General features: G+C 43.3%; 1 protein-coding gene across 1 annotated transcript; it reads left to right on the forward strand.

Moving 5' to 3' along the window:
- Nucleotides 1-45,922: 45,922 nt before the first annotated feature.
- On the forward strand, nt 45,923-49,306 carry LOC136508769 (E3 ubiquitin-protein ligase UPL4-like). The gene is made up of 4 exons (XM_066503549.1): nt 45,923-46,282; nt 48,652-48,758; nt 48,844-49,002; nt 49,082-49,306. Coding segments are annotated over exons 1-3 (378 nt in total). The 5' UTR covers nt 45,923-46,012; the 3' UTR covers nt 48,845-49,002; nt 49,082-49,306.
- The last annotated feature ends 22,783 nt before the right edge of the window (nt 49,307-72,089 follow it).

Here is a 72,089-nt window from a genome sequence, read left to right on the forward strand (position 1 = left end):
CTAAAAATAACGATAGATATGATACATACCTATATATTTTTATCCTTTTTTTATAAATTTAAAATCCATAATTTATTTATGATGACTTAATTTTGGCAATAATATGATAGTGTTCAATTAAACCCTGTCAAAATAAAATACAACCTTCACAACTTTTTTCTAGTCAGTCGCAAAACATTTAAACATAAATATATAATAAATTTAATTTTTATATTATCCAGTGTTCCTATAGTTAGCTTTGTGGTTTTCTTTGAGAACCCATAAAATATGTAATTCAAATATCTATTTAAAGTCGGTAAGATGTTAGTTGCTCTTGTGCCAAGAATTAGTTTATTCGTCGATGATTATGACGAGAGACCTCTCTCGATTTTTTACATAGCAACCCTCGACAGGAATTGTAGAGACAGATTTATTTAGACAAAATTATGAACGAAATGCTTATGGTTTTAATTCAAGGATTAATTTGTTGAACCATTAGCTGATTTTAATAAAATAAGTTTTTCCTCTAATCAAAACTACATCATTAAATTGATGTATCGTATTTATATTTGTTCTTGACGTACATAAACTGAAAAAGCACCGGCCCGAAAGACGAGGACAGAAAAAAAGAGCTAAAAATCAAAACCAGAAAACTAAGCGGAACAACAAAATACCGAAACGTTATGGGGCAAAAAGAAAACCAGCCGAACAAAATGGAAACAACCGGAAAAAAAGAAACAAAAACGGTTTTGAAGTTAAGACGGAGTAGGACACGGAGAGCAAAGCAAAAAGAATCAGGAATGTGGACACCTAGAGGACAGCGGACACGCCAAACAGAAAAAAAGCAGTAACGCGGAAACGGATTTGGCAGAAAAAAAAATTAGTGGCAGAAATTTTGCCTATTTGGATTATGATTTGAATTTGTACCTATCTAGGTTACCTTAAGAAGTCCTACGTATGTTATTATATATATATATATATATATATATATATATATATATATATATATATATATATATATATATATATATACATACATACATACACACAACAGGAGAGTTTGACAGAAACCAACAGAAATAGTTCTCACATTCATGGAGTTAGTTAGAAGAGGCCATACTAAAATAATGGTACCAAAAAAATAGCGGAAATTTTGCCTCTTTATTATTAGGTATAGATATAGATTAGGATCCATAATTCAACTACCAGTTCACTATGAAATAATCCGAGTTGAATGCAAACTCGTGATGTAGGAATGGTATAATTAGTTAGGCCACAGTTGCAGTTTATGTATTCATGATACATGTAGGGAACGTATCAGAAACTTAAGTGGGGAAACAATTACAGGATGTATGCAGAAAGATTCCATCCAAATAGTATCTAATATCAGTGGGGAAACAATTACAGGATGTATGCAGAAAGGACTACTACACTAATATATCGCATTGTTTGATGCGTGTAGCAGGTGTAGTCAATGAGCAAGAGGATCGCAAGTGACGCCAAACATTGGGGCCTCAGGCTACCAAAAAGAGAGAGAGCAATTGGCGATGTTTGGCATGGTGTTTTTGTTAGTTCAGCACAATAGGTGTTTGGAAAAACAGTGATCAAAATGTGTATTTTGTAACAATCCTTTTACTGCTGCCCAATGCAGCTGGATCCAATAAAATTGAGGTGGCGAGCCTCTCCCCCAATTTCCACATGGTTAGGGCCATGTACTCCCATATCGCAGGCTCCCTTCACATCTGCTGTATATATACTTTTGTGAGACGGAGGACCTCCACATTCACATCCACTCTTCCTAGCTGGTCTGCACCTTTGAATATCTATTAGAGCCTATCCTATTTATCTGGCGCCACAGCCCCCACCAATACACTCATGGCCAGGCAAGGGTTGGTAGATGTTGCTCAAGCTGATTCACCATATAGTGTGACATGGGGTCGTGTGGCTTGGGCGCAGCAAGCAGCGGTCGCACACGTGGTCTTAATCCTTCTCTTTTTGTTGGTTGTGCACCACATGATGTCCATTTTCTGGATTGGGAGGCATCTGGAAACCGGTGTGGTCCATGGAGTTTCTACTGCATCTCTCGTGCAGACACTCAATTGCTTGAGACTCAGATGCACCATTGTTGAGTGCGTGCATGTTGCGGTCTCAGAGAGTAGAAGGCTCCTGCATTCGAATCAGGGAAGAACATTGTTGGTGGAGCGTGAGGAAAGTTTACACCTAGCAGGTCTGAACAGCCGCCACTGCTGATGAGGAATGTTTACACCTAGTAGGTAGGCCTGTTAGAACCAAATCACACGTTTGGGGCTAGAATTTTAGTTTCATTAGCCTTTGCCACGACTATGGCAGGTTAGGAGATACATATAGGATAGCTTGCTTGCAACTTAACAAAGCTATAGCATATTCTAGAGATGCTAAAGTAGATGCTAAAGCAAGATAAGGATAAAGATAAGGGCTGATACATCCATCAACTACTCTAGATAAGTATCCTAGGTAGATAAACACAAGGCTTATGTTTTCATTCTCCCCCTAAGTCTTGTGTGACGCCTTCTGGGGAATGTGAACCATACCAATCCTGGCGCGAAGCTCCTGGAACATGACCCACCCAAGGTACTTGGTGAGAAGGTCGGCAAGCTGATCCTAGGTGTTGATGTAGCCTGGCCTTGATGCTCCCCTCATCTAAGCAACTCCTGATGATGTGGTACTTGATGCGGATATGCTTGCTGCGCTCATGGAAGATGGGGTTCTTCACGACAGGCCAAGGCGGACTTGCTGTCCACCCTGAGCTCCACTACTTTGTGTTTCTGCCCAGGAGATCGCCCAGCAGCCGAGCCAACCAGAGAACTTGAGTCGAAGCGGTTGTGGCAGCGATGTACTCCGCCTCGCAACTTGAATAGAGCCACCACTTGCTGCTTGACCAACTGCTAGCTAATCAGACACTTACCGAGGAAGAATAGCGTCCCGCTGGTGCTCTTGCTTGTGTTGATGTCGCCAACGAGGTCATTGTCGCTGTACCCGATGAACTGCTCTGCACCGGGACACCTCGGGTAGCACAAGCCATAGTCAGAAGTGCCCGCGACGTAGCGAAGGATCCTCTTGACGGCTTGCTCGTGCTCCATCATCAGTCGCTGCATGAACCAACTGACGTAGCCAACGACGAACGCCAGGTCCGGCCGCGTGTGGACAAGGTAGCAAAGGCTGCCCACAATGTGTCGGTACCACGTGGCGTCGACCTCCTTCGCCGTGCTATCGCGACTCAGCTTTAGCCTCTCCTCCATGGGAGTGTGGGCTAGGTTGCAGCCGTTGTGCCCACCCAACTCGATGATGCGCTTGGCGTAGGTAGTCTGGCGAAGGGAGATGTCGGAGCTGTCCTGGTGGACCTCGATCCCCTGGTAGAAGGAGAGAAGGCCCAAGTCACTCATCTGGAAGGTCGCCTAAATTTCCTCCTTCAACACCTCCACCTCGGCCTCCTTGGTGCTGGTGATCACCAAGTCATCGACGTAGACGCCTACGAATAGGGCATTGACTCCCTTGCCCCGTCGGTAGACAGCAGCCTCATGAGAACACTACTGGAACCCCATTTGCTTGAGGGTGGAGTCCAGCTTGGTGATCCAAGCTTGGGGCGCCTGCCACAAATCATAGAGGGCCTTGCGCAGGCGAAGAACCTTGTTCTCCTTGCCGAGGATGACGAATCCTGGCTGCTGGTGGACGTAGACCTCCTCCTTCAGGTCACCATTGAGGAAGGCGGACTTGATGTCCATGTGGTGCACATGCCAACCCTCTTGGGCCACCTAGTGTGAGGAGGAGACTGATGGACTCCATCCGCACAACGGGCACGAAGGCGTTGTTGAAGTCGACGCGACAAACCCGCATGCCACCAGACACGCCTTATGCTTGATCACCGCCCCTGGCCTCATCCTTCTTGAGCTTGTAGACCCACTTAAGGGTGATGGCCCGGTGGTCGGGAGGAAGATCTGCCAGCTCCTACGTCCACTTCCGCTCGACCGCGTCCATCTCCTGCTGCAATGCAGTGGGCCATGCCACGTCCCCCTTCACCTCAGTGAAGGAGCGGGGCTCGCCGTCCTCGTGCACCAGGTGCAGCTCTGCCTTGAAGTCATGCATCACCAGCCCAAGGATGGGCTGATCACCGAAGATGTTGTCCAAGGTGCAATAGCGCAGAGGCTCATTGTTGTGGTAGGCATCGACGCAATCCTCATCATCGGACAGCGGAGTGGCGAACTCCATCGTGCACTGCTCGTCATGGACCAAAGCAGATGGTGCCGATCTCGAAGGTGTGGGCACCGATGCTGGAGATTGGGGAGCTAGTGTAGGAGAGCGAGGCATAGCCGGTGGTATAGATGGTGGAGGACTTGCTAATGGTGTAGGCGGTGGAGTACTTGCCAGAGCTGATGGCAAGCCGGGTGCTGAGGTAGACGAGCTCATTGAAAATGAGCTACTAGCTCCCCTAGCTCCCTCGAAGTGGACATAGTCGTTGACGAAGTCTCTGAGAGTCAAAGTCGAGCCGTCGTCCACTGCCTTGTCCTAGGCCCAGCCTCGCCCTTTGTCGAACACGATGTCCTGGGCGATGCGAATGCGCTGTGTCGCAGGGTCAAGGATGCGGTAGACCTTGACGCCCTCCTCATAGCTGATGAAGACCTCTGGCGTGCTTCGGTTATCGAGCTTGCCGACGTGGTTGAGCTCCTTGGCGAACGCGAGGCAGCCGAAGACGTGGAGGTGGCTGGCCGTCAGTTTGCGCCCTATGCTAGGCCTCATACGGCGTCTTGCCATCAAGGGCCTTGGTGGGCGAGCGGTTGAGGAGATGGACGACAGTGATCACCATCTCCCCCGGTAGATTGCCGGCATCCCTCACTGCGGTGGCCACCATGGTCTGGTTACGATGCTCAATGACGTTGTTCTCCTATGGGGTGTACGGTGCAGAGAAGTGGCACTAGATCCCCTCATCAACACAGTACGCCGCAAACTCAGCCGCTGTGAACTCGTCACCGTTGTCGGTGTGTAGCTCTAGAAGCTTGCGGCCGCACTCCTTCTCCACAACAGCTTGATGGCGCTTGATGGCGTCCGCAGCTGCCGCCTTAGTGTTGAGCAGGACCACCCACATGTAGCGAGACATGCCATCAATGATGAGCAGGAAGAAGCATCGGCCTCTAGGTATGGCCGGTGTCATTGGGCCACAGAGGTCGCCATGTATGAGCTTCCGCTTCTCCTTAGCGTGGAAGCTCGCCTGGTGGGGGAAGGGGAGCCACCGCTGCTTGGTGAGGACGCAGGTGTCATAGAATTGCTCCACGTGCTCAACTCGCGGCATGCCCTGCACCATCTCATTATTGCCGAGCTGCTTCAGGGCCTCGAAGTTGAGGTGCCCAAACCTCTCGTGCCACCACCAGGCATCGTCGCCGCAGCGGGTTGCAAGGCACACCGGCTACGCCACCTGCACATGGTGGACGTAGAGGCGGTTGATGCCTCTGTTCACCTTGGCAAGAGGGCGACAATGGTGATCCTAGATGCGCAGGATCCCGTGCTTGATCGCCACGCGCGAATCGTTCTCATCTAGTTGTCCCAAGCTGAGGATGGAGTTCCTCAGCGTGGGGATGTACTAGACACCGGTGAGTAGCCAGTGCTCGCCGGTCTTGGCGGTGAATACGATGGAGCCGACACCCTTAATCTCCACGGCGAAGACGTCCCCAAACTTGACGAATCCTCGAACACCGAAGTTGAGCTCAGAGAAGAACACCCACCGCCCGGTCATATGGTGGGTGGCACTGGTTTCGAGGTACCAGCCATCAATCTTGTTGTCGCTGGACCTGTTGCTGAGGAAGATGTGGGCCCATGGCTCGTCGAGGAGGAGGAGTGCGGCGGCGTTTGGCGTAGGAGGTGAGTGCAGCTTGATGCTACCGTGCATGAAGAATAGAGCCACCTTGTCACCCTCCTGTGCTTGCGCGACGTGTGCCTGACCACCGCGGTTTGCCTACTAGCAGTCCTTAGCCCAGTGGCCGGTCCTGCCATAGTTCTTGTAGGTGTCATCGCGGGTCGCCTCGCGCTCGCCGTCTGCGCCATCAGGAGCGCCAACATGTGCCTTGTCCTGCTTGCATGGTCGGTGCTTACGGCCGCTCGATGATCCCGAAGCCAAAGAGCCTGAGGCCTCCCCCTTCTTCCGCTCCCACTGGCGGGTGAGCCACTGCTCCTCGGTGAAGAGAAGCTTGCCACCGATAGTGACCGGCTCCAAGGGTAGCTGCTCGCGGTGATTGTGAGCTCGGAGAAGTCTAGCAGCGTCTCGATTGACAGAGCCAGGTGCGTGTACATCTTGGGGACGACGCGAAGCAGCTTCTCGACAGCACTCTCCTCATCGATGTCATCGTCGTTGTACTGCGCCAACTGCTGCATCAGAGTGTTGAGGCGAAGAGCAAAGTTGTCGATGTCCTCGCTCGGCTTGAAAGCCAGGTTCTCCCACTCGTGACGTAGCTTCTGAAGCATGGATCTGTGGGCATGGTTGCTGCCGATGCGTGCCGTGGCGATGGCGTCCTAGGCGTCCTTGACAGTCTCCTTATTCGTGAGGGAGGAGTGCATCTCCGTTGGAACAGCAGCAAGATGCGCCTCCAGCGCCCGTCGATCCTCATCGAAGTCGGTGTTGTCATACCGTACCACGTCCCACATGCGTCGTGCCTGCATCTTCACCTTCATCACCATGGACCACTCAGCATAGTTGGTCTTGGTGAGCATGGGCTATCCGCCATTGGCGCCAGAGTCCTTGACGACGGGAGGGTAGCCGGGCCGACCACGGTGACCTTGACGCTAGTCCGGGGAAGGGGAGACATGCTGCCTGTGAGGGCTCTATGCGCTAGCGTCCTATCAGCCTTGCTTGTCGTCATCTAGGTCGTGTCTGCTACGATCGTGTGCGTTGAAGCCACGTCAGCCCTGGTCCCGCTCAAAGTCATGCAGGGCCCGCTCGTGCGCTGCATGCTCCCGGTCCCGCTGGGCCTCTAGGTCACGCTCGATGCGCGGGTCCTGCCTATGGTTGCGTTCGCCGAGCCCATCTTGGTGGTCCGCACCGCGTCCGCTGAAGCCACGCCGGTCACGTGCGTCCGCGCCAGCCTCCGCGTGTAGGGCCGCAACCGCTACCTGGCGCGCCGTCTCGGCCACCCGTGCGGTCACTGCCTCCGCCTCCATGCTTCGTGCAGCCTGAGCCGCTGCGTCCATGTCCCGCTGCGTGTGTGCGTCCGCTGCGTCCACGTCCGCGAGTCACTGCACGCGTTCCCGCGTTGCTCCCGGGCAGCCGCCTACCGGTGGCGCTCGGCGGAGGTAGCGGACTCGACAGAGGATTGGGAAGAGTGGGAGTGGCTACGGTTGGACATGGCGTCTGATTGGGATGTGTAGGATTAGAACCCAAATGAACTTACGCTCTAGATACCATTTGTTAGAACCAAATCACAGGTTTGGGACTAGAATTTCAGTTTCATTAGCCTTTGCCACAGCTACGGTAAGACTACGATTTACAAAGGAACTCTTAAACAAACTTGGAAACTACGATTCCTTGCCCTAAACTCTCAGAGTCCTTTATTATTACAACTTTCATCTTTTCGATCAGCTTTGCCTGCCATCTTCTGCTTTCCCGAATGGAGTCACCACCTTCTCAAGTAACCGACTACACAAGCATTTAGCCGACTGCTTGTTTTGTTTGCCGAATATCCTTCTTCCCGCATGCGGGTCCACCTGTCATCCTCCAAAGTCGACCAAAATCCAGTGTTAACACATGCCCCCTCAATTTCGGGATAAAAGTTGTTTTATTCTGAAATTGACCACAAGCTCCTTCTTCCTCCTAGGTCAGCACCGTTCAACACCACAGCCACTGTCCAAAAAAAAAATTCAAGCTTTCAGCGCCACCTCGGACCCACTTCAAATCTTCAATGGCGACCTAGGATGAAATTCTAGAGGTAAACTTCACTTATATTCGGCAATTTCCAATTGATCTTCCCGTTCTTCTTTTGGCTTATTCCTCTTTGATTTCAATCACCCTTTAAAGGAATACAAGAATCAGATTTTGATCCCTTATGCTGCCAACCCCAATTCCTATTTCCTCGGCCCAATGGGAAATCCTGACCCTTTTGAAATTATCGAGAAGGAAACCCAAAGAATCCCTTTCAAATCTGGGATCACCTTGCCAAACCGATGGCCAAACACGTTCAAGAATTGGCCATTTCCCCCAATCGCTGGATGGCGGAATTGGTACAGGAGAATGCTGGAGAAAACCAGCAGCCACTGGGAAAGTCAAGACATCAGTCATTATCTGGAATTATCCTTAGCAGAAACACCCAGAAATGATTCCCTTTTGATAGCAGCTTCCCATTTTTGGTCTGACACCATTAATGCCTTCATCTTCGGCCATGGTATGATGACCATCACTCTAGCCGACGTGTTCATGATGACTGGCTTGAACGTGTTACTACCAGTATACCCTCATAAGTACAAGAGCAAAAGTAATCAAAGAGCTGTCAGCTCTGGATGTGGATGGGTCAAATACATCCAGAACTACATGAATGCATCTGGCACCTTTTCTGACAAAGAGTTGAAAGCCTTAATGAATATGTGGCTATGCAGATTCATCTTCTGTGGAAAATCCAATGAACCAACTCTGAATCACATGGTGATGGCTGAAGACTTAGCTGCAGGCACTCAGATCCCACTAGGCAAATATCTCTTAGGGTCTGTTTATCATATGATGCATCAGATTACTCTTCAGATGCGCCAAGGTGGAGAAATCTCTTGTGTGAATGGTCCCTGGTGGCTAATTCAAATGTGGCTCCAGCTATACATGCATCAGATAACCCCTGTGAGCCTCTTCAATCTAAGTTTTCCTTCAGTTAACTATGCTGAAGGCAGTACAGCAAAGGTTAAGGCTTGTCAGACTTATGGGGAAGCAGCATCATCTATCAGCATTGACATAGACATTGATCATTTCTTCAAGCTGTTTTTCAAAGGATTCGGCAATGTACTCTGGTTCCCTTACAGAGAAAATGAAAATTTAACTTTGCCCTGCAAGTTTAGCTATGAAATTGGTTGTTCAGGTCAAGAATCCACGGAGATCTTTAACTCCTTTATCAAACCTTGCACTCTGCCAGCCGAATTTCATCATGGGAGGTTAGTGCAGTCCACCTATGAATTCTACTATCCAAATATGGTGGCCAGACAATTAGGATGTGGCCAGCTGCCCCCAAGATTCCTCTTCTCAACAATCATAAAGTCAAGAGAAGTAATAACAGAAAGAATGGAAGCCAAGAAAATCTTTGAATTAGGATGGGAATTGCCAACATACGAACCATCTCCATTTGGGCTAATAGATGTTGCTCATCCCTTCTTTGTCTCTTGGTGATAAGAATGGCATGCTCATATCTTCAATATATCAGTTCATCCTTTATGCAAAAACTTATAGCCCGATTTTACTTCTGATAGTGAGGTAATTTCATTATGCTCATCATTTCCTGCTCTTGAATTCACTTCTTATTTTAACATCTGGTTATGCACGGGATCTTGAGTCTACTCCCCCTGCCGAAGCAATCCAGTACTATTCGGCTGGTCTCAAGCCTGCTCTGGGGTTTGATGCTCCAAAATTAAAGGATTTCATGAAAATTCCTACAACTTTGGATTCAGTACCTTTAAAGGCACTCATGAGAACTCTTGCTACTTCAGCTGCTGCATCTTCAAGAGAAAAAAGCAAAAGGAAAACACCTGAAAGTTTTCTCTTACCCAAGAAACCAAGGACCAAGAAAGCCAAATTATCTCTTAAGGTATGAACCTTTTATTCTCTATCAGGTTAACAACCCCACTTAGCAGTAAACCTAACCACCTCTATATTCATTACTTCCATTGCAGCCACAAGTCAAAATTCCCAGACCAGGCAGCACCTCAGCAGCTGTAAAACCAACTCCTGAAGTTTCCACCGAAAATGAAGAAATCCATGACAGTGAAGCTTCAGAGACTCATGAGGCTGAAGGTTCAAAGGCTCATAAATCTGATGAGACTATAGGTAACATCGTTCAACCAATTCTCTTTTTTTTCTTTTTTTTAAATAACATCTATCCCTTATGCTTATTATCATTTACTTTATTGAGAATAGATGAAATCTTAGATGAACTGGTAAGGAAAACTTCTCCTGATCAAGCTCCAAACCCGTCCCTTCTGAACATTCAGCCAAGTCCTCTAGCAAGCCAGGGTATAACCCATCCTGATGATCAATCAGTTCAGCAGGTAATGCCTTGTCTTACACTATATTTTAGCAAATTCACCCAATCGGCTAACACCTCCTTTCTTCTCTTTTCTTTTAGAAGAACATCACTAAACCGACCACCAGCTACTCCTTCTCTATTGAGGACTACATCATTGAGAAAGGTGAAGAGATTACTTCTCAACAAACCTTATCGCTGGAAAATCAGGCTCGGCTAAAAGAGGTGATCATTCTGCTGAACAAGGATACCATTAGTCTGGTTCAGGATGCAGATCAGATAAGAGACCTCCTTGAACTCATTGATCAAGATATCCCTTCTGCTCTCAAGCCCCCCCTAGAATCTGCAGCCCATCTTGATGACCACTTTGCCATGGTGAGAAGGGCAACCAAGAACATATCTTTGAGGGCTGCTTTGCAGAAGGATAGATCTTTGAAGAAGCTGGAGATTAAAGATCTTCACTCTCATATCCAGACTACAAGAAATTCCTTGACAACCTTGGAGCCTGAACTGAAAGCCATGGAGGATGAAAAAAGCAGACTAGAAGCTCAACTAGCCGAACTTAATGCCAAAATTCAGTCTCACAGGGCCCATATAGCTAATTTGCCGAAGAACATAGAAGCAGCTTCACTAAAGATAACTTCGGCCATCAAAGAAGATTAGCAAATCAAAACTAAGTTATCCAGCATCCAGAGTTCTGAAGATGAGGATCAGAAAGTGCTAGATAATGTTAGCCGAATTAGGACTAAAGCCATAGAGGCAATCAATCAGCTTCTGAACAAGTAGACATTGGGCTTGTAATAAACTTAAGTGTGATATCCTCTGTCCCTTGATTTAATCAACTTTATGTTTACATATTTTCATTCGTTTGAAAAAGCAATTGGCCATTTTCCCTTAAATTTCTCGATTAGAATGTAGCCGATTGTCTCCATTCTTCCGATAGCCGAACGAATCCTAATTTAAATGTTGTGAGGGTATAGCCGAACAATGCTGGCTCCAACAAATCAGGGAGATAGTCGAACGACGCCCGACTTAATCCATGCCTGGCCCAGCCCAGTAGTGGTCCAGCTGAAAGGGAAAAACCCTACTCCATCGTTCGGCATTCTCGCCCCATGACTCTGTGGAATTCGCCACGATTCTTCGCTCCGGCTTATAAATAGACCCTTCCGTTAGCCTTCATCGCTATCTCCGTTTTAGCGTTCTCATACCTGTCTCCTCCACTTCCTTTGTTCGATTCATTCCAGAAGAAAACCCTAACCTTCACCAAAGCAAATGGTGAACAGTGGCGACCGTGGCAAGCGATCTGCCGACGGAGAGGCGGAAGGAAGCAGAGCATCGCGCTGCCGGCGCCGTGGGTACGAATCGGCTTTTTGCCCCCTTGTGATTTTCTTGTTCATCTCTTAGTTTTGATTTTTTCTTCCTCATTCATCAGGATAAGGGTCATCAGCTCCAGCCAATATCATCTCCTTCCTCCAGCGACAGCAGCTCAACCGGGAACTCTATCATCCGGCTCCTCTGGATCCTCCAGCTCTTCAAGCTCCTATCATCCCAATCCTTGGGGCCCGGCGGAACTAGCAGATGCACACCATCCATATTCTCATGAGGAAGCGCTCAAGTTTCGCCAGGAGAGGGATGAGGCCCAGGAGGAGCTAGGTGACGTCTCCAAGAAATTCGGCATCGAGCAAGCCAAATGGGAGGACCAGCGGAAGCAACTATGCGACGCCATCACCGGTTTGATACCTTCATTTGGTTTTATCATTCTGGCTTCACCCGCTTGCTGACCCATTTTTTTCTCTTCTGCCCAGCTCTTTCTGCGGAGAACGACCGCCTGAAGGCGATGGCGAACAAGGTTGCCGACAAGGTGAATGCCCAGGGGAAGACATCCGAGGCACGCCTTGATGCTGTGGATGGCTGTGTTGATCAGGCCGTCATCCAAGGTGTGCACCTTGGTGTTTCTCTCGGGCTGGCGGCAATGACCTCCCGAACCAACGAAGACTACTCCTTCCAGCCAGTCGGCTTCCCTGGAGGACGCCCGGACGAGATCAACGACATCGATGAGCGTCTGGAGGTCTACGATGATCATGCCGTCGCCCTTGCCGAGTCTACAAATCCCTAGTCCGTCCTCAACAAGTTATTTGAGGAGTAGTTTGTATTAGGATGGACTTCTGTAAATAAACTTGTCTTTTGGAAGAATACTTATTTCTTTGATTCTTTTCGGTAAAATTCTACCTGCGACTGTTAGAAAAATACTGAAAACACCCCGGTCTTGCATAAATATTCTTGTGCTAGAGGCGATGCAAATTGCATCGGCTATCTTGTGCTAAAGGCGATATGAACAATATCGGCTATTCTCAGTTTTATTTTTTAGGCTAAAGGTGATTTCCCTTTTATCGGCTTTTCTGATCTACGTTCATGAACCAACCTCAACACTGGGGTAATATTTCTTAAGAAATCTTCCATTGATAGCTCTAGTAAACTCCTCCTCAAATAAAGTCTTCAATATGTATGCATTGCCAGGTACACATTCTACTATTCGAAAAGGACCTTCCCAATTTGGAGACCATTTGCCGAACGCTCTATCCTTTGTTCCAACTAGCAATATAGTTTTCCAAACCAAGTCTCCTTCTGCGAATTGCTTCAGCCTAACCCTTTTGTTATAATACTTGGCAATGCGTATTATATTTTTCTCAATATTTTCCAATGCCTTGAGACGAATCAAATGTAAATCTTCCAATTCATCCATCATTAGATTCTTATAATCTTATTCTACCAATTCTTTCTGTAACACAACTCGCCTTGAACCTGACCGTAATTCCCATGGTAATACAGCATGATGCCCATAAACCAGTTCATAGGGAGACGTTTGAGTGGACCCATGACAAGCCATTCGGTAAGCCCACAATGCTTCATTAAGAACCAAGTGCCATCTCCTTGGTTTTTCATCAATCTTCTTCTGGATGATTTTAATCATAATCTTATTTGATGCTTCTGCCTGACCATTAGCTTGTGCATAATAAGGAGAAGAATTATACAACTTAATCCCCATATCTTTGGCAAAATCACAGAATTCTAAAGAAGTAAACTGAGTTCCTTGATCAGTTGTTATAGTTTGAGGAATCCCGAATCTGTGAATTATATGTTCCTTAACAAAACTGATCATATTCTCTGACGTTACCTTCTTCAAAGGGATAGCTTCAACCCACTTGGTGAAATAATCCGTGGCCAAGAGTACAAATTTGTGTCCCTTACTAGAAGGAGGATTAATCTGACCAATTAAATCTATACCCCATCCTCTGAACGGCCAAGGCTTGATTATGGGATTCATAGCAGACGCTGGAACTTTTTGAATATTGCCGAATTTTTGACAATTGTGACACCCTTTGTAATATTCAAAACAATCCTCCAACATAGTCGGCCAAAAATAACCAGTTCTCCTAATTATCCACTTCATCTGATAAGCTGACTGGTGTGCACCACACAATCCTTCGTGAACCTCATACATCACTTTTTTGGCCTCTTCTTGACTTAAACATTTGAGCAATACTCCATCGATGGACTTGTAATATAACTGATCATCAAGGAACACAAATTTGAGAGCTTTGTACCTGAGTTTTCGGGAAACTTTTTGAGATGGACCTTTCAGATAATTGGTAATTTCGTATCTCCAATCACCATCTACTTGATCAGTATTTAAAACACCTTCTTCTATAGCAAAAACTTCCCGACTCTCTCGATATCCAGAAGCAGCTTGAGCTAACTTATTTGCTTCTTCATTGTACTCTCTAGGGATATGATGCAAGGTTACTACCAGAAAATTCTTCAAAAGTTCTCTACACTCCTCATAATATTCTCTTAACACATTGTTCTTGCATTCATACTGACCACTTAGTTGATTAATCACCAACTCAGAATCCCCAAAGATTTCAACAGCAACGGCCTTTACTTCTATAAGAAGCCAAAGCCCTCTAAGCAACGCTTCATACTCTGCCTGATTATTAGTAACATGAAATTCAATAGGAACCGCATACTCAAAAGTTTTTCCTTGTGGGGAAATCAAGAGAATACCAGCACCACCACCTTTGTTACAAGATGATCCATCGAAGAACAAGGCCCAAGGCACAATGCTTATCGCCTCAACAGAAAGATCCCGATGTTGGGTAATAAAATCGGCAATAATTTGACCTTTTACCGCCTTTGCCGATTCGTACCTTAAATTAAATTCTGACAATGCTAAAATCCATTTGCCAATTCTTCCATTCAAAATTGGCATTGATAGCATATGTTTGATTACATCAAAACTAGAAACTACCACGCATTCGGCATTCAACAAATAGTGCCGAAATTTGGTACATGAGTAATACACACACAAGCAAAGTTTTTCTGTAGCCGAATACCTTGTTTTCGGGTCTAACAGCTTTCGGCTAAGATAAGCTATGACTCTTTCTTTTCCTTCAAATTCTTGCATAAGGGCCGATCCTATCATTAGGCTATCGGCCGCCACATACAACTTAAAAGGCTTGTCAAGTTGTGGAGGTACCAGCACAGGTGGTGCCTTCATATATTGCTTGATCTCATCAAAAGCCTTTTGTTGTATGTCACCCCATACAAATTTTTGATCCTTCTTGAGCTTTAATAAAGGAGAAAAGGGTAAAACTCTCTCTGATAGATTGGATATGAATCTTCTTACAAGTTGATTTTGCCTAACAATGATTGTAATTCTGTGAGATTGGTTGGCGGCACAACTTTGTCTATTGCTTCCATGCTCTTTTTCCCAACTTCAATTCCTCCTTTATGAACTAAAAATCCCAAAAACTCACCAGCCGAAACTCCAAAGGCACATTTGTTTGGATTCATCTTCAAGCCATGCTTTCTTGTGCACTCCAGAGTCTTTCTTAAATCGGCTAAATGTCCTTCATGATTTCTAGACTTGACCACTACATCATCGATGTAGATCTCTACATTCTTGCCGATCAGCTCGTGAAAAATATAATTCATAGCTCTTTGATAAGTTGCACCGGCATTCTTTAACCCAAATGTCATGACTATCCATTCAAACAAACCAATATGACCAGGACATCTGAAGGCCGTTTTTGAAATATCTTCCATTGCCATAACAATTTGATTATAGCCAGCATTACCATCCATAAAACTAATGACTTCATAACCTGCTGCTGCATCTACTAGTAAATCGGCAACTGGCATTGGGTAACCATCCATGGGAGTGGCCTTATTAAGATTTCTGAAATCTATGCAAACCCTCATTTTTCCATTTTTCTTGTATACCGGTACTATATTTGAAATCCACTCTGCATACTTGCATGGCCGAATGAAGTTTGCTTCTATTAATCTTTCAACCTCCTTCTTCACATCGGCCAATACCTCCTCTTTGTATATCTTCCGTGGAGGTTGTTTGTAAGGACGAAATCCAGGTTTAATGGGTAATCAATGCTCAACAATGGAACGATCCAATCCAGGCATTTCCGTGTAATCCCAAGCAAAACAATCTTTAAACTCTTTCAATAGATCTATCAACTTTGATTTATATTCTAGGTCTAACTTTACACTAATATACATCGGCCTTGGCTTAGAACCATCACCAACATCAATTTCTTCCAACTTATCAGCCGACATAAAACCACGTCCCAACTTTCCTTTGTTGCCATCGACAGGATTTCCCATTAAAAATTACTATGAGAGCCGACTGCTTGGATCGGCTGTTGGCCCTCGCTGAAAACATTTACAGGACCTTCTTTCCACACTTTTCCAGAGAAACAATCGACGCCTTCATATTCCCAGTAGGTAGATTCTGTGGCAGCAACACTTACCGAATCATCAGCATGTACAACTTCAACGTCATCTCCAATCCATTGAATGAGAATTTGATGCATGGTTGAAGGAATGCAGCAATTAGCATGGATCCAATCTCTGCCCAAGAGTAGACTATATGCCCCCTTGCCATCAATGACAAAAAAGGTAGTAATCAGAGTTTTCGACCCAATAGTCAGCTCGACATGGATAGCACCTCGGGTATCGGAAGGGTTGCCAACAAAGTCTCTAAGCACCATGTCAGTTTTCAACAATTCTTCATTAGTCATCCCAAGCTTTCTGAAGGTAGTATAAGGCATGATATTGATAGCAGCCCCTCCATCAACAAACATCTTAGTTAAAGGCTTGCCATTGACATATCCCTTTAAATAGAGTGGTCTCAAGTGACGATTCTTGATTGGTTTCTCAAAAACAGCCTGCTGTGTTAATACAAGCTGAGCCATCAAATCCTGACATTCACTTTTATCAAAATCAGAGTACACCTCTTCTTAGACATCTTGGCTTTCGGGAGCTATAAACCCTGATGGGAGGAAGAAAGCCATGCAAGCATCAGCCGAAGGACCACATCCATCAGGCTTCTTCTTAGGACGCCATATTTGCTTTGTTTCGGTAACTTCCTATTTCAACTCCCTATTCCTCAACCATTGAACTCTTCTTTTCTGACTTTTCCTTAGGCCTGGAGGACACCACTGTCCTTTTTGCCATACGTATCTATAGGAATCAGCTTCTTCATCATGCACCCTATCATGAATCCAACCTTGACCTGCAAATCTTTTCCTTTGCTGATTCTCAAAATCATCTATTTTTAAGCGCCGATCATCTTCAGGAACCTTCATTCCAAGTCTTTCATAGACGGGATGGCGGTTGACTCAAGATTGCCTATACTCGGAGTACTGAGCACTACACTCCGGACAATTATTTCTAGCAGGCAACCTCAAGCCTTCATTCCAACAATGCCTAAAGAATGAACAACCCCAATGAGACTGCTCCTATTCTGTCATGTATTCTTCTTGCTCCCTTCGGTATACCTCTTCCTCATACCTCCGGCATTCTTCCATAAACCATTGCTTCTTATAGTATTCCTTCTCTTGCTCTCTCTGCCACTTGTTTAGCAAAATACATGATGTAACTCTGGGTTTGGAAGTTTGACCTTTCTCGATTCGGCTATTCTGAAACCGAACTCGTTGCTGCAGCTCTCTACTGGTGACTTGCCGATCCGGGTCAACAGCACCACTTTTCTTTGCTCTATCAGAAGTCAACACCTTCATCTTGCCTTTACCTTTGAGATCATTGGCAGAGACCATATTCACAGAGAAAGAAATCATATTTTGTGGAAAAGGCTGATCATCAATTCTCATCTTGCCATCAAACTTCAAATGTCCCTCTTGGATAGCTTTCTGGATTCGTATTCTGAACACTCGGCAATCATTGATAGAGTGAGAATTAGTGTTATGGAAGCCACAATACTTTTTGTCTTTCACTCCTTCAGGACATAGCATGGGATGTCCTTCTGGCAGCTTGATGTGTCCTTCCTTCATCAATAATGCAAAAAGCCTGTCTGCCTTAGTAACATCAAAATCATAGGTTCCCTTTTGTTGTTTCAACCAGCGTTGACTAATTTGAGTAGGCTCCTTTGCCCAATTCAACTCAGCTGCAGCTATCTCATCTTCATCAATATACTCAGTCGCTTCCTCCAGAAAACCTTGATACACCTCATTAGTGGCATTGTTCTTCTAAAAGCGATTATCTCTCCTGAATCCTTGGGCCTGATTACTCATAGCTACTAAACGCTATGCAAGTTGGCCAAGATCATCAAACTCCATGCCGAACAACTTCTCCCTGATATTCGGCAACATTCCTGCTATAGCTATTCCAGGTAGTTGATCATCTGGTAAATTCAGAGAATAACACATATTCTTGGTCTCCCTAAATCTGCGAAGATATTCCAATGGTGTCTCATTTGTTCTCATCCTCAGACTCATGAGATCGACCAACTTCTTCTCATTAGTACCCGTGTAGAAATATGAATGAAACTTCTGCTCTAGCTCTGCCCACGTACCAATGGAATGAGCTAGTAAAGACGTGAACCACGTGAAAGCTGGTCCTGTAAGAGACAAAGGAAAATATTGAATCCTCCAAGCTTTATCTGAAGCAGCTTCTCCAAGCTGCATTAAGTACCAACTGACGTGCTCTATGGTACTAGTATCATCTTGACCAGAAAACTTGGTCAAATCTGTTGGAGGCTTCACCCTTGGAGGTAACGCCACTCTATTGTACCACTCTGGATAAGGAGACTTGTATGAATAGGATTGATTTTTTGGCTTCAAGCCGAACTGATTTTGCATCATATCAGCCATCCTGTGCATCAAAACATCAATGCCTGAATCCTGATTTCCTTGTACTTGCACTCCAGAAGGCAATCCTGAAACACTCCTATACCCTGGATTTGGCGCAGCATTGATAGCATTGTAATCAGTAAATTCTTGATACCCATCTCCATACATATTCTTCTGCAATCTGTTTGATGCTGGAGAAACTCTATAAGCTGAAGGTGGCACTTCTCCTGTGGTACCAAATGTCACCTGGCCATAGGTGGGATGTGACTGCTTTTCAGTGTGAGTCAATCCACCTATATTTGAAGTCAATGCTCCTTCTTTTCCAACAGGCTTCTCTTGATGCTTTGGAACATTGAAAAGTGTCGGTCCACTGAGCGGGCCAACATTTTCTTCAAAGTATTTATCAACCATTGGACCAAAAGTACCGATCATGATTGCCCGAAAGGTATTCAGAAAAGCTGTGTGATGGTTTGTCATGGTTTCTCCCATAGCTTTATAAACCAGGGCTGCCATCTTCTGAGCATCCTCCTCTTCAGTGTAATCAATTTGATGTGGAAGAAGAACCCTTGACATTGACTGCTTTTGAAACACTTTGTTGCTCTTGTTTTTGGAAAAAAGACATCAAACACTTCCATTGGTATTGCTCACATGCTTGTAGCACTAAATCCCTGTAATTATTTGGCAATTCTGCCATGCTCACATCCAGAACATGATCATTGTTGATCTCAGACGCCATCTTGAACTAACAGATTGTCCCACCGAGCGTGCCAAAAAGTGTGTTGACACAAAATGTGACACACTGTGCCTCACACACAGCAAGCCGGAAAGCGTGGCTTCAATCGGGTCCCTGGGTGCTTCGTGATCCGGAAACGTGCCAGTCAGTTTGACCTAAAAAAACTAACAAGGGATAAAACAGTTAAATGCCAAACCGGAACATATCGGGTGAGACCAGACAGTTCCATATATACGGCCCTGAAGCCACTTACAACGACATACAGCTATAGGAAGCTATCTGCCAACAAGTTTATAAACCATTCAACTAATCGTAAGATGAACACATGTAAAGATCCAATTGCCGAATGCATGTGCATGGGAAGACATGTTTGAACAAGTGAAATTAATTATGAGTTAATGCATAACCAAGCCCAGCAGTCCAGTCGAGTTGGGGTCCATGAAGAAGAAACATGCAAATAAACACAATTAAACTAATCTAAAACCTGTATCTGCCGCACGACACCTAGTTTCGTTAAAGCTTAAACGTAATTAACATGCATGAACCCACGACATGTGACAATCTAGATTAAAATAATTCAGCCATTATGAGCTTGTTATCTATTTGCAAAGGTAATATGAAAAGCAATGATCATTGAAGCACGAATAAAACCATAAGAGAGGGCCGAACAATATCAATCTAGATTGGGCAGAAGTGTGTTACAAATATATAAAATATTTAAAACATGCAACACAGGATAACTTAATGAATCTATTTAGATTTTGCCGTATCTAATAGAGCCGATAACTGTCTTGCTTTCACTAAGCATATTGAGCAAACGCCTGCCGCACGGTATCTACTCATAAACAAAGCATAAGCAAAGACTTCTTGATTGTCAAGCAAAGATCCGCCGCACGATCATTGAAAACAAACAAGACTACTTGCATCACGTCTAAATCCACCGCATGATACTAAATATGATAACAAGGTTGTCGGAACTTACGGAGGTCGACGGATCGATGACTCCTCTCGAAGAACTCGACGACACGACAAAAGGACTCGAAAGTTGGCACGGGGCCGGTTGTATTGATTTGGTTGTGAACCCCTATTACAATGGTCGAGGGTCAATATTTATACCCTAGACAAAACACGAGTCCTAAAAGACTACGATTTACAAAGGAACTCTTAAACAAACTTGGAAACTATGATTCCTTGCCCTAAACTCTCAGAGTCCTTTATTATTACAACTTTCATCTTTTCGATCGGCTTTGCCTGCCATCTTCTGCTTTCCCGAATGGAGTCACCACCTTCTGAAGTAACCGACTGCACAAGCATTTAGCCGACCGCTCGTTTTGTTTGCCGAATATCCTTCTTCCCGCATGCGGGTCCACCTGTCATCCTCCAAAGTCGACCAAAATCCAGTGTTAACAGTTGGGGATACATATAGGATAGCTTGCTTGCAACTTAAAAAAGCTACAACATATTCTAGAGATGCTAAAGTAGATGCTAAAGCAAGATAAGGATAAAGATAAGGGCTGATACAGCCACCAACTACTCTAGATAAGTATTCTAGGTAGATAAAGACAAGGCTTATGCTTTCAATGCCGGTGTGCTTCAGGTGCTAGCTAGTCAGCTAGATGAATCGTCTGTGCTCCTTTGGTCAGACTCAGTTTTACTTGTTCCCGTGGAGAAAAAGGTTACAAACTGACAGTAGTTAGATTGTTAGCTTCTCTGCAAGCGTTTAGAAAATTATGTAAATATTTTCATCTAGCTAGACTACAAAATACTACTTCAAAACACTGCTTTCAAGTTAATTAATCCATATGTAATTTAGTTGCAGTTCCCTTGGTCTCCACTTTCAACAAGTTAGTGTAATTACTAGTATATTTTGGTCATCTGGTCAATACATTATTCCTACAATGCACGCTACAGCCAACAGAAGGAGGTTCACTCACAGGTTTGGATCCTGCACCGTACCAAGCTCATCCCTTTGCCCAAGAGAAAGACACGCTTGCTTGATTACCACATACTTGTATATATATACAAGTCGAGCAAGCAATCAATGACACCTTAAAGGTACATGTATTGGCAAGTGTATAGGAGTATATATACCCTAGCCAACAGGTTGCCACCATGAGAGACACTACTAGTCTATTTTGGATCCAGCTACTAAAATTTAGGAGGTGTGTCGGGAGGATGTTGCATGGGGTGTTCGGATACTAATAAAAAAACAAATTACATAATCCGTCAGTACTCCACGAGACGAATTTTTAAGGCTAATTAATCCGTCATTAGCACATGTTTACTGTAGCAAAACATTGTCAAATCATGGACTAATTAGGCTCAAAAGATTCGTCTCGCAAATTAATCGCAAACTATATAATTAGTTTCATAATTATATTTAATACTCCATATGCATGTGTCCAAACATCCGATGGGACAGCGACTAAAATTTAGGAGGGGCAACCAAACACCCTCAACTCGATCTCTAGGAATGGAGGACATCAGAGATATAGTAATCAGAATAAGAATGGATGGAAGGCCAGCCTCTCAAAGTCAAGCATGCATGAGCTCATAGAGGCCACGAATGGATATACAGGGCTGGCATGGGCTATGCTCGAAGCCTCCCACAGTGAACTTTCGACTTGCAAATTGTTGCCAGGCTCTAAGTGCTTTGTCTGCTTGTATATAGTGTACCGTCTGACTACCTTAAAGGATGTGGAAACTAGGAACTGAAGTCATCCTGGTGCACCACAGTGTGTAGCCTGCATGGCTCCCTGGAACATCCACCGCTTCCCCGACAAGCACGATTCTGGCACGCACCTGACCATTGCTGCCCTCAGGCCTCAGCGGACCTGCTTCTGCAGTGGGCTGCGGCAACACACTTTTCTTCTTGCCCACCAACGATGAGCTTATTCAAACTTTCTACAATATCTCTAGATCTCAAACTACTAAAAACCAAAAATTTTGACATTCACGTCAGTCACTGTTCATTTTCCTCCACAGCATGGTTTTATGCTCCTGGGCAACACGTGTTTTACTATTTACTGCTCTGTCCATGTGCCCCGGCAGTAACCGGCACGGCGGCAGCGCACTGGCCTGCCTAGTATATTTGTTAATCGGCAACAGAAATATGTGCTTCCTGAGCCATGAGACCTAACTAATGTTTATTTTAGTCCCATTTACTATGAGAGAAAATGCAGTGGCAAATAATGAGAGCTCTTACCAAGGTGGTGCTGTGCTAGTTGTGCAAAGATAAAAAGCTAAAGTGTAACAGCAGCCACATACCCATGACCACAATCTCATTTTTATGCTCCCAGTGAGATCGGTGCTTTTTGTGGTGCAGACCAACCAAAGGACGAAAAACCATTTATGGCCGTTACTTTCCTTCTGTGTTTGACCCTGAAAACCCCATGTGTTGGGCTGTCTGGAGATCACATGATGGCAACACACCAACCTGCCCTATATAGTTGTAGCCTCGCAGTGCTGGGCACTAGGTCTTATGACACTATTGAGGAAAGAAGAATGTTCCTCCTTATTCCAGCCCAAGAATGTATATCAGGACTCGTTTAGCTGGCGAAAATTTTTGGGAAATGGTACTGTAGCACTTTCGTTGTTATTTGACAATTAGTGTCCAATCATAGTCTAATTAGGCTTAAAAGATTCGTCTCGTGAATTTCACCTAAACCTGTGTAATTAGTTTTATTTTTTATTTATATTTAATGCTTCATGCATGCGTCCAAAGATTCGATGTGACTGGGGAATCTTGAAAAAATTTGGGAACTAAACACTACCTCACTACAATATCATCCTTGTCCGAAGTCACCAAAGCGTCCAACCTTGCTACTACAAGCTTTTATGCCAATAATATCACCCAGGCATTTTCACAATGGCATATATGTCAAGTTGATTGTAGAAGATTGGAATAGGAGACATCGAGAAAATTTATAGAACAATGAAGGTCTGCAGACCTAGCTCTACAGCGTTGAGACGTTGAAATTTTTGTACCCACTGATGTGGAACAAAAAATGGACGATTCAAGGGTATGTGTTGAATACACTTGTTTGTAGAGCCCAGTGCGCAAAAGAGATGAAGGAAAGTTGGGTAGATACATTTTGTTAGTTTGTAGTATTTGACAAAATTATTCGGGGGGAGTGACGTCTTGTAGTTGGACACATGAGTTCCACGAGCTGAGTGATGCACACATGTTAAACAAATGGTTCAGGGATGGCTAGTCGTTACACAAAGAAAACCAAGAAAACAAGTTTGACACAATTCTGAGCAAGAACAAATAAATTGGAGCCAAAATAGAAAAAACATGTACACCGGATGATCTGAAACTGGATTTTGAATACAATGGATAATCTAAACTGGAGTACTAATGAGCACCTTGTGGATGCCACTCTTCAACAGAATCGATTGGACAGTCCGGTGATGAGGTTTAAGTAAGCGCATGACAATTAACAGTGTGAACGTACTATAAAATCATATGTACTGGACAATCTTGTGGTTTAACTCTGTTAGCGCTGGGCTATTGAAGATGTCATGTGACTCACAACGGGAGACGTGCTCTTTGCCGAGTGCTCGGCGCTTTGCCGAGTGTCGAAACACTGAGCACTCGGCAAAACCGGCACTCGGCAAAGACCGTATTTGCCGAGTGCCAAACACTCGGCAAAGAGGGACACTCGGCAAACGTCCTCTTTGCCGAGTGCCAAACACTCGGCAAAGAATAACCCTCGGCAAAATACCTCAGGCGACGCCGGTGGCCCCTCCGTCATCCTTTGCCGAGTGCTGGCCGTTAGCACTCGGCAAACTTGCTATCTTTGCCGAGTGTCTGGCCTGGCACTCGGCAAAGAGGTTCCTTTGCCGAGTGCCAATTCCGACACTCGGGAAAGTATTTTTATTTTTTTTTCAAATTTTTTCTGTGGCATTTATACAGTACCTTGAAGCACATATTCCAATTTGGAACTTTTCTATGACATTTGGTATATTTTTTAAATTTTTTATGTTTACTTGAATTTTTCTCGAAAAAGTAAATTTGAACTGCAGGTGCATGAAATATTGGAATTTAGCGATTCAAAAAATGGCTAAGGAGGCGGGGGCGTCAGAGAGGCCGAGGAGGCCGAGAGGCTGGCCCAGGCGGGAGCCGTTGACTAACCACAGGTGCAGCTCCTCATGCGACTCTGTGCACGACGACGACCTTCAGCACACGGTGGACGGGGACGGGGTCCACAGACGGAGGACGAGGAGGCGGTTCCAGCGACGGAGGACGAGGAGGCGGCGACAGTAGGGGGTTCCACTTCCTCTGGTACGTCGAAGCCCTACCAGCGAGGTCCCGCAAAGCTCCCGAAGTGACCGATACCTGTTGAGAGGCACCCACTGATTGCACCCGAGGGCGATAAGTAAGTAACTCCATATGTTCTTCATTTGATATGTTAAAAAATCATAATAACTACTAATAACTATTGTGGACCACTTGTGCAGGAACTGGATGCTTGTGGACCAGGCGGCCCTGGCACGCAATGTGAATGGCATCCTAGGACTTCTGTGCAAGGAACACTTCCCTAGCCTGGTTAGGAAAGGAGATCAGGATTGGGAGCCGGCCTGGACGTTCGACCACTATGCCCTCGTGTAGGATGCTCCAGATCATAATGGCATCCGCTTGCAAGAAACAAGGCAGATCGGGTGATTAGGGAGTTGTGGGTAAGTCTTTCTTGCACTACATTCCTCAATTCCTCGCATTCATTAGGACATTCTTGAAATAAAATAATGGATACCTCATGTCTTTATGCAGGACTTCTTCAGAATCCAGGACGGAGAGGAGGAAAGTGCGTATCAGGTGGCTTACACTTCCTGTAAAAGGCGTGTCATGGACTTGCACTACGAGTCCCGCCTCTAGGCCCACATAGACTACAACACCAAGTTCCTACTCAGGCGTGTCAACAAAGAGGAGGCAAGACGGATGACGCTGACAAGGGAGCAGTACATGCAGGTAAATACAAAACATGAATATTCATTTCTTTTGAGATTAAGTATGCCTAATTTGATCTTCTGATATGTCGTTTACTTGATGTCCTATAGGCGATTCCAAGCTAGTGCGCCACCCACCCCGATTGCTGGGAATATATTGTGGACACCTGTTTGGACAGGGACTAGCAGAAGAAGCACGAGGAGGCCCGCGATAGGCGTTTGCAGATGCCTAGTGTACCTCACCATCAGGGCAGCCGCAGCCTCAGCAAATATGCAAAGGCATATGTAAGTCTCTGCCATTGCTCTAATCTAGCCGCGCTCAATTCTACATCATTTCTAACCACATGTTGTTGTCTTTCTCGTAGTCGGATGCACACGGTGGCCAGCCTAGTTGGTCAACTCAAGGCATACGCTCTGGCTCACATGGGCAAGGCGACGGCCGACATCGAGTATGACCCAGATGCCCCGCTTGAGGCGTACACCAACTCCAGCGTCCACACCCACCTCTCTTCGTACACGAAGGCGGAAAGGTCAGTCCATGGGCCGGGCTACGATCCGAGAACCGAGGAGCGCCTTGATACTTAGCTCATGATGAGGGTGGGGCAAGGCAAGAAGCATGGGCGGTTCTAGATTGGTGACGGCATCCTTGACATGACCTCTACTCCTCCTCTCCACCAGCTCCGAGCAGCAAGCACGAGCTCAAGCGTGCCCATACGCCAACGGCCGACCGTGGTGTCGGCACTCCAGGTAAGCATTCCTGTTTCATTCGTTGTTCTTTGACTTTTACATACCTTACCTATGAATTATTTAAACATTGGGGTCAAATGCTGTAGGCCCACGTGCAGGAACTGCAGGCCAAGCGGGAGGCCGAGCGGCAGAGGCTACAGGCTTTGCAGGCCCAGCGGGAGCAAGATCAGCGGCAGATGGCCGAGATGATCAAGTTCATGCAGCAAATTGGCCAGCAACAAGGTTGGGCGATCCCACAGACGCTGCTTGCTCCAGATCCACCTCCACAACGTCCTGATTCTACCCCGGTGAGTATAAGTACGAAATTTTACTTTCTATGCTGAAACTTAGAGAAACCTAGTGAAACCTAGAGAAAGCTAGTGGTGGTGGTGGTGGTGTGGTGGTCATGGTGGTGTGGTGGTCATGGTGGTGGTGGTGGTGTGGTGTTGGTGGTGGTGGTCACGGTGTTGTGGTGCTCATGGTGGTGGTGGTGGTGTGGTGGTGATGGTGGTCATGTTGTGGTGGTGGTGTGGTGGTGGTGAAGTGTTGGTGATGGCGGTGATGTGGTGGTGGTGGTGGTAGTGGCGGATATTTATCTTGCATATTTATCTCTTCTCTTGTCGCTCACATGCAATCTCTTCTATTTTGTGTAGCATCAATCGGGGGCGGCGTCGAACCACCTCAGAGGGTCGCCGAGATCGCACGTTGGGCCATCCCAACCCGGACCGTCGCCGTGAGCTTCAAATGGCAGCCATTGTGATATAATGCACTTGTGACCTTTGTGAACTATGCTTGTGTGTTTGGACTTTGGACTTGGGAGTCGAGATTGTGATACTTGTATGCTATGCTTGTGTTTGTGGTGGATTGTGATATACATTTGTATTATATATATATTTGTGTGATATATAGTTGTGTTATATATATATCTTGTTTGTAATGATGAAAGACTAAAAACCAAAAAAAATGAATTTTTTCACTTCTTTGCCGAGTGTCATGACCATGACACTCGGCAAAGCTGGGAATCTGGGACACTAAGCTTCCCAGCTTTGCCGAGTGCCATGGTCTAGACACTCGGCAAAGAAATTTCAAAAAAAACTGCTTTGCCGAGTGCCTACCTACAACACTCGGCAAAGAAAATCTAAAAAAAAAGAAAACAAGCTTTGCCGAGTGCCAGATACAGGCACTCGGCAAAGCATTTAAAAAAATAAAAAACACATTTCTTCGGCAAAGCATTTAAAAAAAATAAAAAACACATTTCTTTGCCGAGTGCCGACGCATGGCACTCGGCACAGGGGCCGTCACGACGGGTTTTCTTTGCCGAGTGCCGTCGTGGCACTCGGGAAATCCTTTGCCGATGGCCTGACATGAGGCACTCGGCAAAGAAGCCTTTGCCGTGAAAGGATATGCCGATAGCTCTTTGCCGAGTGCAGCACTCGGTAAAGGCTTTGCCGTGTGCAAAGCCTTCTTTGCCAAGTGCAATTGCACTCGGCAAAGCACGCGTCTGCTATAGTGACTATTGCCTGGCATGCTATGCAAAAACATTGACTGGACGGTGTGGCGTTGATGCTCGGATTGTCTCATGTAGTCATTTCTTTAGTGTCGTTTACCGCACTCAGGCAATGGCTCTCAACGTACTTCCCTGAGGTTAATTTGTGACTATATAATTACCTCAAGGGAATTCATTTAAGGACTCTTGGAACCATGGAAGGCTAATCACATCGTTGCAAGGACACGAGAAAATTGCTAGGACAAGTGTACATCATTGAGCTCATATTCTTGTTTGGCTCAATGTGGTATTCATATTCTTCTTACACTTGATGATTTGAGGCGCCTAGAAGATCTTAGTGATTGGTCATGGCATCACGAGCGCTTGGTGATCTTATTGAAGCCTGTAGGCATTGGTGACTTACACTACTATAAAAAAACGTTAGTAGCAACGGGATAATTTTTTTGTAGGGGTGGCCGGTGATGGGGCTATCCCTATAGTGGGCGTGCTCAGGGACCCACAAGACCAGCCGCCCCTACAAATAGCATAGTAGGGGCGGCTGGTGATACAAGCCGCCCCTACAATTGAGTCGATTTGTAGGGGCGGCTCACTCATCAGCCACCCACGGTGTTGTGATTTGTAGGGGTCGCTCAATCACCAGTCGCCCCTACAAATGCCCCACGTATAAAAACCTGTAGCCCCTTCTTCCTCCTCAGGTCACTCACTCTAACCTGTGAAAAAAGGTAGGGAGGTCTTGGGCACCTCCCAAAAATTGCTCTACTAAGGGGGAAGGTTTTGGTCTTAAATCTTTTGGTGGAGAGGTTGTAGAAGGTAAGAAAATGCTATTCCACACTTTTTTTTGAAGTTTTAATGATTGGTTAGTGAGTAATTAGAGTTTTACTTTTGTCTCTCTTCTATGGTGCTTGAGCTACTTATGAAGCAAATTAGACCCAAGTTTTTAATTTACTATGGTAAATTAGGTAGGGGAATAAGATTATACCTTTATTTGGTCCATGTTTCTTGATTTTAGTGAACAATTAGTTAGTCTTATGGATGTTTCATGTGCATGTAGATCTAGATCTAGATCTAGGGTTTGGTTTTTTTATTAATTTCATTTTTGTAAATTTATGTTTGATGAAATTGGACTAGGGTTTGCATGAAATATATTGGGTAAAATATAATTGTTGCTAATTATTGTCTTTGAAATTGTTTATTGTAATCAACAAATATGTATTTTAATTATTTATGGATAAATAGGCCATTAATTAATTTTCCTCTACCATGGTGTGTTTGTATGCTTCATGTAATTATATTTGACAACACCGTGGAGATTGAACCCCTTCTAGAGAGACGTCATAATGGAGAACACATGTACAGAATGGTGAAAAACATACGCGTCATCTATGGAAAGAAGAATCCGGATGGGACGAATAGAGATAGAACCACACCTCCTGTCGAAGGCGTACCTTTCCAGAAAAAATCGATCTTCTTTGAGTATCAGCCTTATTGGCCAGACTTGGAGGTCCCCCATGCCATTGATGCTATGCACGAGTAGAAGAATGTCTTTGAGAGTCTCATTGCTACCTTGATGGACACAGGCAAGTCAAAGGATGGTCTGAAATCACGAAAAGACATGGTGCAGCTAAACGTGATGCCATAGCTTCACCGGTACCTGAGGCTAATGGAAAATACACTCTGCCCACGGCGTGCTTCGACCTCACACCAGAAAAGAAGAGAGCTATATGTACTTTCCTGAGGGGGGTCAAAGTCCCGACTATATTTTCAATGAATGTGAAGAAGCTAGTGTCGATGAATGACTTGTCAATAACACACTGTAAGGCTCACAATTGTCATGTGATGCTGATAGTGTTTCTACCTATTGCAATCAGGGCGATAAAGCCAGAGTTCTTGAAAATGGCCATCACCCGCATGTGCTACTTCTTTTAGAAGATCACATAGAAGACGATTGGCAAGAAAGAGCTGTGTGACCTACATGAATTTGTCGTGGAGACACAAAACCAACTAGAGATGTGTTTACCTCCTGCTTTTTTATATAATGCTACATCTCATGATTCACATGGTTCATCAGATATAGGTGCTGGGCCCATGCTACTTGCATGAAATGTGGTCCTATGAGGGGTTCATATCGGTTCTATGCCGATATATGCAAAATCGAGCATACCCAGATGGCTCCATGATAGAGGGTTATAGTACTGAAGAAGTCGTCGAGTGCTGTCAAGAGTACCTAAAAGTACACAAAGGGATTGGTAAACCCAATTCTCGTCACAAGGGTAGGCTGGCTAGGAAGGGCACCAGTGGTATAAAAGTGTTCATCGACCATGATTACAAAGAAGTGAGTCGGGCGCATTACAGTGTCTTGTAGAGTACACAACTGATGCAACCATATATTGATGAACACTTGGCTATCATTATGGTGGAGAGAAATGGTCGTTCAGATGATTGAGTCATGAAACAGCATAAGCAATGACTAACTACATGGTTGAAGGACCAAAACATACCGCCTAGAAAAAACCATAGTTTCTATTACCATCAATAGGTTGGCGGAGGGGCCATCGAGACAAGTGACATCTTGGAAAGCTTATGACAACAATGGGTACATGTACTATACCCACGCAAAGGATAGTAAATATGTGAACCAAAATAACGGCGTTCAAATAGAAGCTCTTGTTGGAGTGGGGCGAAAGATCTAATACTTTGGCATCATTGAGGAAATATGGGAACTTGACTATGGAAGGGATATAATGGTGGGCCTATTTCAATGCTGCTGGATCAAAGAACACCAACTTAACGAGATCAGATTGAGAGTCCTGGACCTCGAGAATCTAGGCTACCAAGATGACCCTTGGGTGCTCGCTTCATGTGTCGCACAAGTTTTCTATATGCCTGATCCACAAAGTAACCTCCCACCAAAGAAGAAGACAAAGCACGTGGTTGCCTCTGGGAAACAGTACATTATCGGAGTTGATGGCGTGGACGATGTTGAAGCTTACAATAACTACGATGAGATGCCGCTATTCACAGACTTTCCTAAGAAGATCAGTGTTGTGGAAAAGAACCTGCCTAAAGACATATTGCCATGGAAACCAAAAGGTGTCAAGGAAAAAGTCGTTACAATGGGCTAGCTAGTTGTTGAACGTGGAGTGTTTGTGTAAGTGTGTGTTTTTGTAAGACTTCATTTATGCATATGTGTGACTATATATTTATGTATGTGTGTGAGACTATAGATTTATGTATGTATGTGAAACTATATTTATGCATGTGTGTGAGACTACCCTTTGCAACATCCAGATGAATCTATTGCAACATCCACTCTATTACTACTAAAACAACTGTAACACGCACACACTTGAAACATGCACTTATTACTACTACAACATGTTCGGACTACTATTGAAACACTTAAAACAAGCACTTAACACTTTATGAAATGAAGAAATGACCAAAATAAATGTTGGAGATCTTGATGAGTTATACAACTTTTTATATTCATCACCATTATAGCTGAAATCATTTAATAGTTCAAAATCAGGTTTGAAGTTGTCATTTTCAGAAATTCAAAATTTAAATTGTCCAAAATTAATGACAAAGATAGATGACCAAACTAAAATCATAGAGCATGATTTTAGAAAATTTTAGAAAAAAAACCATCACATTTGGAGTTAGTATGAGCAAGAAAAACTAGTTACAAGTTTCAGCCATAGATAAAAAAGAGAAATTACACTTGTTCATCATTGATCATTATGAACAGTCGTGATTTTTCTTTTTAATCTCAGGGTAAAATTTGTAACTAGTCTTTCCCCCTCATACTAACTCTAAATATGTTAATTTTTTCCTAAAATTTTCTAAAATTAGGCCCTATCAAGTTACTGTGTTAATTTGGTCATTCTTTTCATTTGACAAAGTTTGAGCAATTCAATTTTTCAAATTTTAAAAAATAACAAGTTCTAGAAAGATTTTAAAACACCAAATGATTTCAGTTGAAAAAGTGATGAATACCAAAGTTGTATAACTCATCAAGATCTACAACTTTTATTTTGGTCAGTTCTTCATCTGACAAAGTGATAGTAAACATTGTTCACAAATCAACATGTCTCTCGTATAGTTCATGAAACTATGAGTTATATGTGAATTTATGAATAATATTTACTAATACTTTGTCAAATGAAGAAGTGACCAAAATAAAAGTTGTAGATAGTGATGAGTTCAACAACTTTTATGTTCAAGACTTTTATAGTTGAAATCATTTAAGGTTTCAAAATCTTGATTGAAGTTGCCATTTATTGAAATTCAAAATTTCAACTATTCAAATTTTGTCAAATAAAAAGATGATCAAAATAAAAGTTGTAGATAGTGATATGTTCAACAACTTTTATGTTTATGACTTTCTTATCTGAAACCATTTAAGATTTCAAAATCTTATTTGAAGTTGACATTTATTGAAATTTAAAATTTGAACTGTTCAAATTTGGTCAAATTGAAAGATGACCAAAATATTAGTTATACATCTTGATGAGTTCTACAACTTTGGTATTCATGAGGCTTTCTGCTGAAATCATTTACTCTTTGAAAATGTTATTTCAAGTTGTAATTGTTTGAATTTTAAAATTTTAATTTTTGATTTTTTTGTTTTCTATATTGTTTTGAATATCAACAATTTGTTTTTATATATATTTGTGCATATATAGAATAATACAAAGTATTATATATATTTACTTTGTGTTTTTGTGATATAAAAAACACAGAATTAATAATTTAATAAAATGGAAAATATTTGTAGGGGCGGCTACATCAGGAACCGCCCCTATAAATGCATTTGTAGGGGCGGCTAGATCAGGAACTGTGCCTACAAATTGTCCTGGGTATATAAGCACGGGCGCTCGGGGGCCGAAATTTCCCAAGTGCTGGGCGCTCTCTTCTTCCTACTGACGCCGTCAGGCTGCCCAATCTCCACGGCGGCTAGGGTTGAGCCCCTGGCCGGCCGACCCGCCGCCTCCTCCACGACCCGGTCCACAGGTGTGACAACAAAGCCCGAGCGCCTCACTCCGTGCTGCTAGCCCCACTGCCCTCCACCACCTAGACTCCCTACGCGCTGCACGGCGGTCGCACTCTGTGCCACCCGGACGCCTCCCTCAGGCCGCCGCCCTCCGCACCACTTAGGAGTCAGAGGGGCTCGGCTTGGTTGCTACTTGCCGCCTTGCCGGCCATGCTGTCGAATCTCCACGGCGATTAGGGTTGAGCCCCCAGTCGGCCAACCCGCCGCCTCCTCCACGACCCGGTCCACAGGTGCGACAACAAAGCCCAAGCGCCTCGCTCTGCGCCACTAGCCCCACTGCCCTCCCTCACCAGGACTCCCTACGCACCACACGGAGGTCGCACTCCGTGCCACTCAAGAGTCGGAGGGGCTCGGCTGGGTTGCCACTTGCCACCTTGCCAGCTGGGCTGTCGAATTCTGGCGCCCCTCCCGCCGCCATTGAATTCGTACGTGCTGGAGATAGTTTAGAGGAGCTTCATGCTTCTCCTCTCCACTTCTTCTCTCATCATGCGTTTCTTGGTTTTCCCCTCCCCCGATATCTTGGATTCTTGGTTTCTTGGATTCTTGTTTTTCAGGCGAGCGTTCCCTAGTATCCGTCCCCTGATTTCTTTCTGCAACGCAGCTGTCAGAGTTCAACACCACGTCTACAGCAACCGAGGTCTAGGTGCAGTTCAAGTTTAGATTTACTTTCATTGGTGTGGTATGTCTATCCTTCCATCATTCTTCCATCTTATATACTTTCTTCTTGCAAATATACTTTCTTTCTTGCTGTGCTGTATGACTGTATCTTCTTGTTCGTGCGTGGTGTTTTCTGTTCGCTGTACTGTACTGAATCAACAACATTGCATCACGGCCAAACATAGTTCAAAACTTGTATAAATTTTTTTTACACAGCAATACTAGATGATGCAAGCAGTGAAACTGTGAATTTTCAGAAGTTTTGTTGTTAATTATGATCGGGGGCAATCCTAGGTGTGATGTGTTATTGATTAATGATCACCTAAAGATGCGCACATGCTGTGTTTACAGAAACTAAATTCATGGTTAATAACCTATAGAAGGTAATCTAGAAAAACCTTGTCAAAATAGGTTCGGAAAAAGGATAGACAGGATCACAAGAAAAATACCAACATTTCTATATGTGGGGCATTGACACTCAAACTTAAACTGGTTCTATGAACTTTGGAAAGGTAAGAGAACTTTGTTAGTTCTTTTGTTATATATGTGTTAAATATTCAGTTAAAATAGTACAGCATTAATTCTGATAATTCAATTATTAAAACACCAAGAAAAATTATCAACATTTCTATCTCCTATGATCTATGCCAGCTAACTATAGAACATATCAGGGAACTGAAAACATAACTAGCAGACATTGTTCTATTTGAACTTGGTATTTGATGCTGCGTAGATTTACCATTTCCTTTTTCTTATATTTTAACATGAAAAGTATTTATCTTGTTTCCAGAATCCTAGATAATAAATGCCATTCCTAAATATTTGTCTTTCTGTAGCTATACCAGATGCATTCTCGATTCATGTTTTTCCTTAATGTATGGATATATGGGAGATATTACACTAAGACAAAGTAGATATTACAACATTTGTCTCATACGACCCTAAATAATTTTGGGTAATTGCTACAAAAAATGCAATAGTATACTTGGGCAGAAAAAAGATATAAGGAGTATATGGGGCAGCTGCTAGGAGGGGCGAAGGGCCATGGATAAGTGATTAGCTAGGGCAATGATCAATTGATGAGTCAAGTTTAACACGAGTAAAAGTCACAGCAAAAGCCGAGTATATTCAGTTAGTTGATTACCTATTTTTCGCTTTACATTGGGCTGTATTTATTGGGTGGCAAAAGCTGAGCAGATCAGTGTTTGTGTGCCTGTGATCACTATTGCCTAGATGCCCACGCCACACAACCTGTGCACACCCAGCTTGAGCTTGAGCTGAGGCTAAGAGCTCTGTAGCTAATTACACAGCTTCTCTGAATGTTTAATTTGATTTCTGAAAGATAATTTTTAGGAATAAGTATTTTTGGAATGCTTAATTTTTATTGTTCTTGATTCTGCTTTCCTTTAGTAATTTTGTTAGTCATGTTTGTTATATGTAGTTTTTGACATGTTTGCTAAACCAAATAGTATTTTCGTCAATCTCACACTGCCTAGTAGCATTATTATCGTGATTCAGTATGCCTGTGGCTGTTCTTTAGTTTCCGACATTCATTATTGCGCCATCATCGGCTGCAATTCGTTCTAGTTCAAAATCTGTCTTGATTCCTAGATTACTGAACTCGTGCTATACAATTAAGTCTTTTTAATTGTTTGTTGATATGTTCAAGGCTGCCGTTGGCAGGAAGGAATTCGTTTGAACCCTTGTTTGGCACTACGCTCAGTTAGTCAGTTCAGTTGATTGGTTCATCCTAACAAAATGACTTGCTTCACACGTTTTACCTAAGCTTCTTTTTCCTAGTTTGGGGAATACTTCTTGATTTTAGAAAATTGGAATGATTGCCCTTACATCATGATGGAAAGCAGGCATGGTGGGTGCTATTGTTATTGTGTTTGTGTTGGGGGTTGGCATGTATTGAAATTCCACTCTAATCTGTTGGCTCTGGCCAATCATATAAAAAACGTTGGTTACAAGCCTAATGACACTTCCTGGTAGCTGCTGCTAGTTCTGATTTTCTGTTGACACAAGTTCAGCGTCCTCAGGTTGGCCCCGTTCTGTGACCAGCCGCACAAGAAATAGTATATTGTTTCTCTGTGTCCTTGTTGCTGTGCTTGGTCCCTATTCTCGATCCTCTTATCTAATGTGGCTAGTTCTTTCTTCTTCTCCTTACGAAACTTCCTTCTATCTTAGAGATCTATCAGGCAACAAAAAAAAGAAATTCTAATGCATATGAGGTAGCTCATATGATGATCGAATGGCCCCCTACTTATAAGCAGCTGTTGTTTTTTTGCCACCTTTCCTATCCTCTATGTTTGGGAAGCAGCAGCTACTTTTTTTACACCTTTTCCTATCTATGTTTGTTAAGCAGTTGTTGCTTTTTTTGCCAAATCTCCCCTCTCCTCTCCTCTCTTTTGTTTTGCCAATGATGAAATTATCTAAGTCTATACATTATATGAAATATGAGCTGATGATCAAAAACTTATGAGGAACTTGGCATCATTACCTGCCACCCTACTGTCTTTTTCTATATGCTCACTGTGTTTATGATGCCTTTATGCTCCAAGTTCTTTATCAAATGATGATTGACATGTTTCTGAGGCCTCTACCTCTACTACTGCTATTACTACTCGTTTTGTGAGTTAGTTTGAACTTGATTGATGGCTATTTTCTTCACTTCTCCTCTCCTGTTTTGTAGACCCACCTCTCCTAGTCCTACTACTTCTACTCTTCTCCTCTCCTGTCCTCTGCTCCTACTTCTCCTACTCCTCTCATCTTCTGTTCCTCTACTATAATTGTTTTCCTTGACATAAATTTAGGGGAAGATATGGCCGAACTCCCTTCACCGGATCTGCCAAATAATTATGTGTATGATCTGGGCTTCCAACCTAGCATTGGGGAGGGTAAACCACCCATATCCAAGCATAGTAAGTAACATGTTTTAAAGACACCTCTGTAGATATTTTGTTCTGATATATATAATTCGTAAATGTAGATAATTCATCCTATACTATGGTTCAGAGAGACACTCTCAAATTTCAGGGTTGATTTCCTCAATGTTGATACATTCCCTATAGATGGTCGAATCAAGCAATGTTGAATTGGCTTTTCTATTCTCGCTAGGGCGGGTAACCAACAAGGTATGGTTTTATACATCGATAGGACGAGCAATGGTCAACCTCATGACATTACTGCGTAAAAATATGTTGTGCAAGCATGTTTAAGGGCGCTTCAAAATATTGGGTACAATATTCCTACATACTCCTCCTATGAGGATTGCTGCTTGGAATGTGGGCCTCCACCACGATATTGGCCTGTTTTGTGCAAAGCTTGCTGAGGACAACATGAATGATGTGGCTAGTCTTATAACTTATATCCAGATTAATTGTTATGTCTATATATATGCATGGTTCTGATAACCACATTTTCCCAACACTTGCAGATTCAGGAGAACAACGTAACATACGTAAGTTGTAGCTTTGAAACCATTTTAAGCCAGGCCATGTATCACTTAGGTCGTTATAAATGGGAATATGGTGGCCCTGTTCTCACTTCGGATGGAATCCTGATAAAAATTCTTGTGACTAGGAGTGAAGGTTCTCGACCAATGCTAATCATCGTCAGTAGACCTTGTGAACGACATTGTGAAGCAAGGGAGAGTGCACTAGTAAATACATTGTGCTACATCAGTGACATTTTGGCATATGAAATGAATGATCCGCACTTCTCTGAGTATGTGGTACGACGTTAGAAAATTCTAGGAAGTTAAATTACTGTTAGTTGTAACAATGAACTGATCTAAATTATTATGGTTTGAAATGAACAAATTTAAATTATTATGTGTTTATAATGAATGGGTTTGTAACGAAGTAATTTAAATTATTATGGGTTTCAATTAGGTGTTGATATAATATCCTTGTGAATTATATATTATATATATGTATATATGTTCTGGTCATATTTAAATTTTCAAATTTCAATTTTTTTGGTGTGAAAATGTACTGTAGGGACGATTATAGAGTGAACCGCCCCTACAAATAGGAATTATAGGGGGGCGGCTGGTGTTACAACCGCCCCTATAAATTATTTTTGTAGAGGCGGCTGGTGTTACCAACCGTCCCTATAAATACAGTTGTAGGGGTGGCTGGTGACACAAGCCGCCTCTACAAATCGATTTGTAGGGGCGGCTTGGGAACCGCCCCTACAAACCCTTGATTTGTAGAGACGGTGTGGTAGGGGCGGCTGATCAAACCGCCTCTACAAACCATCGTCAGCCGCCCCTACAAATGCTTACTGTAGTAGTGTTATATATTGTTTGTGATCCACCACTTTGGAGACGAAAGTTTGGTACTTGTAGTGGGCCTCGAGTATTAGTGCCTCAAGGAAACTCAACGCATACTCAGTGTAGCAATAATGACTTGGGTGGTAAATTGTAAAAAGCTTGTTTTTTTTTTTGTATTCAAAACAGTTACACAACTGCCATGGTAAATTGTACAGTTTTCAGCACTCTTACATGAGGACGATAAAAGATTATTAACGACAATTTTTCCTTGCCCTGCGAGTGGGAAAGGTATTCAAGCGTGTGAAGGCAAGAACTTTAGAAACCAGAAGGCATTCCATAATGTGGAACGAGATTATAATCCAGACTTGCAATTTCATAGTTTTGGGAAAACTGGGTAAAAACTACATGATAGAATAGAGACCAGCCTTGTAATTGTGGCCCCTCGTGTCAATTTGTTGTGGTGTGGCTACACGTTGGGCTAGGATTGGGGTAGTTAAATAGTAGGGATCTTTCATAGTCCGTAGACCAGGATGAGAATGTCAAACTAAGTCTAGGAAGCCCCAGTGTTAAAATGCCCATCTATGTGTTCTTGAAAATAAACTAGTGGAAGATTTAGTTTTTTTGATGAAACAGGAGGTGTTGCCCCCAACTGGACTTTTATTAAATGAAACTTAAAGACAAATATACAAAGAGCCAAGTTTCAGACTCAGGATACAAAGAAGGAAACAAAGAAAATCATTAAAATTATACAAAGCCGTATAGCCATTGATCAAACATGGGTTGGTAATTGCTTCTAGCTCGTAGCTTAACTAGAGCTAATTCTTTTCGAAAGGTAATTTTGGACGAGCCCACTGAGTGCTGAAGATTTCTGAAGACAATGTCATTCCTAGCAGTCCAAATGGTCCAGCACAGACAATGATTTCCATAAAGAAAAGCCGTTGGATTTGATCTCTGAAAGCAGAAATGGTTTCCAGCAAATCAGCTTGAATGAAATGACCTAAACCAAAGATGTTCCAACAACTCATGGCAAAAGGGCAGTGGAAGAACAGATGCATTAGAGATTCTTCAGTGTCAAAATGGCCGAGCACACAATTATATAACTACACAACTCCATGGTTTTTCTTTTGAGTTGATAAATTCATTTTGCGACCAAGGAAATGCATTCGTTCTGATGTGGGGGTGATATATGCAATCTTCCTATCTTTCTTTTGTCTTTCACGAAGATTTCCTCAGGTGTATGGTTTAACAAAATTTGACTCTCAGAACCACTAACACAAATGCATTAGTTAGCTCAGAGCGGTGGGCCCCAGTGCGTGCAGCATCCGGCATGTTCGGTGTGGGGCCTAGGTGCTACATCCAGCACAAGGTTCGGTGCATAGCCTTTGGATCAAGCGGCGATGGGCTCGATGATGTGCTGGATAGCGGGCACATTGCCGCGGCTGACCAAGATTTTTCTAATTTGAAAAATCGTTATCACCCTAGATGGAAACGACATTAATAACCCTATCTATGAAAATCCAGTATCACTACCGATTGGAAGGGACATTGATGATCCTGGGAATCACTTCCCACTTTCACCACCGAGGGTCAAAAACTGGTCGTGATGTCCCCATTAGATCTGGTGGTGATGACATATCTGAAGTACATAGAAGCTCAACACAGTATGCATTCTTTATGTTATAGTTTTGACCAATTTCTAAAACCAGTGTGGCCGATTCCTGGAAGATCACGCCGCTTCAATTCGTGAACTCTAGCAGTTCCGTTATGGGGCCATAGTTGTATCAACAGTTTGGTATGGCTCCAACTTGAGTTAGAGCATAATCTCTTTGGGGAGCCATACCAATGGGCTCTTACAGCTGATGAGTTACATATTACATGGCACCCATGCATGGTCTTCCATCCATATCCTGTTAAACGGGAGCACTTCTTTGGGCCTGTTTGGTTCCATGGGACTACTCAGTAGTCCCTCCATTTTAGTCCCATTTAGTTCCTAAATTGCCAAACAGGGGGACTAAAAGAGGGACTAAAGCGGGTTAGTCCTATAGTCTCTTGAGGGGTGGCTATTTGGGACTACGTACTAGCCCAAAAGGACAGCCCATGCCCCCTCTTTATTGCGTCGGGACCCCAAGGAATAGAGGTATCTTGATCTTTGTTCAACTGCTTTAATGGTTTTAAGTCCCATTTAGTTCCTTGAACCAAACAGGGTTAGGGACTAAAGTTTAGTCCCTATTTTAGTCTCTAGTCCCTGAACTAATGAATGAAACAGGGCCTTTGTCATATCATTTTGTCCCACCTCATAACTTCACCTTCACATCTGCTGTGAGTATATATATATCTATAATGTTGTGAACCACACCAACTAACTTCTCACTGAACATTCACTATCCCTATCCTGTTTGCTATAGTCTCTTAGCCCTGCAGTTCTCGTATTTATTTGGCCACATCCCACGCCCCACCCATCTAGCATCTCGAACCATGGCACAATAGCGCCAGTTCGCCCTGCGGACTTTGCAGTGTGCATTGGGTTTGCATCTCGTTCTCTGCTCTTGTATCACGCACTGCTCCATATAAGAATGTGAGGTATCTGGAATCAGGTGTGATCAGTGCAGTTCCATGCTTGTCTCCATTTTCTGTGCAGTCACACGAGTCAGTCAGCTGTGAGTACATTGTTTTTCCAGAAGATAAGGGGGCTGTTTGGATGGAGCCCTGGAGTGAAATTGCCTGGGTGGGGAGCTGCATGTACTCAGCCTGGAGTCCATTTTGTTGGGACCCTGAAGACCAGCCTGTGGTCCTAGCAACTCCAGGAGTATGAAATTGGCTCGTGCCTGGCTCCGGAGCAGCACCTGCCTGGTGTAATCACGATTATGTACCACCAAATTGCTACTTTTTGATGGAATATGCTAACTCCCACTACCGGACTCCTGTAGTTTGCCAAGTGTCCGAAACACTCGGCAAAATACATAAAACACTTAGCAAATGGTTCGCCGAGTGTAACACTCGCCGAACAGCACTCGCCAAAAACAGTGACGGCAAAGCCAACTTTGCCGAGTGTCTTTTATCGGGCACTCGGCAAAGCCTTTGCCGAGTGCCCGACACTCGGCAAAGTTGAAACCGAAAAAAACCGGGAAAAAATGGGATTTTTACCCAAAAAAAATGAATTTTATTTTTATCAATGGAGGCCCCCACCGGCCAGCGCCCACTCATCTCCGACATTTTTCGCGTGAATTTCATGGCTACGTGGCCAATGCGATTGGAACCCGAGACCTCCCGCTGTGCACATACCTCCTCTACCACTACACCACACTCTCATTTGTGTCTGGATTCCGTTTTAGTTCCCAATATATTATACTAAACCGAGTGTAAATTGCATGTTTGATGCCCTAAACGAATTCAAATAAAAAAAGTTGTAAACTACAAAGTTTCATAACTTTTCGAGATTTACACTTTTAGTTTAGGAAGTTTTTCCATCCGAGGTCGTTTACAAAATTTGAATTTTAAAATTTTGAAATTCAAACACAGTTTTGCATGACAAGATGTTTTCAAATCAAAAAGTTGTAAACTACAAAGTTTCATAACTTTTCGAGATCTACACTTTTAGTTTAGGAAGTTTTTCCATCCGAGGTCGTTTACAAAATTTGAATTTTAAAATTTTGAAATTCAAACACAGTTTTGCATGACAAAATATTTTCAAATCAAAAAGTTGTCAACTACAATGTTTCATAACTTTTCGAGATCTACACTTTTAGTTTAGGAAGTTTTTCCATCCGAGGTCGTTTACAAAATTTAAATTTTAAAATTTTGAAATTCAAACACAGTTTTGCATGACAAAATATTTTCAAATCAAAAAGTTGCCAACTACAAAGTTTCATAACTTTTTGAGATCTACAAAGTTTATTTTGGTTGTTTGATCATCTGTTCATCCGACATGGTCGTTCTAACATTGTTCACAAATCTTATATATCTCTATTGTAGTTTCATAAACTACCAGAGACATATGTTAGATTTGTGAACAAATTTATTTTCACTTTGTCGTATGAAGAAAAGACCAAAACAAACATTGTACATCTTGATGAGTTATACAACTTTGTAGTTGAACACTTTTTGATTTGAATTAATTTACTGCTTCAAAATGTGCTTTGAAATTTTTTTTGCCGAGTGTAAAAAAAATAACACTCGGCAAAGAAGCTCTTTGCCGAGTGTCAAAAAAAACACTCGGCAAAGAAGCTCTTTGCCGAGTGTCAAAAAAAAACACTCGGCAAAGAGACTCTTTGCCGAGTGTTAAAAAAAACACTCGGCAAATAGCCTCTTTGCCGAGTGTAAAAAAAACACTCGGCAAAGGCGTCTTTGCCGAGTGCCCGAAAAAGAACACTCGGCAAAGCACGTGACACTCGGCAACTTAGGCGTTTCCGGTAGTGTCCGATGTAGCAGCTAAAATTGATTATTTCTAAATTGCACAAACTTCGATAGTCATGGAAACACACGTCTATTCCTAGTTACAAACCTGGTCTAGTTTTTTTTTGGAAGGAATTATATATACTATTTATATACTTAAGCATACTATGAATTTAAAAAAACTATCCAATTACCCATACATTAGATAAGAAAATTATGTTGTGTCCTTTTATTAGATTTCTCGGCCACAGGCTTCGAACCAAATAGATCAAGTCTCAACTTGCCTGGCTAGACGGTTTTCATTAATTTTTTTAGCAACTTTCGAGCAATACTTTTTGCTGCGCAAATCTTAGAGGCCTCCAACCATACAGGCCCTAAGTGCAGATGTCCCTGGTTGGTCCGGTCTGGAGGAAAAAGCCAAGTAGACACTGCCGATGAGGAAACCATTGGATGGGTTGCCAGGTGGGCCGCTAGGTAGGTGAACGGTGGAAAAGCCCATGGGTTGAGTTGTGTCGTCTTCTACGGTCAAGGCGTTCGTTCGTACATACTAGCTGCTTCCTGTTTCCATGCTTGTCAGTCAGTCAGATTTCCTTTTCGTTCACGCAGCCAATGTAATAATTGTGCTACTTGTAGCAACTAAGGCCTTGTTTCCCTAAATTTTAGTCCATATCCTATCGGATATTTGACACATGCATGGAGTATTAAATATAGACTAAAAAAATAACTAATTACACAGATTGCGACTAATTTGTGAGACGAATTTTTAAGCCTAATTACTCCATGCTTTGATAATGTGGTGCTACAATAAAGATACAGTAACATGTGCTAATGAAAGATTAATTAGGCTTAATAAATTTGTCTCGCCGAGAATTGAGGACTTTTATAATTTGTTTTATTATTACTATACGAACACTCTCATGTGACACTCCGATATGACAATCCTAAACTTTAGCCTGGATTTCGACACCACCAAACTCATACTCTCTCTTACTTTCTTCCTGAATACATCGACTTTGAGATGTCAAATCTTTTAAATTGATCAGAATGTGTTCGTTCTAGTATTTACTGCTTGCTTATACGCTAGCTAGCTGTAGCAGAATGCCAGCCTTGATTACTAAGCGTGGTACCCTAGCTACATATGGCGACCACGAGAGGTACTGTTCAAGAACATAACTAGAGGAATGGACGCATCACAATTTCGGTGGATAATAACCTCGCCTAATCCGAGTCTAGTGGGGAACCAAATGTACGGTCAAAAAGTACCATGCCAGAAAATAAAGGCTGGCACAAATAATGCCAATGCCACGATGAGGCTAATGGTGCATATTAGAATCATGCCATGTGTGAGCAATATTATGAATATAGTTTCAGTTGCTGAATTTGGATTCTGTTTGTTGCTCACTTGTGTAGTAATTGTGTTGGTTGCAGTGTGACAATGGTACGACGCCGAAGCATCGTGGTCAACTATAAAAAGGATTTTAGGAACAGAACCTCTGAATAGCGAAGGCGGCCTCAAGTACTACCCTCAGTTGGCAATACGAGCGCCTCCACCTTCCCCTACGTTGGCAGTGTACCGAGGTGAATAACTTTTGACACCGTCAGGGACCCAATCACCCAACCATGTGCTCGAACAAGATTCTGAGAGCTCTATGGGCGCTCCAATCCCCTGTCTGGCCCACATATTAGAGAGAAGGGCCAAAAAGGTACACTGTGCTCAATTGCAAAGCGCTCAAGATGAAAATTTTCCCTAACCATATCCTCTTCCGCGCCTTCTCTGCTTCACACACCCCCTCATCCAAATCTATTTGTCGCCATGCTACCTCCGTCCTCGCAAAATCACTGGTCAGCTCTCATTTGTCACCACCAGCAGCCTGCACCTGGACCTACGCTACCTGGTCCTCCACCACCAAGTCCTAATTCCAGCCACCGGCGGCGCCCTCATGCCCAACTCCTTTGACAGACTCCGCCAAACTCCCTTGGCTGCCACCGCCACCAAAATCGTGTCTCTCTGCTCTCATTTCTTTATGTTGCCACCAGGACCATCGAACCACCTATAGCAGTATGCTAGCGACCCTAGACTCGTGGCTCAAATCAGATATATATTTTGATACATTGTGTACGTCGTGGTCCTAATGTAATCACAATACTGATGCTATGAATATTATTTGTTTTCCCATTATGGATTAAAATGTGAACTCCATAACTGTAGTTTACCTGTTGTTCTGCTATTTCAGTTGTCAAGATTAATTAATCGAACAGCTAGCCAATGAAGCAGTGGTAAACAAATTAACAGCTATCATCTGTGTTGTCTACATATGCACTACGCATTTCATTTTTTTGAGAATCGCTGAACCGAAAAAACTTGACAGGCTTTCCCCGCCATTATATTGTTTTTTTCTTTTGAGAAACAGGAGGGACTCAGGGAGACCCTACTGAAATTTTATTAGAAGTAACCAAGAAGGTTACAAGAAACAACAACCAGGGGTACAAAAGAGAGTACAGGGGGTACAAGGGGGGGGGGGGGGGGGGGGTGCAGGGGAAAGAGATTCAAGAGACAAAGAAAGACACAAAAAAAATTAGAACAATTACACAAACTGCTCTAGCCATAGTTCAATAGCAGGGGAATATTATCTCTTGGCTCTCCATAGGAGCAAGCCAAAGGTGCTTCTGAAGATCTCCGAACATCTCTGAACAGAAGCAGGGATTATATTGTTCACTATCAGTATTGACAATGCTTGCACCAACCCCAGGTACACTAGCTATAGCTCATGGTCTCCCATCCCAATTCTCCTCAACTGAAGCAATCATTATATTATCCTTATTGGTCCTTATCCAAACTTCACTTATCCCTATATACCTTGGTAGACACAACAACCTAACTCCTCGGTTCAACATCCACCATCCCTAGCTGTTTGCTCCAAGATATATTAGCATCATTCCTATTAAACCATGCCACACACCCCACCCACTCTGCTTAGTGGCACCCCGTATTCTATACAAATAGCTGCTGGCCTACCAGCAGCAGCAGGTTGGGGTTGTGCAGCACGTGTAGTGTCCATTGTAGGGATGAGAGTCATCTGGAATTGGATATGGTGGCTGAAGTTTCAAAGCTGTCTCTGTATTTGATACAGTCACTAAACTGCTATGGAAGCTCCTACAACAGTTATCTACTGAACGTGCTCCTGGCTAGATAAAATTAGTGTTAATTTCTCTGATCCTGCGAAATCAGAAGCTGCTCCGGGGGCAAACGAGGCCAGTACTACAGTATCTGCTAATGCCACTCATATAGATAAGTCAATGCAATTAAATCAATACAAGTTGAGATGTAGAGGACAAACTATGTAAACTTGGCAAGACTCATACAGATTAGCTCACAACCTTGCACATGTACAAAAACCGAAGATTCTACAACATATGAAGAATACATGTACAGTTTGAGACCTGTGCATTTGGTCTCCCACACTATCTGTTAGAAATTTAGATAAATTCATGCATTTTTTAATCAATAAAGATATGCAGATATTTATGATAATTATATCCATGTATGATCTCCTCGCAATTGTAAATACAAACATGCTAAGTATATTGGTCACACGAAAAAAGAGATAGTGTATTCATGTGGAGATGTCTGGGTTTTTGGCATCCGACGTCACAACTTACTCGAAACCTTCTCAATTTTTTACCATAGCCTCCACATGCGATAACACGACACCTCGACAAGTTTCGTGATTTTCGGACTTCGTTTGCATTTTATATAATTTAAAATCACATTTCCGGCAAGTACCTCGACATGTTACGTCAACGAGATGCTCGATATTTCATGTGAGTTCCTGGATACGGCCTAAACATACCCTAAATATCATGAGTATCAATTTTTAGATGACCAAAGTCTATTATTCCATGTACCTGCAGTTTAAATTTGAAATATCCCGAAAAATTCGACGAAACGAAATAAACTAATAAAATATATCAAAAAAAGTCAAAATTGCCCCAAATTTTAAAATAGAGTTTGAAATACTGTCACAGGGCCCCAGAAAAAAATTTGGGCCCAAAATAAAAAAAAATAAATATATTTTGCCGAGTGCCATGGGAGGCACTCGGTAAAGTGGGCTTTGCCGAGTGCCGGCTTAGGGGGCACTCGGCAAAGTTGATTTTTTTTTTAAAAAAATTTGACGAGTAAAAGCCCACCGGCCCAACCCTAAAAAAACGCCCCAGCCACACCCGCTCGCCCCCGCGCCCACCACAGCCGCCGCCGCGCCCGCGCCCGCGCTCTCCGCCGGCCTCGCCCGCGGCCGCGCCCGCCGCGCCCACCCCCGTCGCCGGTCGCGGTGGTGGCGGCGCTCATGGAGCTCTGCGAGGCGCTGTCGTTCTGCGCGGAGGACGCCGGCGGGTACTTCCCCACGGAGGCAGCCGCGCGGGCGCTGGTGCGGCGGGCCGGCGGCTTCGGCGATGGCACGGGGGCTACCCCGGACGTGATTCTGCTGTCCGTGCGCGCCATCACGTACCTCTGCGACGCCATGCCGCGCGCCGGGGACGCCGTTGTCCGCCACGGCCTCCTCCCCGTGCTCTGCTCCCGGCTGCTAGCCATCGAGTACCTCGATGTAGCTGAGCAGGTAACATTATAGTGCTCAGGCTTGCCACCGATGGCATCATCTCATCTGCCATCAAAATCAGATTTGTGCTCTGCTTCCTTGGGTACTTCTGTTCTCTGGCCTTTTCCTTGTTGCGTGAAATGAGCCTGCAGATTGTTTAGCTTACTTAGATATACCTTATTTGTATTTATCGTTCACAGATTACTACAGGTTGTATAGTGAGGATTGATGAGGAGCCAGACCTTTTTTCTGTCTTTTAACTTTCAGTTTAGTTGTGCATCTTATTACCTTTTTTTACTTTATTTTAGTTTATTTTCAGTCAACATTTGCAAGACCTGATCTCCTGTCCTGTTTCTCTAATTTTTTCTTGTTTAATCTAATGGACTGCTACTCATATTGTTGTTTTATCTTCTACCTATTGCCCACTTGAGAACGCTTCAGTACAAATATGAAATATGTTTCAGTAGGAACACTCGGTCCTGATCTCATACCTGTTCTCTATTTTGTTTTTTTTGTGCCTCCAGAATAAACAGCTGTAGACACTCACAACAGTCTTATTCCGTGATCCAGTTCACTTATCTTTCTTAGTTAAGTAAACATCTTCAAGTATTTGCTCTGCATGAGATAGAAAATATTTCCTCCTTTCCTGTTCACTTCTATCAATTTACATAGGAAAATAAAATACTCCTTGCATGTAGCTGTATGCTACAAATTAATGTTTTTTGGTCAAATATAATTTTCTTGAGTAGTCTATCTAGTTTTGCCTTTTTACGATGCATGATCTTTTATCTACTCAACAGAGTACTCCGTGTGGTTTGACAACAGAGTACTCAGGAAACAATGTGGTTCGAAAATATAATTTTTACGGCTAAGAATACATATGGCCATAAGTATATGTGCATCCAAGAAAAGAAACAGTATTTGTTATTCAAACAATGAAATTTTGTGGTTAGAAATAAAGTTGGTCACAAGGGCTTGTGGATGCCCAATAAGCTATTTCCCAAGCCACCAAAAACAGCCTTGGCGCCTCCCTTTCGTTCGTTTCCACCGCCCCTCCTTTCTTCTTCCTTTTTATGTTAGTTTTTTCCCTCAACTTTTCGGTCATGGGACAGGGGGGAAGAGGGTGGTTCCTCCTTTTTCTCGCCTGGCAGAGGCAGTTCATTTCTCATGGTGGCTGTAGTCTAGCTCCTCCGTGGGTTCACCGTGTATTTGGCAGTGGCGGTGCTGGCTTCCATCCTGCTCCAATCATCCATTCAACTCCTCCTGTGACTTATCGGCCTTGGCATCAGCAGCGATGTTTCGTTGTCTCGTGATGCATTATGAGATCTCTCACTGAGGAATCCAAAGATTTTCCACAGGGCTATGCTGTATGGTGCAACCGCGCAATAGCAGGGTACCAGGACTGGCGACATTCCATTCTGGACTACGACACCCAAAGGAATCTACATTGTTGTTGGAGTAATATACATGTATATTGCTTTTCACTTGTATTTCACTAGCCGAGGTTGCTGGTTTTTTTTTTTGTACATATGGAATGAAATTGTAGCATGTGCATGGTCAGATACGATCTGAAATCTAGGCGTGCTGATTTTGATGGGTTTTCAGTTCAACTAGAACAGATTAGAATATATCAATTTCAGTATAGTATTGTTTCCCTGTTCCTAAACATGGCTCATTTAGAACTGATTTTATATACAATAGGATAGATGTATACACTATACAATCTGATCAAAATTATTCGGTTCTCTGACTGATAATATCTCTGCACCTGGATCAAATAACCATGTTGTGTATAGGAACAACTAAGAACTAATTATTCTTCAATACAGCTAGCTAAAACATTGTTGATAAGTTAGCAGCCACCGCACAGGTTCTAAGCTAGAGGACCATCATCTGCGCGGAAGTGTTTTAGGAGTTCTGACAATAACCTCACGTGGCCTTTGAGATAAGGTACTAGTATTGATGTATATATCCAGATCTATTTGCAGTCACAAGCATCATTTTTTGTGCATAAGAAACTAACTTGACACTGGACACCCATCAAATTCTACTCTGTGTCTGTGGTCATGGATGCTTTTGTTTGATCTTAGCTTTCTTTTCTCACAAATTTTGTTGACAACCAAATGCTTAGTCCTCCAACGAAGCATTACTTCAAATACCATTTTTCCAACAATAATTGTCCCCAGTTGTTCGAATGTTAGAGGACTCTGAAAACTAATAGGAGCAAAGGTATTTTGGGTATCCGGTGTATGTAGTCGCTGGCCTGATCATTGTTTTTTAGTGCAGTGACATTCCAATCTTAATTATCTTGCCTCTAGTTTCTATTGATACTGAATTTTTTGGGGCTTGCACACATGAGCAGTTTGCCTTTGTTGTTTCTATTTTACAAGTGTACTATTAATTCGATGTGCAAGTGTACACATGAGCAGATTGCTCCCAGTTTGTTCTGGATTCGGTCCCAACTCTCTGTAATCTTCTGCAATCTGAGGACAAAATGGTACTGTTGTTCCCCCATATAACTGAGATCATTTTGGCATGTAAAGAGTGCTCTGCTTTTGTTTCTAAGTGATGTCAATTTCCAGATAGTGGAGAAGGTTGCAGCTTGCTTGATAAGCATCGTGGACTCCTTTAGCACTTCAGTTGATCTTGTGGACCAGCTCTGTCACCAGGGTGTTATAGAGAAGGTCCTACCTTTGATCCACACTGGTGGACTCACGGCCCTTAGCCCATCGACATGCAGTGTATGTTTTCTCTACAACAATTTGTTGCGTGTGCTCGATATGTGTTGAGGCAGCTGACTATTGTGTCTCGTGGTTGCAGAATCTGATTGGGCTTCTTGCTAAGCTAGCCTGTACTTCACTTGTGGCAGTGAAGTCTCTATTTGAGCTGGGTGTTAGTAGCACAATAAAGGGGATTTTGATCACTTCAGACATCTCCCATGGCATGCCATACTTGCCTCTGGAAAAACAAAACAATCAGGTTGGCCTTTTCACATCTTTACTTCTAGCCAAGTAGTACAAGATGTGCATAGTGGATGTGTTCTGTTGCTCGCTGATCACAATAATTTTTTTTATAGCTATCATGATGTATACTTTTCTTTTTATAAGCAAAGCAAAAGATTACGCGTGTGCTCTTCCCTTGACTCATGTGCATTCAATAGTTTTTCTTTTGCATGTGATATTGATTTACTAGTATATTTATATGAACTGATGAAGTTTGGTGAAATGAAGATAATGTCAGAGATTTTCCCTAGTGATTTACTAGTATATTTATATGAACTTGCTGCTTTGTTGGAACATCCCTGCTGGCAGTTTTGGGCCCTGAAAGTTTTTTTTTATTTTTTTAAAAAAAGTACTTTGCCGAGTGCCCCTGCCCAGGCACTCGGCAAAGTATTTTTTTAAAAAAAATTCAGAAATTCTTTGCCGAGTGCCTAAACAGGGGCACTCGGCAAAGAAATTATTTAAAAAAAAATAAAAAAAACTTTGCCGAGTGCCTGGGCAGGGGCACTCGGCAAAGTAATTTTTTAAAAAAAATAAAAAAAAACTTTGCCGAGTGCCTGGGCTGGGGCACTCGGCAAAGTAATTTAAAAAAAATTAAAAAAAAACTTTGCCGAGTGCCTGGGCTGGGGCACTCGGCAAAGTAATTTTTTAAAAAAATAATTTTTTTTTTTGCCGAGTGCTGGGTCGGGCACTCGGCAAAATAACCGTTAACGGCCGAAAATATTTTGCCGAGTGCCGCCCCAAGCACTCGGCAAAATTGTTTTTTTATTTTGCCGAGTGCCCCGATAAAAAGCACTCGGCAAAGACCCTTTGCCGAGAAAAATTTTGCCGAGCGGACTTTGCCGAGTGCTACACTCGGCAAAGCCTTTGCCGAGTGCAAAGGGCTCTTTGCCGAGTGTAAAAACACTCGGCAAAGCCACGGCCTCCAGTAGTGATTCCTTCTTCAAACCGTGTCAGCCAGCGGCAGTGCATGTATATATATATACACACGTATACTAGCAGCTCCTAGCTTGAGAAGATACACCGAGAGCCCCACTGTGGCCTTAGTTACGCCTTCAATGCCCGCCAGCCTCTGCACGAATAAAGAGAAAAAATATTGTCTCTCGTTAAATATATACACACAATTCCACCGGCGCCCTCTTTCCCTATCTCAAACACAAACGTGATGTACTAACACGTACGACCACCACTACTTTCTGTCTCAATTCGTTTTTTGCAATACATGTCTCTGATTATGGGTTTTATTTTTTGCCATGGTGGAGGTGGTTGAAGATAGGCATAGGAGGTATCGAGAATTTTTGCAGCTCTTTTATGAAGGAACCTTGTATGCAAGTGTTATTGAGGGTTGACCTGAAAACAGCAACCATGTTCTGTGCTAGAATATAGGAGTGTTCCACCAATAGCTCCAGCTAGTTACATTTCGGTGGTGTTCCTAGCTTTAATTGTTTGGCCCATAGGTGGTATGTAACGCACGCCAGGTTGCATGAGTACAGAAGAGCTAGCGGATGATTTTCTCTCTGTGAAAACTAGAGATGCGGTCATATTTTGTATGCAACGGGATGATTTAATAGAATATAAAATTTTTGTGAAGGAAACTGAAAGAAGTTGAGATGCAGAGGAAAAACAAGAGGATTCGTGCATAGTTCGTGGATGAAAGAGCTCCATCTATGTACGTATCACATCACTTCTACAATCAAGCTACTCAAATTCATTCCAAACAGCACGTCAAATGGTAGTTGGTCTTTTGGTGAGGTGTGTTCTTTGATAAGATACAGCCATGAGCCATATATTGATCATCCAATACCGTGACCTAGCTCTGTTCATAGTCTATAACAAGCTAATGCATGGCAAGTCTTAGGACTATTAGGGCACCCTCAATAGTTGAGTCAGCTTACAAGCTCATATAAACTACCATGCTCACTATGACAGCTCAGTTGCTGAGCTAGCTTCCACCAACCTCACCTACCACAAGAACACTGGGTATTCCACAATGTCTCCCATCTTTATTGTCCTAAACTGAGATAATCATCGTATGATTCTTCTTTGTCCATAGCCACATAAACTTCCCATTTAAATATCCTCCAAATATATCCTTGTTAGATGCACCAACTCCACAATTCACATCAAATTATCCGCACGCTGCTACATAGTATCTCAACACCATTGTTATTTGACCATGCACCTCACCGCACGCACTCAATTGCATTGTGGCACTGTTCAGTTCGCATCACATTGCTAATGCAAGATGCTATGTCAATTCTAAGAATGGGAGTTGTCTGGAATTCGATGTGATCAACGTGGTTCCACAAATGGTTCACAAAAAAAAAACGTGGTTCCACAAATGTCTCTGTGCATGATACAGCCAATCAACTGCTTTGGTAGCTCCTTCGACATTTAGTTCCCAGGCATGAAGGCCGCAACAGATGATTATCAAGGCAGTTTCTCTTATCATGCATGTGACTGAAGAAGTTGGATGCAAATACAAGTGATGGCTACTACTAGTTTGTAATACAAATCGGTTGCATGCATAGCTGTAGGCAGATTTCTAGAGATGGTTACTTTTTATTAGCTATCCTGAAAATAGATAGATTTTCAGGAGCCGTTTAATTAAGTCAACCACTCAATGGCTCCAAAACTTCGGGTGCAACGAAGAATTCCTAGAGATGGTTTACAACACGAACAGTCAACCCTCCAAAAGGAGGCAACTGTAAAAATTATTGGTGTAGCAGTGATTCTGTAAAGAGTTTCGAATACAGAATTACATGTTAAAAGTTACATGCTTGACGTACAACAAATAGTCAAAAATTTATTGATGTTTACATTTTTCATGGCTTGACCTGTTTTTTCTCTAAGCTAGTGTTTTTGTTGACTGCTAAAACTTATTGTTGTTCGCCATTAGTTTCCATTCATCCATGACGAATTCCAGCATACAACCCAGCCAATTAACGAGCTGAGTTTCACTTGGTTTGGAGACCATCCTCCCACAATCTTATTAATTGGTCCAGAGCGATTCATCCTATTTCAAACCTAGCGACAGTATATGTTAATCCACAAGTTAAGCTTCTCGCTACTGTGACAGGTATATATAGACTCGATTGTGCATGGTTTTTTACTCCTCGAAGCTTTGAATGAAAGAAAAACACTGATAGATGTGCAGTAATAATGTCTTTTTATGTCCTGTCCACCTTGCATCTCTCTCTCTCTCTCTCTCTCTCTTTATATATATATATATATACGACCTACACTGCTAGCTACCTCCTCTCCAAGTTCCAAAATCAATTGTTCCGTATAACCAACCACAATTCATGTTTCTGATATTATACGTATGTTGCTCGACATAAAAAAGGAGGTCATAGAAGATAGGCATGGAAAATGATAGGCGTGGGAGGTATCGAAGAAATCTGTAAAGTGCTGTACAACTCCAGAACTAGATCAATTCGCTCACCTGGCAGCAGATCAAAGATGTCAGGTTGTCTCCAATATATTGGTGTATCTAGCTACTAGGAATCTTAAGAATACTTGATAGTAGGTGTTGAACACTGCATGGATATATACATGTACAAGTTTCTGAAAGCATGAAACGCCTTAGCGGACTGGTAATCCTGTACGTACTTGTGTACATTTCGAAAATGAACTACCGCAAAGAAAAATTTGAAAATTGATCAAATGATCATCGACATCAAAATTAAGGCTAGCATTCATGATTCAAATTTTTCTCAAACCAAATTGTGTCCAGCTTATTCCATGTGGTTAGTATGGTAAAGGCACTTCTACTAATCGGTACATATATACACTTTAATTTCCATGAGAAATTTATCCCTGGCAGTTAGGACCGACAGGAAAATAAAAAAAAATCCCTGGCAGTATACAATCAAACATTTGTTTATTTCCCTGTCGCTCTATCCCTGATGGCTATTCCCTGATGGAACTCCGTCAAAAAAATTGATTTTTAATTTCATTGACGGTAGTTTCTACCTGACGCTGATTGCACCGTCAGGGGAATTCCAGTTTCTAGTATGTCACAAATGTTAATTGGTTAGTAGGGATCATAAGGAACAAAGCCATTAGTCTTGATATTAGTCACTTTGGTTGAGCAGGAATGGCATAGTATTTGAAAAGAAAAATAAATATTCTGCACTTTGAAGGTTATCTACTCGTTGTAACCAGGCTCCCATTCTGTGGACATCCTTGAGAAGCCAGCTTGACAGGGTTTGATTGTGCCGGTTTCATCATAGATATGCCGTATGCAGGTAGGCAAGGCTATTTATAATTTCCAAACACATGGGTGGAGATCTAGTTTTACAAATTGATAACCAAGAAAAAAACATAAAATTCATTATTTCACATAAAAACAGGTTTGCAGTGGATGCATGAGTTTAGCAGATAATAAATTTGTGCATGGGTTTGCCCCGTGGTCTCCCTTGTGAACTCCTCCCCCTCTGCTCAGCACAATATATAGACCCTTCTTAGATCGACAACCAGACTTCCCTTATGGACAATTGCATTGGCTCATGATGTGTAGTTCGTGTGGCAGCTAGCTTCATGTCAAGGTTCTACACCACAGGTGTAGTCTGCCGTGGCAAGATGTGGCTCCGCTGCAGCAGTTCCGGCAGCCTGAAAGGTGTTCTCTGGATTGCTGACCACCTCGCAGTGTGTAGCTCATCACGCTGATCTAGGGATAGGAGGCATCAAGAATTCGGTCACTGCATCCCACCAGTGTGTAGCTCATCAAGCAGTCAATATTAATTGTAGTTCCAGCCCAGTCTCTGTGGTGACTGGCATTCCTCCGGTTGTTGTTAAAATCCACAGGTATGATTAGTGGGTGAGTGTGTGTTGCACCACGGCAGTGATGTGTGCCAGAGTTGGGACAAGGGACCAATGTGCGGGCACACCTGGTAGGATGTAAGGATCTTGCAATTGATTCACGGTTCCTTTGGCTTCAAAATTGCTAGCTTGAGAGAACAGTATATTTTATCCCAGACGCGCACAAAGCTGGTATCTGATTTCTAGATTCATTGCTCTGATTTATATACTTCTTCGGCGTATTAATGGAGATGGGCATCTTTAAACCCTAGCCACTGTTAATGCTCTATTAACAGAGGCAGTCGTGCTACAGTGACCACGACAAATAATTCATTAATAGAGGCGGTTGTTGTAACACGATCGTCTCTTTTAAAAGAGTGTTAACAGCGGCAGTCTCCTCAAGTCGCCTGCCTCTGTTAAGGACTAACAGAGGTGAGCACCCCTCTTCGCTGTCCTCTGTTAACAAATAGCCCTACCTCCGAAAATGAAACATGTGATAGTTTTTTCTATTGACTGCTCCTGCAAATAAGTTGATTTGGTAGATTTTTAGGAACAGTTTTATTAAGTCAATGGGCTCAACAGTTCAAAAGCTGCACTCATTGCCTGCTCTGGCATGGTGAGTCACTACTGAGATGTGAAAACTAATTAATATCGTGTATGCTATACTTTCTCTACTACAGTATCCATTTGTTGTCACATTTTAAATAAAATTATGATTGCCATCAAGCAATCGTACTTTGGATATATACTGGTCATCTCATATTTTCCCGGGGCTTCGGTTGGTCTTTTGCAGTGACGGTGGACACGAATTGTCATAATGAGCCACACCAAGTTCATCGGTAGAGAAGTATATATAATTGCTATGATGAAAAAGAAAGAAAAACTGAAGCGTAACAGCTCCTCCTGGGTCCTGCTGTAGCACGTTTGTCTATATATATGTATATCACACAGACACACCTACATATTGGCAATATTAGCATCCACTACTACTAGCCTCAGCGACACTCCTCTTTGCATTGGCCACAACGGCCGCCCCACTCGCATGCCTCCACATAACAACATTATTGTTATGGGATCTACATACTGTGCCACTAGATTTTAATTGCCGGGAGGCACCAACCAATATCCAGTAGCATCATGCGTGGCTCGGCAACAACAGCTCAGGCAGCCTGAATCTCAGTGTCAAGATGGCGCACCATGTAGCATGCTATACACCTTCTAAGGATGGGGGACATCTGGAATCCAGATTGTGTGATGGAGATTCACCCTTGTTTATCTGTTATGTGCATCGCCTCATTGAACTCAACATCCTTGGGGACATTGATACCTCCTTGATCTTCGTCACCATCCATGTCTGCAAATAGATGGTTGAAGATAGTATAATCATCATGATCAGTCGCAGCTCTGCCTTCTTACAGCACCAGGATCATCCCAGTCACAGCACAATGATGGTCATCCTACAGTAATGCTCTGGATATTGTACTATATGACTCATTGTGAAAGGTCCAACCCATCTAATCCTTGATGAAACCCCACCTCACTAAGTGAGATTTGACTTGACAAAGTTCCAACCATACTCTCACATCCTTTCTTCGTTGTATTCTTCGGTCACTTCTCCTCGAACAAAGTCGGGCCGAGATCCTCCCACCCCTCTACAGGAAACTATGCCTCCCCTTATATTCTAAGGATGACATGGTGTATAAGTCGGTTCTGGTTGTAGTCTAAGGTCTATATACACCGGGTGTATGCTTCCTCTGCCGTGGCGTTTTTGGACACCGTCTTGTCGTCTAGCAGGGGGCCGACAATGCCGCAATTTCTCCCTGATACCGTTGCCACAGTCCGCCACTTGACCTCCAGGGGCTGCCTATCATTGTGCGGCCTCCCCCAGGTAAGCCTTCTCGAGGCTTCCATGGTGCGCAAGGAGCCTCCCCCGCTTGGAGGGGCTGACGAGCGGGCACAGAGCCCTCTACCCTCGAAGGTTGGGGAGTTCCTTGTCTCGACGCATCACGCCCGTTGCGTGACCCTACCGAGGGAGTGGCTAACTGTGCCTCGCAGCCGTTTCAATGGGCAGGTGGTCCAGCATCTCCATACCTGTCAAGCTCTGGGTGCCTGACAGATTCCTGAGCAGGCCTCTGGCTGGGGGTCGGGACGTCGATTGCCATCCGGGTGGTTGCTCACTTGGAGGTCAGACTCGGGCTCTCATGCTCCGATGGCCCGGGGCTATTGCCAAGCCCCCGAGCAATGACCAATGGTTGCTGGCATACTCGGACTCGCCCTGACTCCACTGGAAGCTACGATCGAGCATACCCAATGGGTATAGCCCCTGTTGATGGTCGATAATATCAACTATAATCTATTAAAATAATATATAATTATATTTAAAATCAAACATCAATATAGGTCTGGTGGTTTAAACTAACTATTTCCACAAGTTTTGGTGATTTTATACTTACAAAGAATTTATCCAAAAATAGGTTAAAGCGGGCCATATTATCACAAGAGATCAGATACAATTGTGACGGAACCAACTCCATTGGGCCCTAAACCATCTCTCATGGGCCAGAGAAGAAGTGCCACGAGGATGGAACCCTTGGTGGGGTCACCCGACCCCACATGGAGGTTGTTCGACCTCCCCTGGCCCACCTGTCGGCACCAGCTTTCTTCCACCGCCTTTGAGGATTAATCTTCACCCTTTATTAAGATCGGTTTGATCCAATGCTGGGCGTAGGAATTGGTGAGGATCGATGATGTGGAGATTGCTTGCTCCCTACTCAATCCCCCCCTATAAAAGGACCCCTAGACCGCCTCCAGGAAGGCATCCAATTCATTGATCCTCAATCCCATTGAAGATCAAGACACACCAAGAGAATTAGAACTAGAACTCTCCAATGTAGTAGATTAGTAACTTGAGAGTTAGGGTCGAGTGGACTTATGTCCAGATTCTGGATCTTGTCTTGGAGGTTTGGTAAGCATTGTATCTACACTTTTATATCTTATGAGACCAATATTTACATGTTATATTCTTATCTATATAGTTATGAGTAGTTGAAGTTAACTTTATGTTTATGTATATGATCACAGAGCGCTTAGCCTACTAGTTCATCGATGGGGTTAAGTAGCCGAGGATCATGTAAACGTGGTGCTTATATGAGACTCTGCCTGTGGTTGAATCCTACATTCAGGGTTGTATCCTTATTCAAGGTTTGGTAGATCTCGATAGGGTGTGACAACCTTCCTGATCCTCTATATTCCAAGCCCTATTTATAGGCCTTCAGGACCGGTAGTCATTATTGAGTGGTTATATTCTAATATGCTTCTCTTTAATGATGTCCCCTATGCATAGATGTAGAGTTAATATTTTGCTAAACTAAGTTTGTATGCCATAATTCCATAACTTTGTAGTAAGAATATCATAGGAATCTACCTCACCCATAAATCTCTCAAGTAATCTAGTCTATTTCACTAGTACAGAGACGGGCTTTACTCCCGGTGGGGAACCCCCTCTAGTCCCGGTTCCCCACCCGGGAGCAAGCATCCGGGACTAAAGGGGGGGTCCTTTAGTCCCGGGTGAGGAACCGGGACTAAAGGAGGACCTTTAGTCCCGGTGGGTAACACCAACCGGGACTAAAGGTGCCTCCTGACATGCCACGATGGCCGGCACCTTTAGTCCCGGTTGGTAATACGAACCGGGACTAAAGGTTTTTTTCTTTTTTCTTTTCTTTTCATTTTTTTGTTTTCTTTTCAAAATAGGTTTTCGAAGTCGTATTGTACGCTGCTAATTATACATTTATACGCGCATATAGTATGTTTCGGTTCAAGCACAATGAACGTATTAAATCACACAATTCAAGCATAGAAATATATATATATATATATATATATATATATATATGCATGCATGCATCATATATATATTTACATGCATGCATGCATATGTGTATTTTACATTATATTATTTCATGTGCATATATTACAAAAGATTGCATTATAGTTGTTGTGACATAACAAGTTTCTTCTCATCCTCTAGCTTGGCTTCAATGGCAGTGTTGGGTCGAAGTAGAACTCGCCCTTGGAATCGATGACCTGCTCATTAAAAAATCCGGCTATAGACTCTTGAATTGCTTTGATTTGGTCTTGCCGTATGACCTTTTCCTCCAACCATCGAGTCTACAGGTTTGAATTAAAGGAAAATAAATTAATATATGTACATATATATATATAAAGACATAGTAACACAATCAATAATAATAATTAAATGAATATATAGTGTATTTTTAACGTACTTTGAGTCTCTCTGTAGGAGTTCTTTGGGAGACCACCTTGATAAACTTGCAAACATAGTAACCACAGTAGTTGTTCCCCTGTTCCTGCCTCAGACACCACTTTACGAGAAAAAGATTTGTCATCCAATCTGGTGATCCGGTGAAAGCTATATGTTTAATTAATAAAGATGATGCGATTCAGGGGACTTACTTTCAATGGGATTACATTCAGTGGCGCTTTGCATTTTTCCATGTGTTGCTTCTCAATAAAGGTTTTTCAAACACTGCCCAATAAAAAATTTGCCACGTCATCAGATATAGTTAATCATCATGTTTGTGTGTATATATAGTTGCTAGAGATCCCGAAATTACCTCTGGATAATATCTATCATATCTTGGTAGTCTTGTTGTGGTTTTCTCATCGAGTCATAGATTATCAAGTGACTTTTCACCAGATCGATGTCCATCAATATCCAGTGATTGCTGCATGTGTTTATAGGATATAACGCATAACACTCATTAATTAACTAGAATCAACATATGAGCCATTAAGGCTATGATCGACATGATTAACACTCACTTGAAGTTATAGGGAAAGAGTATATCCTTCTTGTGGCGTTGGTTCACTAAGAAGTTCATGAGGTTACTCTCTGACTCAGACTTCCAATTAGTCATTGGAGTAATTGGGTCTTTGAATACTATATGGGGATCAACAAAACCAATTTCATTGCATCCTTCCTTTCTGAGCTCTGTCATTGTAAATCTGCATATATATAGTACTTGTTAGGATAATTTATATGCATATACACACATATGATGAGTTTAATAATAGATCGAAAGAATTATTACTTACAGGCAATAGCAGCTAATGATAACTTTGTCCAGAGAGGTCAGGTGGCATAGTTGATGAAATTCTGCAAAGTCAACATACATAACATCATCGCCACGGAACCAATGTTCGTCTCTAATTCTGACACCAACGCAGAAGTCTCCACTGGTAGACGCCTGCATGTACCACTTGTTTAGCAGGTACATTTGCGTCCCCAGATCAGATAAGGCTTGAGGGTTGTATAGACTCTGGCCTAGTACAAATTTTTTCTTCCAAATATCAACCTCCGCCGCACTCTCAATGTTTCCATCACCAAACATCTGGTAAAGGTCGAGACCAGTCTCATCAAGAAATTCACCAAGGTGATCCAAATCGACATCCGGAGGTATGTTTGCCTGATGCATTAATCCTAAATTCGAACCATATTCATTACCAACAACTAGCGGGGGGATTGATTGGTGCGCTTGTTGTCCGAGTTGGGCAACTCCTTTCCCTGCCCGCTTCTTTTTCTGTGCCGCCTCAATTGACTTGGTGAGAGCGCGGTCATAGTCTGGTAACGTTGATTTGGACGGCTTACGAGATTCCCGCTGTTGATGCTGGTAAGAAGTCACATTTTTTCTTAAAATATCCGGAGCTACGAAGAAGTACGGTTTCTCTGGGTTTCTCCTTGCTTCTTGATTCATTTTAAGTTTGTCATAGAATCTAGACATGTCTTTTTTATATGCATCAGTTCCTTCTTCCTTCTCTTCAGATATTATTTTGGGAATAGCCCTTGGTTTCACAGTGGCTTTCTTTACAGGCGGGGACTGGTTCTTCGTTTGAGGGGCTGGCCTCTTGCTAGGCTTCTTGGTAGGCGGGGGCAGGGGAGGCGTTGGAGACCTCCTTGGAGGTGTTGGCAGCGGCGTTGGAGACCTCCTTGGAGGTGGCGGCTGCGGCGTTGGAGACCTCCTTGGAGAGGGTGTGGATGCAGCCTCGTCTTCCAACACAATGTCATCGTACAGAGCACTATGATGATCTGGCGATTGAACAATTGGATTTAGGTTGGGGGAGGATCTGCTACAAAAAAAGGAATGACATATTATTATGAGCAGATTGTTAATTATTTAAGCCAATACAAATTAATGATGTAGTGTTTTCATCCGCACGTACCTATGGTGAGGTAGTTCAGGAGGAGGTGGAGCCGACATCCCTGGAATGATGATGTAGCGCTTGCGCCATAGAATGAATGTCTTCTCCGCTTCTCCTAGAGTCTTCTCACCATCACCTCTAGGAATGTCAAGAGGCAAATCACTAAAACCTTTTTCAGCTTTATCTACCGAGATGGTGGCATATCCTTCTTGGATTATATTCCCATGAATCCTTGGTGTCTTGGTTCGGTCGATAGGATTAACAAGACCGATAGCCACCTTGATTGTGGAATTCTCCTTCGGAATGTGTAGCTCACACGTTGTACAAGGTTCAGTGACGTCATCCACAGGGAAGCGCAGTCCTGTGTCCCCTTGATTTGGTATCTCCGTGGAAGCGCAGCTGCTTTTCAACTGAACAGATTGGCTAATGTTGATTCCTGGCTCTGATGCCTGCTTGCTTGCACTCACTGCTATTTGCACTTGCCTTTTGATTTCCTCCTGCATTCTCGCTTCAAGGTTTTTTTCCCGCTCCTGTGCTTCACGCACCGCTTCCTCCAACCTCTGGAGCCGTTGTGCCTCTTCTTCCTTCTTTCTCTGGCGACTTCTGTAGGAAGGTCTGTCCTGAGGGAATCCATGCTCCCACGAGACACTTCCTTTGCCTCTAGTTCGGCCACCATGTTCAATAGTCCCGATGGCGTATGTCAGCTCATCCTTATCTCTGTTGGGCCTGAACGCACCACTAGCAGTAGCTCTCTGAGCATAAAACAATCTTTCTGCTGCTTCTTGCAGTCTTGCGCCATAAACGCACTTCCCTGTCTCCTGGTCTAGTGTTCCCCCATGAGCGAAAAACCAATTCTTTGCACGTTCTCCCCACTCGAGTGATTCTGGTCTGATACCCTTGGCAAGAAGGTCTGCTTCCATTTTGTTCCACTTCTTAATGGCAGTCGGGTAGCCACCTGATCCCAAGGTATGGTGGTATGTCTTCTGTTGGGCATTACGTTGGTTCTTTATCACCCGACTCACACCCTCTTCCGAAGTCTTGTACTGTACAAACTCATCCCAATAGGGCCTCTGCTTTGAGATCGGGCCTGGGACAGTAAAATCTGGTGCTATGTTCTTCTTGACATACGTCGTGTATAGGTGTTTCTTCCAAGTCTGAAACTGGGTGGCCATCTTCTTCATTGCCCAATCCCTAACTCGCTCCTTCAATTCATCACCATCTATTATATCATCATAATCATCTGTTTGGAGCGTGAAATGTACCAAGACATCATTCCAAATTAACGCCTTGTCACGATCGGAGACAAAACTGATATGAGGAGCATTGGTCTTCTTCTTCCATTCACGGGTACTAATCGGGAGCCGGTCCCGTACAAGGTAACCACAGTGGTGCACAAATTTCATTTTATTCGGCCCCCCCGGTTCTCCTGTATCCACATTGAACTCCGAGATGATGAAGCGACCCTCCAATGGCTTTTTGGGACCTCGAACATTTTTACTCTTCGTTGTAGTTGTTGATGTCGATCCAGAGGGCTACAAAACATAAACATTATTTTTAATGTCATGAGCACACATAAGACATATGATAATATATATATATAGCTAATAATAAAAAATATATACTTGGCCAATATGTTGTTGCTCATTTTGTTCAAGAGCTAAGTACTGACTCCCGTCATCTACATCCTCTTGCACGTTATTTTTAGCACCATCATCGCCGGTAACTTGAGTGCCAGTGTTGATCAAATTCATCATCAACTCCTCCTCATCCATATTTCTCGGGTCGGCCATCTAGCTTCAAAAAACAAAACCAATATATAGTACGTCAAATCTTTGCTTATTACATGCGTAAAATCTATAAACAATATGCATTATTAAATCTTGCCCCTCGATCACGGACGCAATTCGCCACACTAGGACGAACTACGTCGGTACTAGGGCGAATTAGGGCACGAGAAAGGGCGGTGTGACAAGAGTGGCGGTGCTCCACTCCGCCGTATATATGTCTGTACACATGGGTGAACGAGGGCGGCGGTGCTCCGCCGTATACATAGAAACGCATGGATGAAATGCATATGAATACAAATGACGTATATATACATGTCTACGCGGTGGCCGGTGTGCTGACGACGACGACGTGAGGCGGGCCGGCGTGCTGACGATGACGACGACGTGAGGCGGGCCGGGGCGGTGTCGGTGCGTGATGTTGTGATCCTATGTACCATGTGATCAACCATGTAGTCATTCATCATATGAGAAAATTCTATATTAATAATATAAGTATAAGTCATTATGAAATGTAAGTATATGTGTCTTATTGCTCATATAACCATTACTATTTCCGAAATGATAAGAATTTATTTTCTTCTTCTACAGGCGATCTCTGATGCTATGATATAAAGTTTGAAGATAGTCTTCCCGGAAAAAAATATGTAATGCTCATATTACTTTAGCAACATTAATATATTATATCTGTATATTCAAAGTTCACAAATGAAGAAACATGTGATATTTTTGATAAACTAAAAAACGCTTAGTTTACAAACTGGGTATCAAAATTGAGTTCCTATTTGACCATTATATATCCTACAACAAATCCTTCAAAAAAAAGACCCTACATGAATATATTTGGATAAAATTTCGTTAACAAACATTGATCTATGAAGATAGAAAAAATTCTTCTATTGAAACTGCATCTTGAAATAATGGCATATCATATAGTGATGAATATATGGCGGTTGATGGGCTGGATCATTAGCGGATGGTTCGTAGCGTTGTTTCCAAATAATATATAGCGTGTTTATTATACAAGCCATGGATTTACATCGATCTAATTAATTTCTAAAGTAATTTCATTGGTGATCCTAAATTATACTTGTCATTTAGAGTTCCAAATATTCAAAACTTGCCTTAAGATATGTTTTTATTTAAAATCATTTAGAGTTCCAAATATTCATTTTTAGTTTCTAGATTTTGTGATTCAAAATTTGGAATTTTCAATCGACCTCGACCGTTGACATGGCTTACACCAAAGTTGTAGTTTTCGACGTGATCTATAACTCGGCAGTGGAGGGCTCGGACGAATGTACAAAGAGATCGACGAATATATCACCTCGAAGCTCGGCAGTGTACGTACTGGAGGGCCTCGGGCCGGCGCGGTGGGGCAACGCGCGGTGGAGGGCCTCGGGCGCGGAGGAGGGCGCGGTGGAGAGCCACGGGCAAGCGCGGAGGAGGGGCACGGGCGCGCGCGGTGGAGGCCGCACGAGGAAGAAGACGGCGGCGCCGGTGTCACGGAAGACGAACGGACGCGGCGCGAGGAAGAAGAGGGCGGCGGTGTTCGACGAGGAAGAAGACGAGCGGATCGATCTGCCAGGCGCTGGAGGTTATATAGCAGAGGAGAATTTCTCCCGGTGCCAGCCACCAACCGGGAGTAAAAACCCTTTACTCCCGGTGCGTATTACCAACCGGGAGTAAAGGTACCTTTACTCCCGGTGCGTGTTACCAACCGGGAGTAAAGGTATACCTTTACTCCCGGTTGGTAACACGCACCGGGAGTAAAGGCTTTTTTTGGCGGGCCACGAAACTGCCGCCCACCTTTACTCCCGGGTGGGCTTCCCACCCGGGAGTAAAGGTGGCCTGCAGTTTCGTTTCCCGCCTGTTTTAAGCAATAGTCTTGTTAAATACAATAGAAATGCAATAGTTTTTATTAAATACATAGTAAATTAAATAAAAGGCATAAAATTATTTTGTTAAAAATATGAATTTTATTTTTGTTTATTGCACATAGGAAAAATCGATAACCTAACTTTTTTTATTTTTTGTTAGAATTATAAAACATAATGTAACTAATATTTATTATTTCGTTAATGCAAAAATGTAGTGTTTAATTAAAATTATTAAAATTATTGGTTTTGGACAGGAAATTTGTTTTCACATCATTTTAACGTTAATATTTTAATATTTCATCACTCAGTATCCTAATTTACCTTTTTGAGAGAGAAATCCCACCAAATCAAACATTGATTTAATTTGAAACATGACATAATAAACATCTGAATTCACAATTATTACATAATATCTCAAACACACACTATATTAAATCACTATATCATCAAGTGGGCACAGCAGTGAACTTCTTCTTTACGTATGTCCCTTGGTTATGATCGCTTCGTAACCATGGAGTGTCCTCATCATTTACCAAGATGCTAGGGTCTTTGTTCACTTTGAAGGGCGGAATTCGGTCATCCTTTTCATATTCTTCTGACATGTCCGACTTGTCCTCAATTCCCACGATGACTCTTTTCCCTGAAAGAACTATGTGGCGCTTTGGCTCTTTGGTTGAGTCATTATCGTTTTTCCCTCTTTTTGGTTTGGTAGACATATCATTGACATAGAACACCTGATTCACATCCTTGGCAAGGACGAATGGTTCGTCTTTGTACCCAATATTACTAAGGTCTACTGTTGTCATTCCATACTCGTTGTCTACTGTTACCCCCGCCTCCGGTCACCTTGACCCATTGGCACTTGAACAATGGGATCTTCAAAGTAGGTGCATATTCTAGTTCCCATATTTCATCTATGCGTCCATAATATGTCTGCTTATTCCCATTCGGGTCTGTGGCATCTATGCGGACACCACTGTTTTGGTTGGTACTCCTTTTATCTTGGGCTACTGTGTAGAATATGTTCCCATTTATCTCGTACCCTTTGTATGTGACGATATGCCATGATGGTTGCATAGCCAATAAATACAGTTGCTCATGGATGCTCTCATCACCTTGACATTTTTTTCGTAACCAACCGCCGAAAGTTTCCATGTGCTTATGCGTAATCCAAGCTTCAGTCTTCCCTGGAAACTCGGATCGTAAGAGATCCTTGTGTGTCTCAATATATGGATCTACCAAAGAGGAGTTCTGTAGAACTGTGTAGTGCGCTTTATTGAAATAATCATCATCCGTACCAATATATGTTTTCCTCCCTAGTGTCCCCTTTCCGCTTAGTCTCCCCTCATGTCTCGATTCAGGAACACCAATCGAGTCAAGGTCGGGAATAAAGTCAACACAGAACTCAATGACCTCTTCTGTTCCATAGCCCTTGGCGATGCTTCCTTCTGGGCGAGCACGGTTGTGAACATATTTCTTCAGGACTCCCATGAATCTCTCTAAGGGGAACATGTTGTGTAGGAACACAGGACCGAGAGTGAAAATCTCCTTGACTAGGTGAACTAGGAGGTGTGTCATAATATCAAAAAAGGAAGGAGGGAACACTAACTCAAAGCTGACGAGACATTGAACCACATCATTCTGTAGTTTAGCTAGATCAGTTGGATCAATTGCCTTCTGAGAAATTGCATTGAGGAATGCACATAGCTTTACGGTGGCTAGACGTACATTTGGAGGTAGAATTCCTCTTAATGCAACTGGAAGTAATTGCGTCATGAGAACGTGACAGTCATGGGACTTTAAGTTACAGAATTTCTTCTCTGGCACATTTATAATACCCTTTATATTCGAGGAGAATCCAGATGGTACCTTGATGTTGTTTAAGCATTCAAACATGATTTCCTTCTCCTCTTTGCTTAGAGTGTAGCTAGCAGGACGTAAGTAATGGCGTCCATCATCTGTCTTCTCTGGATGCAGGTTGTCTCTTTCTCTCAAACAACGCAGGTCCTGTCGTGCTTCAAATGTGTCCTTAGGCTTTCCATACACACCCATAAAGCCTAGCAGGTTCACACAAAGATTCTTCGTCAGGTGCATCACGTCGATCGAGCTACGGACCTCCAGGACTTGCCAATAGGGTAGGTCCCAAAATATGGACTTTTTCTTCCACATGGGTGCGTGACCGTTAGCGTCTTTCGGAATAGGTTGGCTTCCATGTCCTTTTCCAAAGACGACTTTCACATCATTGACCATATCGAGTACATCCTCACCGGTTCGGTTGCGAGGCTTGGTCAGGTGGTCTGCTTTCCCTTTAAAATGCTTACCTTTCTTTCTTACGGGGTGATTTGCAGGAAGAAATCGACGATGGCCAAGGTACACGACCTTTCGACATTTTTTCAAGAATACACCTCTAATATCATCGAAGCAGTGTGTGCATGCATTATATCCCTTGTTTGACTGTCCTGAAAGATTACTTAGAGCAGGCCAATCATTGATTGTTACGAACAACAATGCTCGCAGATCAAAGTGTTCCTGTTTGTACTCATCCCACACACGTACACCTTCTTTATTCCACAAAATGAGAAGTTCATCAATAAGTGGTCTCAGGTACACATCGATGTCATTGCCAGGTTGCTTCGGGCCTTGGATGAGCACAGGCATCATAATGAACTTCCGCTTCATGCATAACCAAGGAGGAATGTTGTAGATACTTAGAGTAACAGGCCAAGTGCTATGACTACTGTTCTGCTCTCCAAAAGGATTGATACCATCTGTACTTAAAGCAAACCTTAAGTTTCTTGCGTCATTTGCAAACTCCGGGAATTCTCTGTCGATTGCTCTCCACTGGGACCCATCAACAGGGTGTCTCAACATATTGTCTACCTTACGGTCTTCTTTGTGCCATCGTAACAATTTTGCATGTTCTTTGTTTCTGAACAGACGTTTCAAGCGTGGTATTATAGGAGCATACCACATAACCTTGGCAGGGATTTTCTTACGCGGACGTTCGCCCTCAACATCACCAGGGTCATCTCGCCTGATCTTATACCGCGACGCATGGCATACCGGGCATGCATCCAATTTCTCGTACTCTTTGCCACGGTATAGGATGCAGTCATTAGGACATGCATGTATCTTCTCTATTTCTAGCCCCATAGGACAGACAACTTATTTTGCTTCGTAGGTAGTGGCGGGCAATTCATTGTACTTCGGAAGCATCTTCTTTTGGATTTTTAGTAACTCTCCAAATCCCTTGTCAGATACACCATTCTTTGCCTTCCATTGTAGCAATTCTAGTGTGGTTCCCAACTTTTTCTACCCTGCATCACAAGTTGGGTACAACAATTTCTTGTGATCTTCTAGCATCCGCTCGAACTTGATCTTCTCCTTTTCACTTTCACATTCTCTTTGTGCATCACGAATGACCTGACAAAGATCATCAGCCGGCTCATCTTCTACGGCTACCTCTTCTTCAGCTTCTCCCATTGCAGTATCATTGAAGCACGCACCATCAGGAATAATATCATTGTCGTCCCATTGTTCTTCTTCATCTTCTTCCATTACAACACCGGTTTCTCCGTGCTTTGTCCAACAAATATAGTTTGGCATGAAACCCGACTTGAACAAGTGTGAATGAAGAGTCCTTGAGCAAGGATATTCCACCGTATTCTTACATATGGCACATGGGCAGCACATGAAACCGTCGCGTTTGTTTGTCTCGGCCGCACGTAATAAAGAATGCACGCCGTCAATGAACTCTTGTGAGCGGCGATCAGCATTATATATCCAATGACGGCTCATCTGCATTACATGACATAAATATCATATTAAAACCTAGATCATAATTAATTATTTATACAACATGCGTGCCACCACAAAAGATACAAATTTATGAAAGCATCGCTACAATGTAGACAATCCCAACTACCACTAAAAGAACTAAAGCTAAAATACATTTCAGGAGCACAAGGATTTCGCGACCAATCTCAACTAAAACAGACAGATCCCCCGATTGTGCAACATCTTTGGGCTTCTTCGGCTGGATCACTGCCTCATTAGCCGCCGTATCTGCCTGTTGTGCAAGATATTTTTGCACGAGTTCAACATACTCTTCCTCCCAGTAGAAGCCTGAACATCGTCCACTGCCATCCCACTGAAATTAAAACAAAAAATTAGAACTTTAATCACAACCATCATGAAAATAGGTATAAACTAACCATAATCATTAAATACGATAAAATAACTCACATTGCGATCCGGACACTTGTAGAAGATACGATCCTTGTTGGGACCCTCCTTCTTCACTCGGTACTCCATCACAATCTTTGTCTCATCACGACACTTGCCGCATGGAATGAGAGGAAGGCCCGGCCTAAGTCGCTTTGGAAACCCATGAGAGGCCGAGGACCCGAAAACAGTTGCCACCTACTCTCTATACTCATTTTTTAATACACTATAAATTTCTTCTTTTATAAACAAATAAAATTAACAAACTATAAAATTATCTAGATCTCTAAACAATGATATTTTTAATGGTCATTGTGTTCTCGTCTTTTACTGCGGCAGGTAAGTAATTCATATGATATTTCCGCAAATTAACAGAAGAATGGGAATGTACACACATAACAGACTACTACGACGATATCGGGACGTGTGAATAAATAACCATCCGTACTAGTTGACCTTGCTTACGTGATCATCTCGGCGAGCATTTCTCCACCGGACAACACCGTACTTGGTCAAGGAAGAGCTCCGATTCTATGAGGAAGGGAACACGGTCTCCCACGACCGTTGTCGCTCTCCCTCGTAGAATCAAAGCTCCTCCTTGATGTCCGTTACCGCTCGACAGAGAACATGCTTGCCGAGCTGAACACGGTCCGCAAGTTCAACTAGTACGGATTTTCTATAATTTTCTAACTATTTTCTAAGTTTTTATTTATATATACTACGTTTAGGTACGGTGATTGACAGACTACTACGACGATATCGGGACATGTGAATAAATAACCATCCGTACTAGTTGACCTTGCTTACGTGATCAGCTCGGCGAGGATTTCTCCACCGGACGGCACCGTACTTGGTCAAGGAAGAGCTCCGATTCTACGAGGAAGGGAACACGGTCTTCCACGACCGTTATCGCTCTCCCTCGTAGAATCAAAGCTCCTCCTTGACGTCCGTTACCGCTCGGCAGAGAACATCCTCGCCGACCTGAACACGGTCCGCAAGTTCAACTAGTAAGGATTTGCTATAATTTTCTAACTATTTTCTAACTTTATATTTATATATACTTTAACCTTCTTTCATGTAAATATGCAAGCTTAAAGTGATTTTGAGCTCAAATTGCTTACAAATGAAAAAAAACCACAATAAAGAACCATAAATATATATAGTGAATAAAATGGCATAAGAAAATGGTAAAAAATGAGAGTATGAGATTGGTAACCTTTACAACTGAAGAATCAACGGAGGAATCGAAGAATGGATGGAGGAACAATGGAGGGAGGGAGGAAGCAAGAACACTACTGCAGTGAGCTTCAAAATGTGCTGAGCTCGGGCTCGGGGAGGAAGGAGGAGACGGCCGATTTATAAAGGGAGAACATTTAGTCCCGGTTGATAGATCCAACCGGGACTAAAGGTAACTTTCCAACCCCGGGCGCAGCCACGGCCCGGGAGTAGACCTTTACTCCCGGTTGGAGCCACCAACCGGGAGTAAAAGTATACCTTTAGTCCCGGTTGGTGGCTCCAACCGGGACTAAAGGTCCCTGCCACCTCTGTCTGGCGCAGTAGCCGTTGGGCAGGGACCTTTAGTCCCGGTTGGAGCCACCAACCGGGACTAAAGGTATTTCTAGTCTCGGGGGCAAAAAATTCCGGGACTAGAGCCCATTTTGGCCGAGGATCAAAGGTCTGTTCTCTACTAGTGTTTATTTGTTATAGTTTATCCTCTAAGTGTCATTATTCTTAATTCCTATCATTACTTTTATCCCTGCTATAGCTATGTTGGTAAGTTAATTAGTAACTACTCCATTGTTATTATTTAATAATCTTTATTTCATTGTTTCCTTTTGATAAAATATAAATAACGATACCAGGAATATTACCGGTGAACTGCTACAATGGTATTTTGTGCGCTTGCAGAACTCTTAATTTTTACTTGCACTATCAAATACCAACAGCCCCCGAGCACCAGACCGATCCGAAGTATCGGTCGGAGGGTCAGTCGGCCCAGTACCTCATTCCCGGGGACTTAACATACCCCTATGTTAAACTCTCGTCAGTGCTCATCTCCAAAAATAAATTAGACAAAACTTAAAAAAGGCACGCTGGCGAGGTCCAGCCCACCGACGAAACCGCCGATGCTGCTGCTAGATCGGCCAGATGAGGACCACTAGGCGCCTCTCGTGCAGGGGCACACAGACCCTGCCGCCAAGGCATGGCTCTGGCGGGGGCGCGCGGCTCCGACCGCTGAGGAGGCGTGGCCCCTGCTACTGGCATGTGTGACCCACACCGTCGAGGAGGCACCGCTGTGCCGATGCATGCGGCCCCCCGCTGTTGGAGCATGTGGCCACGCCGACGGGGCATGCAGCCCCCGCTGCCATAGCACCTCTCCAGCTGGAGAACGCACTTGCTCACCTCTAAAAAGTCAGATACAGAGAGGACGGGCTGCGCGATGACCGAGAGAGAGAATTGTTGTTTAGGGTTTGCATTTTTCTTTATATACTTGGGATGGTAGTGGGCTGATGTGGATATGAAAATGGTTAGTGAGCTGGGCCGGATTTGCTGTGGCGGGCCTTTTAAATGTCCGTCTCTGAAAATAGATTACTGAGGTGGGCCACTTAAGGTGTTTACCTCTTAAAATGGGGCATTTTTAGAGGCGGATACCTTAACAAGACCACCGAGTTAAAAAAATAAATAAATTGATCGCCTGTGTAAATCGATTTTGAGGGACGAGGAACTTTAGTTGTCTCCGTAAACTGAATGACCACTTCCAATAATCATATGGTGTTTTAGGTGACACATAAAATTTATGCTTACCCACAAAAATAAAAGTGCCAGTCTCGTAAAATCTTTTTCGTCGTAGTGCTAAAAGCATTCATGTTTTTTTGCTACTCATGTGTGACCCAATATATATTTGTTATCGTATTGTTATGTAAAATCCTAATAGAATATCTAATAATAGCATCTAGTATTCTCATGCTCCCAAAATCCCAAATTATTTCCCAGAAATTGAACCTGGCATTGGATAGGACCGTATATTAGTCATTTACACCCCTCATATTTTTTTTGAGGGGAGCACTGACTTTATTTATTCCGTAGGATAAGAATTACAAACTCCATCCGTAGGCTCCAAAAACCAAAAAGTTACCTATCGATAAATAATTTACGGAGCTTCTAGCTAATATATGGGCGTTGACATTTGACTTCCGTCCTTCAAAGACGAAATCCGCTCTAGTGAAACTCCTTCTAACATTTATTTCCCGGACAATTGGTCCATACGTGCCAAACCCCTCGGCCAGTAAACTCCTCACCGCATTGGCACAACGCTCGCAACTCTGAAAGAGTGCAAACCAAGGTCACTAGCCAGCGCGAGACCTTCGTGGCACGCCACTGCCTCCATCGCCTCTGGGTCCGACGACTGCCCTACCGCCACCAGGATAGACACCCCAGGTAATTGTCATCTTCATCATGGGCCACTGCTGTTGCCGTCGCTTGGCCTGAGTTCTTCGACATCGCCGCATCAACATTGATTTTAACCAAACCTCTCGGGGTCTAACCCAGCGCGGCACCTGTGGCACCGCCGTCTGTTTCACCGCTGTTTGAGCCCCCGGACTATCCTGCTTGACCGCCTCAAGTTCCCCTATAAATCGCTCAACGAAAGAGTGTGTCTAGAGTTGGCTCTAGAACTGGTTCTGAAGGATCGCCATACGTCGCGCATACCATATCGCCCATAGGCGGACAACCACCCGTGCAATATCTGTATGTTTAAGTAAGCTCATGATCTCTGCTAACCAAGCACAGGCGCCCGTATAGTGATGCTGGCTCAAAAACTCAACAATGCTCTTGTTCTCAAGAGCCCAAACACATTTAGCAAGATTGCATTCTAGAAGGGCATGCCTCCACGAATCAGCTGCTCCGCATTGAACACATC

This window comes from Miscanthus floridulus, chromosome 15 (assembly GCF_019320115.1).
Source record: "Miscanthus floridulus cultivar M001 chromosome 15, ASM1932011v1, whole genome shotgun sequence".
NCBI lineage: Eukaryota > Viridiplantae > Streptophyta > Magnoliopsida > Poales > Poaceae > Miscanthus > Miscanthus floridulus.

Bases quoted from the DNA above. Each gene is read 5' to 3' on its own strand.
- LOC136508769 (XM_066503549.1), top strand. From the start codon at position 46,013: ATGGAGCTCTGCGAGGCGCTGTCGTTCTGCGCGGAGGACGCCGGCGGG. The intron at 46,283-48,651 runs GTAACATTATAG...CTATTTTACAAG, and splicing joins ACCTCGATGTAGCTGAGCAG to TGTACTATTAATTCGATGTG.